Source organism: Mus pahari, chromosome 4, assembly GCF_900095145.1.
Source record: "Mus pahari chromosome 4, PAHARI_EIJ_v1.1, whole genome shotgun sequence".
Taxonomy (NCBI): Eukaryota; Metazoa; Chordata; class Mammalia; order Rodentia; family Muridae; genus Mus; species Mus pahari.
In genome coordinates this window covers 98,356,777-98,424,760 of record NC_034593.1, presented here as the reverse complement: position 1 = coordinate 98,424,760, position 67,984 = coordinate 98,356,777, and the positions used below count along the sequence as shown (strand labels likewise).

Below are 67,984 nucleotides of genomic sequence, written 5' to 3'. Positions count from 1 at the left end.
AAACTGAACCAATTTTAAAATTGCCTTAGGCACTAAATGAAAAACATTTATTCTAACTTTCCTCTGACTAATTATAGTTCTAATTTCTACTTTCCTTTATGTGCTAATAATTTTACTAGTTTTCCATTTTTCAAAATTTTATGTCATCTGCAAATGCATGAGCATATTTGAAAAGTCTAAAGAACTTAGACTTTGTCTGCTGCACTGTAAGTCACCTCCCACCCCAGCAGTGATTTGCAGAAGTAGTTTTTTCTTTTCTTTTTTAAGATTTACTTTATGTATGTGCGTACACTGTTGCTGTCTTCAGAAGCACCAGAAGAGGGCATCAGATCCCATTACAGATGTGAACCACCATGTGCTTGCTGGGAATAGAACTCAGGACCTCCAGAAGAGCAGTCAGTTCTCTTAACCGTTGAGCCACCTCTCCAGCCCCCCCAAAATAGTTTTTCTTATGATTGTTTTTAAAATGAAAATCAACCCGTTTGAACCCTCTGACAAGGTTTGCATGTGAAACCCAGAGCCTGCACTTGGCTCTGTGGCTGACGTGGGCTGTTAGGATTTCTCCTAACCTAAAACAGTGCCTCTTCCTCTCTGGCAGTTGTAGTAAAACCCTCCTGAGTTGCTTTTCCTTCTCATGTCCACTTTCATTGCCTTTGTGCATCATCTACAAAGCAAGTTGATTGACTAATAAAAAGTGTAACTATAGTAAATTGTGAACATAACCTGTTGATTGACCAAACATATTACTATATTAATAAAGCATTCATAATCTGCTTATCATCATAAACATATACAAAGGTATATTATAAAACATAGCCCTGAGAAAAAGAAGGTTTTTTTTTTTTTTTTTAAAGCATAGTGAACAGGAAAACATTCCACAATCATTGGACTGTCGTCAGTGTCTTGAGGTTAGGTATGTGCATTCTGTTTTTGAGGAAGTGCTATGAAGGACAGTGGCCTGTGGTGCCATGAGAAACCTCTAGCTTCCCTGGAGCTGGAAGGTCCTCATAGCATTGAGGAACCTTCCAGTAAAGAAAGGCAGATCTGAATTGCACGTTTAATATATAGTATGTAAACTAGTACATTACTTTTTAATTTGTTTTGATTATTTTAACTGTGTGTGTATTTGTGTGGGCATGTGCACCTGCACTCGTGTGCACATGCCCACAGAAGCCAGGGGTATTGATGCCCTGGAGCTGGGGTTGAGGCAGTTGTAAGCGTCACCGTGTGGGTACTGGGACCTGAATTTCAGTCCTCCAGAGGAACAGTGATTCGCTTAACCACTGAGCCATCTCTAGTCCTAGTGCAGTCAGTATTCATAGGTATAAAGAAGGGATAATCTTAATATTTATGCACCTTTAATGTTCATCAAGCTGTGATGAAACAAATTCCTGAAATTTTCTTGATGGTGTTAATAATTTTCTTTCCTAGGATGCCATTGATAATAGATTAGATTCCAAAGAGTGGCCATATTGTTCCCGGTGCCCAGCAGTGTGGAATGGCTCTGGAGCTGTGAGGTAAGCTTGTGAGTGGAAGCCACCGCAGTGACGCTGGGGTGCTATAGACCAATGGTTAGAATGATGCACAGCGCTCTCCTTGAACAAGAAAGTGAAGTGTAGAGTAACATAAAAGGTAGTTTTTCTTCAATTGCAGCCTGGTTAAATAAGTTCAGGAAAGTGTACTTTATAATACAGAAAACTTTCATAAAATTGCATCACCTCCCCACACATCTTCTCTACATAGCATAGTTGCTTCCTTATCTCCCTCTGGTTTGTTCTGGTTTCTTCTTGTTTTTCTTTTCCTTTCTTCTTCCTTTTCTTTCTTTCTTTCCTTCCTTCCTTCTTTCTTCCTTCCTTTTTTTTTTTTTGGAGGCAGGATCTCACTGTGCAGTCTAGACAGCTAATCCTTCTCTGTGTAACCACATCCAACTTGGTTTAACCCTTTAGATAATTGTGTTATTTTAAACTTCAGAGAGACAATGTTCTCGTGCTTGCCCCTGCACTCAGAGCCCAGCTTAACAAATTAAATATAATCCAAACTTCCTGGGTTTCACGCTCCGAGGTTACTCTCCCTTTTTATCATATCTTAGTTTAATCATTACCTGCATGTCCCTACCTTTTCTGCCTGCCCTGTGTAATGTATTGAATTGTTCCTGTGTGTGGATGCACACATGACAGAGCATGTATGGAGGTCAGAAGACGACTTACAGGAACAGTTCTCTCCCTCCGCCGAGCAGGCCCTGAACATTGAACTCGGGCGTCAGGCGTGCAGCCACTTACGACCCCTGTGGGACTTTTTCTTGAGGTTTGGCTTGTATCACATGGTCTGTGCTCTGTTGGCACACAGGTCTCTCCTGTCTACTCTCCCTGGGGTTTGCAGTGTTAATTCATCAGATAAGCAGGGTTTGGGGTACTTCTGAGGTGTTTTGTTGTTTCTGGGGTCCCTGGGGTTCCGCCTCTCCTTTCCTCTTCTCTCCTGTGTTGTCAGTTGTCCCATGCCTGTTTATCTTAGTTCCTTCAGATGGCATGGCCTCTCGAGCTCACCTCAGACTCCATGTTTCATTGTGTGGCAGGTTGGTTCTTGTGGTTTCCAGTTCTGCTTCTGGTTTGTGGTTTGTGGTGATGAAGGCGAAATCTAGGGCTAGGCAAGCACTGACTGCTGCTTCCTCACCAACTCTCCTGTTGTTTCTACATAGATATGTAGATATTATCTGCTTTAAAGTCTTTGCTCAATCCAATCTCTACTTTTACAAAACTAAGTTTCTACCACACCGTTTCTTTCTATATCTACAACCTCTGATTGGATACAGACCCTTTAGTAACTCTGAGTTGCTTTCTGCGGTGAGTTTTCATGCTTAGTCTGTTTCATTTTCGATTTTTGAGACAGTTTCTCTGTGTAACCCTGACTGTCCTAGAACTTATTCTGTAGATCAGGCTAGCGTTGAACTCAGAGATCTGTCTGCCTCTGTCTCCCTAGTGCTGGATATATGTAGGTTGGGGGAAGTATGTGTATGTGTGTGCAGGTGTCCACAGAACCCAGAGATGTCTGGGTCCCCTGGGGTTGGAGTCACAGGTATGAACCAGATCCTCTGTAAGAGCAGTACTGACGCTCTAAGCCATCTCTCTAGCCCATTATGGTAGCAATTTGTATAGACTTAAACTGTTGGCTTTCTCTCTTGCTGTGTATGGCCACTTTAGTCTTTTGAGTTTTTCAGTTTTTCATTTTGGCTTAGGGGTTGTTTGTGTCTGTGTAGTTGTAGTCAGCCCGTGGTCTGGGCAGACAGTGCCAGACCCTTGAGGCGTCCCTTCCATGCTCCACTGATCACTGAAGATTTAGGGGTACACTGTAACCAGCAGCTCTCCAGGTTGGCCTTCTTCTTCCCACTCTTTCCCTACATGTTCTTGAGTTTGCCCTGCATGTAAGGAGCTGGGCAGTTACCTAGCAACGCCTACACAGCATAACCTTATATTTTTTGGGTTTTGTGGTTGGGTTGGTTTGTTGTTGTTTTGTTTTGTTTTTTGATTCCTCACTTCCTGGACTTCCCTGACTGGTTTCTGGCATGTGATGGCACATAGCAGGTGTCCTTGCTCAGGTCTAGACACTCTTCAGCCATCCTCCTGTAGTGGTGTCCCAACAGCATGCTAGGTCCTAGTCAGACTCCGTTCTCTTCCTCCTTTCTCAGATCTTATTCTTGCAAGGCTACACCCATGCTTTCCTAAAAATTTCAACAAATAGGCTTTTCAGGGACATCAAGTCATCATATAAAATAAAAAGGAGGCTGGAAGGATGGCTCAGAGGTTAAGAGCTCTGGTTGATCTTCCAGAGGACCCAGATTCATCCCAGCACCCACACGGCGGCTCACAACCATCCGTAACTCCTGTCCCAGGATCCAGCACCCAGGATCCTCCACAGGCCCTGCATACACTTGGTGTACAGACTTACATGTAGGCAGAACACCCATATACAAAATAAACATTAAAAATCTTAAATATTAAAATAAAATGTTAGCTTTATAAATAAAAACACTAAGCCAAGACTGCGTGGGTTTTATTAATACTTTTTGGAAGTAAGGTTTTATATATATCTCCTAGATCTAGCCTTGATCTCTCTTTCCTACTGTCTACCACAAATGAAACTGTATGTGATTTATTCAAATTGAAATCTGAAAGGGGGGGTGCAGCCTTTGCCTAAATTACTGTAGGGAAATTGCACCTCAGTTAGATTACTTCATTAAAGTCAGGACAGTTGCTTCCCAAGGCGAGTTAGAGATGCACGCTGCGTGGCTTTGGGAGAGCTGACAGCGTGTTGCTTTGTGTTTTACTCTCTAGTGCACGCCAGAAACCCAGAACTAACTACTTAGAGCTGGACCGGAAAAATGGGTCAAGGCTGATTATTTTTGTAATTGGAGGAATTACGTACTCTGAGATGCGGTGTGCTTATGAAGTTTCCCAGGCACATAAATCCTGTGAGGTTATTATTGGTAAGACTTTCATCTTTTGTGTTTGTTAATGTTTAAAGCAAAATTATGCATGAGAAAATTTAAGACTGTATTATTACATGAAGAAAAAGAATTAATTATAAACATGCTTTGTAAAATTGCCTGAATTTTTTTTTTCCTGGTTGGTATTTTAATAGTCTTATTTGTAAATATTCCATTTTGAGGAGCTTGAGCTTGCTCCTTTAAAACTGTGTCTTCTGATTTTATTTGCTCAGATCATTAGAAAGCTTTTGTGACGTATTAATACATTTTTATTTCATAAGCATTTGTTTTTGTGTATATGGATCTGACAATGGTGAGGCCTGTGTAGAACTGAGCTTTAAAATTCCAATCTGGACCAGCAAGAGGGCTCAGTGGGTTTAAAAAAAAAAAAAAAAAAAAAAAATTGCTAAGCAAGTGTGACAACTTTCACTACCGGAACTTACAGTTGCAGGAAAAAGCCTACTCCTGAAAAGCATCCTCTGGCCTCCACGTGTGAGCCATGGCATACATGTGCACACACGTGTACATGCATGTGCACACACGGTCATAGTAAAGTAAATTAGAATGTTTTCCAGTGAAGCCACTGCAGATAGATAGCTTCTTAGCCCAGACAGCCACATGGCCTGCTTAGATTGTCTCTGTGTGAAGATGACAACTGCTGCAGTTCTGTTATGAGGATAGAAAAATCCACTTTTCTCTTTACTAGACAATAAAGTACAAATCAGACAAAACACTTGTGATGGACAAAATTTCTGAAGAGTTACTGAGTATGCTCAGTGACAAGGGTTGATGTGAATTTTGGAGACATGCTGTTGGAATTATTGTTCAAATGTACCAAACATTTGTATATGAAAGGGACAAGATCTTAAGCCAAAGAAAATGATTTTATTCTGACAATTTACAATTTCTTCCATCAGGTTCCACACATATTTTAACTCCCAGAAAGCTGCTGGATGATATAAAAATGCTGAATAAATCAAAGGATAAAGTTTCCTTTAAGGATGAGTAACTCTTTTATTGTTGTCGTTTAGAGGTTTTGTTAATACATTCAGCTAAAGCAAATGTTGCTGTTGTAATTTAAGCGGTGTAAATAGTGTATGGAGTAATGTGGTTTTCAAGTGTTCATCTTAAAGAAGTTTATATGTTAGGAATTTGCCATTTCTAATAATTTAAATACTGTTGCTGCTTTGTACAAGATAGGACACTAAAGGGCTTTCTAATCAGGATGTTTTCACCTTAGGAACAGAATTTGTTAGGAGTTATAGGTAGTTTTTACAGCCAGCTGTATACACACTAGTTACTCACTGTATACTTATGCTGAAATACAGTGTTGGGGGCAAAATGATTTAGAATGAAGAGATTATAAAAGTAAGAACTGTAAATGTATGTATGATAGAATTATTTCTTATAAGTGCAGTTTCTTAAAACTGAAATTCATGTTTTTATGTGTAAAATAATTCGTGTTTAATATGATTTCACTGTGTATATTACCTGCAAAATAATTTTAAAGAACACAATTTTATATGTTTGAGATCATGTCTGCTTAAGTTAGACGCCAAAAATAATCATGAACATTCTAAGAGAAAATAAATATATTATTGTCAAATTTTTCTGAGTTTTTCTTTTTTTTTCTCTTTTTTGACTCTGAATTGGAGCCAGAAAGAAGCAAAAGAAGATCCTGCAATATACCCATGAATACAATACCTGATGACTTTAAAAAACAATGTATTATCTGTGAGGTTGGGTAATATACATAGGCCCATAGGTATGTGCATTACAGAAGGGAGTGTTCTAGTTAGGGTTTCTATTGCTGTGAAGAGACACTATGATCAAGGCAACTCTTACAAAGGATATTTAATTGGGGCTGGCTTACAGTTCAGAGGTTCAGTCCATTATTGTCATGGCAGGAAGCATGGCAGCGTACAGGCAGACTCTGTGCTAGAGTTGCCAAGAGTTCTGTAATTCCACACTGGATGGTGCTTCAGCATATGAGACCCTAAAGCTCACCCCTACAGTGACACACTTCCTCCATCAAGGTCACACCTACTCCCACAAGGCCACACCTCCTAATAGCGCCATTCCCTGTGGGCCAAGCATTCAAACACGTGGCTCTATGGGGCCACACCTATTCAAACCACCACAGGGAGCCTTTATTTCAGATCTCTGCCTGACCCCAGAGCATTCTAACTTTGAATTGCTCCTGCTCAGACTTTTATTTTTACAGATAATGCTGCATTCTCTGGTTGTGAATGTCTGCCAACTTACATAAATATTCCATAATGCTAGGAAGGGCAAAAGCAAGCAGGCAAAAAGCAAGGTGTCTTTCTTCCATGATCTTTATATCGGCCTCCAGCAGAAGGTCAGGCCCAGATCAGGTGGGTCTGACCTGGGGGTCAGATGGTCTAGATTGAAAGTGTGTTTTCTCACCTCAGAGGTCCAGCTTAGAAGTGGGTCTTTCCATTCAAATGACTTAATTAAACACAAATCCTTTGCAGGTATGCCCAGCCATTTCTGGGTTTTAGCTAATTCCAGATGTTGTCAAGTTGACAGCCAGGAATAGCCATCACGGTCGTATTGCAAACATAGCTTTTCTATTTTTGGCTTCAGAATTGCACTCTAAGATTATAAATTCACGCAGTTTCTTTGATACCGATTTGACTTTTCGCAGTTACTTTCGACCATCTGGAATTGATGTTGCTGGAGGAATGAGTATGTTTAATTTTGTCTCCGGGCAGTTGGCGTTGTTGAGCCTTGCTTCCTTCCTACCATAGCACTGAGAGGGAAAGCTGGAAGAGAAGGTTTAGACTCTGAAGCGGAGGTCTGCCATTCATGGGCATTTCTTTTGTCAGTGTTTGGAAGGCAGGAGGGAAGTGCAGCACCTCTCCAGCTGCACTAGTGAAGCCAGTTGTAGCAGCTCCACCCAGTGCTAATGCCCTGCTACCTGCCTGTGACACAGTGCTCACTCCCTGTCCTCTTGCTCATAGATGGTGATAGTGACCTAGTTTCTATTTTCTGCTACTGCATGCTTATATGTATATGTATATAAATACATGATCCTAAATATAACCTGGTCAGCCTGTATAGTACTTTCTCTTGAATCCCTTTAAAATAGAGGATGGGACTGGAGAGATGGCTCAGAGGTTAAGAGCATGTACTGCTCTTCCAGAGGACTTGGGTTCAATTCCCAGCAACCACATAAGTGGCTGTCACATGTATATGATGCACTTATATACAAGGGTGCAGAATACTCAAAGTTAATCAGAAAATCTTTAAAGAAAAACCTGCAGATACCTACAGAACTTTGTTTCCTGAAGAATCCCATGGTGTGGCTTCTCTCTTGTAAGGAAACTGACTGTTCATAAGAGCCCCTACCTCAGGCAGGGATGAGCCCCTGGACTCAGTATCAGGGATACAGTTTTACATAACTAGCTGGTTTTTCTGGTTTGCTAATGAATTATAAGAAAGGACAGCCCTGAGCTAGAAGACAGGAAAGCACAGGTTACAGATTGAGCAAGTCAGAACTTGGTGGGTGTTCTCCCACCAAGTTTATTAAAAAAAAAAAAAAATCAGGCTCTCACTCTGTAGCCTTGACTGTCTTTCATGGCATTGCCCCTTTCCTTTATTTCTTGAGTTAGCTGCGTTTCAGTGAGTGGCATAATGATCAAAAAAAGAAAATGAGTTTGCAGGATCTAGGATTCCCTGGACTTGTCTCGAGGAATCCATGATTTTTTTTTTAATTAATTTATTTATATTTTAGTTAATTTGTATGGGTGCCTGTGTACCACGTGAGTGTAGTGCCTGTGGAGACCAGAAGAGGGCGTCAGATCCTCCGGAACAGGAATAACAAGCTTCTGTGAGCCTCAATGTGGGTCATAGAAATCAAACCTGAGCCATCTGGAAAAGCAGTCAGCTCTCTTAACTGCTGAGCCATCATCTCTCCATCCCATATCCGTGAATGCTTTTTTTAAAAATGTGCAAAATTGTGTAAATGCAAATATCCCTTTTTGTACCAGATAGAGCCTAAGGGAAGAGTGGCTTGGTAACTTTATCAGGGTCTCAGAGGCAGAGCCCTAAACAGATTAGGAACTGATGAGTTACACAAGAAAGTTTAAACTGAGCCAGGGAAGTGTATGGTTAAAGCATTTCATTATAACCATTTAGTTTAATTTGTATGAGTATTTTGTGTGCGTGTATATGTATGGTTGTTCACCACATGCATGCCTATGCCCACAGAGGCCAGAGAGAGTTGGCTCCTCTGGAACAGGACTTACAAATAGTTGTGGGCTCCCATGTGGGTGTTGGAAATTGAACCCAGGTCCTCTGGAAGAGCAGTCTTAACTGCTGAGCCATCTGTCCAGCACAGCACAAAGTTACAGAAGTGGTCTCCTAAGCAAATCCAAGTCCTGTCAAGTTGACAATCAAGATGAACTCTCACAAGCCTGCCCCTTGTCAATTTGACACCCCAACACCTTGTTTTAAATCATAGCATTCCACTCCTGGCCCCCAAAGTCTCATGTTCATCTCATGCAAAATGCCTTTAGTCCATCCTTAAAGTCCAGGCCTAGAGTTGTTCTGTGGTGAAGCAGAGGGGACCTGCCATGTCAGCTCAGGTTGACTGGGCTTCTCTGAGAGTCTGCTGAGACTCAAATCTCTTACCTATAAGCTCCTATAAAATCAGCAAGTTCAATACCTTAGGTATACAGTGATGCAGAGGTAACATCATCCCAAAAGGAGGGGTGGGGGTGTAGTGAGTATAGTAGTTAGTCTTCTGTTGTAACAGGCCCCCAGACCTTAGCACAACTGACTCCATGTTAGGGGCACCATTCTAACCTTAAAACCTAGCATGTAGGCCCGCAACACACTCCCAAACAGGAGCAAAGACCTAGTCCGAGATCTGTGCCATGGTTCCAGGACCCAGCACAGTCCCTAAGTGTTCCAACCTCTTTGGTGCCTGTAGTTCTGCTTCTTGCCAATGGAACTGTGCCAAATGGAATATGGACTTTGTGCATAAAAGACAAGGAACTATGGGGATCGGGGCTGCCTGATTTGGGCAAGTTACCCAAAGCAGATGGCAAGCAATACAGACTTTCTATTCAGCTTTAAGAATGGCTGTGTGTAGCTGGGCATGGTGGTGCACGCCTTTAATCCCAGCACTCGGGCAGCAGAGGCAGGCTGATTGAGGCCAGCCTGGTCTACAAAGTGAGTTCCAGGACAGCCAGGGCTACACAGAGAAACCCTATCTCGAAAAACAAAAAACAAAAAAACAAACAAACAAACAAAAAAGAATGGCTGTGCGCGCTCTCCTGGTGGACTTAACCTCAGACTTACCTCTTCTTGGAGAAGGACTTATTTGGCTTACAGGTTACAGTCATGGAAGCAAGTCAAAGCGGGAACCTGGAAACAGGAACTGAGACAGATTCCATGAAGAGGTGCTGCTTACTGGCTTGCTCCCCAGGGCTTGCTCAGCCTGCTTTCTTATTATAAGTGCTTTTAAGAACAGTGTGTTTGGGTAGGAAGGTTTTTGTGACAATTACTCTTGGTTGTTACCCTAACAGGAGTTGGAGGACTGCTTAGGAGACAACTGTGAGAGGGTCTGTGAGAACATTTCTAGAAAGTTTAACCAAGTGGGAAGACTCCAGGGCAGGGAGTTTTGAAAGACACTTGAATAAACATCCTGGAGTCTGGCACAAGAGAGCCCAGAATCAACACATTTAAACAGAACAAGACAGCTTATCAATATAATGTATATTTCAGCTCCAAGTTCTCAGGACAAGGGAAGAATACAACCAGATTCTTGACCAGAATGTGACACGAAGACTAAGTCAGTTTCCAAGACAGTCCTTGCTCCCCTCCGAACCCCCACTGTCCACATGTCTCTCAGCCAACAGCTTCAGACTCCTCCACATTCCTCCGTCAGACCAGTTCCAAAAGTGTTTCAACCCCACAGTCGGGTCCGCCTCAGCAACAGCTCCACCTCTAGCTATCTGCTTTCTGTTAGGTACTTTTCTCTCTGCTCTGACTAAAGCAAGTTCTACAAGGAAGGTCTCATTCTCATGGTGTAAGGGTTCCTGCCTGTGGTGGAGGGGAGCATTTGATAGCTGGAGTGGGAGGCAGTAGGGCACACTGGCGGTGAGAGGGTTGCAGTGCGCCCATTCCTTCCTCCCTATTATTCAGCCCAGGATTCCATCCCATGGGGAGCACCCTCCATTCTGGGAGGCCTCCTCGGTTAAACCTGTCTGAAAGTCCTCCCTAAGCCTGCCCAGGCGCGGTCATACGGCTGCTTCTCACTCCTGTCGGGCTTACACGCTTACCCAGCACATCTGAGTCTCATAGATCTTCACCACACATTCTTTCCAGCACCTGCAGAGTATCCCTAGATACCTACTATGTGAATAAGTAAGTAAAATGCATTGTCTTTTCTATTAAATGATGCAGAGAAGTTTTGTCTTTAAGGAAATGCAAAGACACCATCTTGCACAAATCCCCGCCGTTTTTAATGCGTTCAAGGTTGCTGCTGCTTCTCAAAAGTTACAGTTCACCTGGCAAACACTCTTTCTGGCTAGCCTTACATTTTGATTTTCAGCTGAGCCTCTTTTAAATTAGACATCAGCACGTGAGGGCCAAGCTCTTGGCCACACAACAGTGTCCTTTGGACTAGGAATAGAAACCTCGCAGGACTGGCAAGGGATATGTGCCTGTCTGACTCATGGCTGCACACCTTTTGACAGAAGTACAACTTCTGCATTGCCCAAGTGCTTTGGGTGGTCTGGTCATTCTCCCAAGACCCCACACCTCCCGGTCACCATATTGCCATGGAAGAATAGTTCTTGAAGTAAGAACCCTCAGCAAAGTTGAGGCCATCTTGCATTTGGTAACATTTTGGGAGCTGTCTGAGTTTTCTTTAAGTTCCTAACAAGTGGGAGTGTAGGTCAAGGAAGTGTTTTTTGGAGTGTATAGAATTTGATAGATACAGTCTTCAACTTGGCGATGTTTGATGTGGTGGTTTGAATATGCTTGGCCCAGGGAATAGCACTATTTATAGGTGTGGCCTTGTTGGAGTAGGTGTGGCCTTGCTGGAGTGGGTGTGGCCTTGTTGGAGTTGGTGTGACCTTGTTGGAGGAAGTGTGTCGCTGTGGGCATGGGCTTTAAGACCCTCGTCCTAGCCACATGGCAGCCAGTCTTCTAACAGCCTTCAGATGAAGATGTAGAACTCTCAGCTCCTCCTATACCATGCCTGCCTTTAGGCTGCCATGGTCCCACCTGATGACAGTGGATCAAACCTCTGAACCTGTAAGCCAGCCCCTAATTATATGTTGTCCTTTATTATTTGCCTTAGTCATGGTGTCTGATCACAGCAGTAAAACTCTAAGACAGCTGAACATACAGGGTTTTTTTGTCAACTAAATAACAGTGTAAAATTCATATGCATTCGATTGAAATTATTTCAAATTGGATTTTATTTGTTGGTTTGTTTGCTTTAAAGACAGGGTTTCTCTGTGTAGCCCTGGCTGTCTTGGAACTCACTCTGTAGACCAGGCTGGCCTCAGATTCACAGAGATTGCCTATCTCTGCCTCCTGAGTGCTGGGATTAAAGGTACCCCCCATTTGAAGTTTTAAAATGTAATATTTATTTAGTGTGTGTGTGTGTGTGTGTGTGTGTGTGTGTGTGTGTGTGTGTATACACACGCGCGCGTGTGTTTATATAGATTGCACAGGTCAGAGGACAACTTTCAGGAGTTGGTTCTCTCCTTTCACCATACAAGTCCCAGGGACCAAACTCAGGTTGTCAAATGATTGGCAGTTAATAACTACCTTTACCCACTAAACCATCTCCCCAGCCCTGAAATTTGGATTTTTATCTTTGCCTCAGGCCTATGATAAGTCAGCAAAGTACTTTTCTGATCCCGGGCAGTGGTAACTCCCAGGCAGCTGCTCAATTGCAAAGAGAAACAGGGAGTATTTTATGTTACGTATGTTAGTAAGCAGTTGTGTTCAGTAGGTTGTCGTATTCTAAGCATGCTTTACTTTAAAACCCCTTGACTTAGTAGGTTTATCAGGGTCTCCGTCACCTTCCTCTGCAGCAGCGCACGAGATCTGTTTCCCATCTCACTGACCCAGATTCATGAAACTTCCCAGACTCACAGATAAAAAGTATTTGTTTTCCAGATGCAGATGCTGGCAGTCAACCATTGGACTGAACACAGGGACTCCAATGGAGGAGTTAGGGAAAGGACTGAAGGAGCTGAAGGGGTCTGCATGGCTCCAGCCGCAGAGGATTGCCTTATCTGGCATCAATGGAAGGAGAGACCCTTGGTCCTGTGACTGTGAAGGCCCAATGCCCCAGTGTAGGGGAATGCTAGGGCAGTGAGGTAGGAGAGGGTGGTGGGTGGGGCAGCACCCTCGGAGAGGCAGGGAGAAGGAGGATGGGATAAGGAGTCTGCGGAGTGGAAACTGGGAAAGGGGATAACATTTGAAATGCAAATAAATAACATATCCAATTAAAAAATAGAAAAATAAAGTATTTGTTTTATTGTTTTTATTTTATTATGAATTAGGAAGAGCATAGATTTATTTTCACATAAAGACATAAATGCCAGAGGGATTTTTTTTTTTTTTCCATTTAAGAACTTCATGTAATTCATTTCTTAAAGTTTTAGTGTTTTCTCTAGAAAACCATCTCCCTACCTTATCTCATAAGTAAAATATTTTGGAGAAGACCAAACATTTTAACCCTTGGCTGCCCAGGATTGAGTTAGTAGTATCTTAGCTGGTGTCTCCATCCTTGTGCTTTGGCGAGGTCTTCTGCAATGGATTTGATCATTTGGTCGGTGGTTTTTTTCAGTTTGGTTGCTGTCCTTAAGGCATGCTCCAAGGGTGAGTTTAAAATCTACAGAGAAAGTCCACATATTTTAGTCACCTAAACTTGCTAACGTCTCTGATCATTGGATTCACTCATTATTAAACATTACAAGATGGAATTTTTGGAGCATTCTGTTTCCACACGCTTTTTATTTCTGTTTTTGAGAGTTGGTCTCCTAGGTAACCAGTCTGAGATGGAATGTATTTGTCAAGGGAAGGGAGGGGAAAGAGAGGTGAACACGTGACTGAGGAAAGTGAGTCAGAGAGTAAGGGAAGCAGTCAGATGCCCTGTTCCTGCCTCAGAGGAGAACAGCTCAGGGGCCAGCGACAAGGACTGAGAGTGAGCACCAACTGATCCCACACATGCTTAGGAAAGTAACCTGAGGTTGGTGTAACCAGTCTGAACATAGGCGGGTACCCCTAACAATAGTCACTGGAACAGACTGGGGCCTTCAAGCCTGGGCCAGGGGAATCCTGCAGAGGAGGTACCACCCACCAAATGCTTTCTCCAGGAAGTTTCCCTTGGATCCAGCTTAGGAATAATGCAAACCTTGTGGCTGTTGAGGGTTAGCGCTGAGCAGAACTTGTTCTTAGAACATTTTCTGAAAGCCCATCCTATACCAGTATGAAAGCTAGCCGTTCTGTGCTCATTCAGGCTCATTCTGAGCTGCAAGGACTTTCTCGGTCCTCACCTTAGATTCCATTTCTTCCATGTTATTACTGGAACATAAGGATTGCATTCTAGGACTCCCCGAGCAGCAGAGGTGGAGTGAGGGTGTCACAAGATCTGAGATAGAGGTCAGGTAAGTCTTGGGATGTTTTCTAGAAGACAAAGGCATATTGTTAACCTATGTATGGCACCACACACACATGCACACTCTCCCTCTAGGCTCTGTGAAGGCTGTGTGCATGTGTGCGTGTGCGTATGTGTGCACGCATGTGTCTGTCTGTCTGTAGCTGAGGGACCCTACCTTTTACAGTATTCATGGGACCACAGCTGAGCTTCAAGAAAAAGTGGTTGCTATAGCCAATGACATCTGTTCTTCTAGAACTGCCTGTTTGTTCTTTTGTTTTCTTTTGTTTTTTTTTTTGTTGTTGTTGTTGTTTCATCTCTCCAGAACAGAAAGAGCCAAGACTCCAAAGAGATTCTTCTTCCCTTGTTACTCTTTTGGGGCCAACCTTTTACCCTGCATTATTTATAGAACAAATGCACACAAATGCCAGCGATAATACCTCGGCTTGAGTTCACCCACGCCCCAGTGATCATGCCTAGGCAGTAAGGAGATGGAAGTCTAAGTCAATGGTCCCCTCTATGCTACCCACTGTCCTATGTCTGTCATGTGATGGACGTGGTGCAGGGACACTGGATTTAGGCTGGCCACTGCATAGCTCTGCTGAACTGTCCCCTTAATCTCCATGAAGAGGGGCTGCCACAGGAACCTGCCTGGAGAAGGCCTGTGGCAGAGCCTCCTGCATACGGTCCCTTCGCTAAACGTCATTTTGGGACAGACATGTGTGAGCAGTATTGCCTTCAGGATGTCACCTCAGAGTCTCTTGCCCCCTGTCACGTTTATGTCAGTTGGTTCTGAAGTTCAGTTAGCACAATGGATGGAGCCATTTTCCAGGTGAGAGGCATTCTGCCTTGGGGTGTGGCAGTGTGGTTCAGCAGGAAGTGCAGGGCCTCTGGAGCCCTCCTCCATATGGAGCACTCACTGCCTCCAACAGGACCACAGTATGGTTGAGTACTTCACTTGTAAGTCTTTTAAAATGTGTTGCATCGTCGTAAGTATATATGATGCATTTGTATGTGTTCTGATTCCACTCACCCTTCTGCCCTCTTGGTCTCCTCCCATCAGCTCCCCCGCCAAGCCCCCATCCCACTTCAATTCTTTGGGGAGGGGGTATTTTGAGATCCAGTATAATTTTAATCCAAGTACCATTCTTGGTGAATCTGGTCCTATCATTCCCATTATACAGGAAAGTAGAGGCTCAGGGAAGGTGAGTCACCTTTCCAAGGACAGAGAGATGACATAAACCGAAGATGTCTCCAAAAACTATTCTTTTGTTGAGTTGGCTTTCTTTTTTTAATGATCTAGAGCTAGAGTTTCAGGCACACGTGAGCTCCCTGGTGTGGGTGATGGGGGTCAGACTCCAGCCCCCTGTTTTGGCCTTTTGTTTTCCTTTTGTGTCGTGAGACAGTCACCTTATAAAGTCCTGTTGCCCTATCTTACTCTGTAGTCCCAGCTTGCCTCAAACTCGCCCATTCTCTCGCCTCCACCTCTGAGCTCTGATTACAGGTGACTCGTGCTGTGCCTGACTTCAAATATTAGGTGTTAAACCACTGTACTTTTCTGAGTAGCCACTCAGGCTTGAATTTGTCTGGGTGGATAGCCTGGACTATTGCCACTAAGCCCTTGCTGTCAATTCTGTCTTAAACTCCCAACACACAGCTTCTCGGTATCACCCTGAGCCAACCTTCCATGGCCCCAGTGGACTCTCCCATGGCTGCCTTGTTTGGCCTCTGGCTCCAGTTTCCGCTCCTCTAACCCACTTCCTGTTTCTCACTAGCTGCAGTGATGTTTTGTTTTGTTTTATGAGACAGTCTCCAGCTGGCCCAGAACTTACTATGTTCCCCAGGCTAGCCAGAACTCCTACCTAAGCCTTCTGAATGCTGGGGCTGCAAATGTCAGCCACTCTGCTTGATCGATCACTATAGTGATCTCCTACAGTTTTATCAAAGCCCCTATTTTAAAAGACGCTTGGCTTCCCCTTGTTCTGAAGAATCTGAAGACCTGCCTTTGCCTGCTTCGTCTTGCCTCTGCCACTCCCTCTGGGCTCCTGGCACACTGGCTGACAGGTTCCTGAACTTGCTCAAGAGCCTTTTCTCCTCAAAAAGCCTTCATCTCGAGTTCTTCACACCCCTCCTGATGGCCTGTGATAGCTCCTTCAGACTTTGCCTTTGAGCTCAGGTTCCTAAACCACCTAATAAGGTCAGCAGCGCTCCTCACGCTCCCTTCCGGCACTCCCGGCTCCTCCATCAGAAAGCAGCTCAGGGGCAGACACTGCTGTCATCTCAGCCCCCACACGGAGCACAAAGTCCTGCCTGGGGCACTTAGACATTGGCTGAATGAACAAGTCAGTGACCGAAGTCACACCAGATAGGGCCAGGCTTGAATTCCAGTTCTCCCCGTGACAGTCCAGGACAAGCATCTGACTAGGTAGTTAAGTGGTATAGTATATGCACCTGGGTAATGAAACTCGATTTTGTGTGTGTGTGTGTGTGTGTGTGTGTGTGTGTGTGTGTAATTTTTAGGACAGTCTTATTCTGCACCCCACTAGCCTCAAACTCACCATGTAGTCCCAAGTCTAGACTTCAACTTTTAGTAGGCCTCCTGTCTTGGCCTCTCAAGTTTAGAGAAGACAGGCAAGAGCTGCCATACCTGGCTCTGATTTTGTTCTTAGTTATAATGAAATACTTACCCTGCCGCAGGATCAGGCTCATCTTGAACGGGTTCCGAGTTCACTCTCCAGGACCAGATCCATTTTGCTTTTGAACAAGCTGAAAAATGTTAGCTGTGATTAAATTCAGAGCATCAAAATGGCCTTCATCAATCTTTGAGGTGGGGGCCAGTCTGGTACACACTGCAAGTTCCGGGGCAGCAAGAATGACAGCCTGCTAAAACCAAAAAGCCAGAGAACTCCAAATGGTGGAGATGTCTTCCTCAACTTTGCAGTATGAATGAAATCGGTCATAAAAACATAACAACTGTGTAAGCAACAGAGTTAAGGAGCACAGGAAACAGAATTTCCTCTCAAGAACTTGTAATTCATGAAAAGAAACTCAACTCTATTTTTAGATTTGTATTGGATTTATTGATTTATCATGTGCAGTGCACACACACCACTGCGCTCGGTTCTCTCCTCCACCACGAGTCCCTGGCACTGGACTCACACCAGCAGGCTTGGCAGCAGGGACCTTCACCAACTGAGCCACCTTAGTGGCTCTGTTTCTGGTGTGTTGAGGCAGACTCACTTTGTATCCCCAGGTGGCCTTGAACTCACTGCAGTACACTTGACTGTTAGTTTTCCAGGTGTGAACTATGATGACCAACATGAAACGCTGGCATAAAACTCAAGTAGAGCTCTGAAGACTGAGGCAGGAGAGTTGCCAGAAGACCAGCCTGGGCTGGAGAGAGAGACCCTGCCTCAAAGTAAGAAATAAATATTTATATATTTTATATTTATATAAATTATATTTTATATATTATATAATAAATATCTAAATGTTTACTTATTTACATTTAATTTACTTGTAGGTATTTGTTTACTTACTAGCCGGTAAGAGACCAGGAGTTTATATTCCCTGCTGTTCATTATGTGACCAGATTTTTTTTTTTTTTTTTTTTAGCTTGGGCCACTATTTCATCTGGTAAGCGTAGAGAAGGTACTGCTTCCAAAAGGTGAAACCCAAGTGTATTCTAGACTCTTCACAAACTTTAGGGGCAAGGATTTTAGGAGACAGAAACTAATTCCAGAAGAGAAACTAAATGATGAAGAAAAACATGGGTGGTTACTAAGGAAACCTCCAAGGAAAGGAAGAGATGGGGAGGTGGTCTGCACTGTCTGTTACAGAGTATATGGGGGGTCATCACTGTCTGTTACAGAGTATATGGGGGTCCTCACTGTTACAGAGTATATAAGGGGTCTGCACTGTCTGTTACAGAGTATATGGGGGGGGTCCTCACTGTCTGTTACAGAGTATATGGGGGGTCTGCACTGTCTGTTACAGAGTATATGGGGGGTCCTCACTGTCTGTTACAGAGTATATGGGGGGNATGGGGGGTCCTCACTGTCTGTTACAGAGTATATGGGGGGGTCCTCACTGTCTGTTACAGAGTATATGGGGGGTCCTCACTGTCTGTTACAGAGTGTATAGGGAGGAGGTGCACTGTCTGTTACAGAGCATCTATGAAATACGCAACCGTTCCCACCCCAACCCCCTTCAGCCATTTGAACACTTGGTTGCCAGTTGATGAGAATGCTTTAGGACCCGCAGAGACACTTTGGGTGGAGGTAGGACTTAGCTGGAGGAAGTGGAGCACTGGAGGTGGGTGTAACGGGCTGGCTCTGCTTCCAGCCAGCACTGTTTTCTGACTAGGACAGGTGTAATCAGCCTCCTCCCACCCCTACCTCCATGCTCTCTCAGCTGTACCCTTTCAGCCTCCCTCAGGTTCTTTTTGTCAGGAATAACACGACTGTGATAAGTAACACTTCAGTTGCTGGGACCCCCTTCACCTTCCTCAGTCCTCCTCCCTCCTCCCTTCCCATTCTGGCCTCAGTCACTGGTGTCTCAGAGAGAGGCTCTGCTCCTTTCCACCAGACAAAGGCAATCAGCAGACTGTTCTTCAGTGTTGGTCATGAACACAGATGCTAATGAGTTCAATCTCAAGGGGCAGTCGTCTCTAAATGAGGCTTGGAGTTTACAGGAAACAGAAACACACATCTGAAATGAGCTCAGTGCCAGGGGACTCAGTTCTAGACCAGACTGCAGATCGCCACCAGACGACTACATTGTCTCTCATATGAGGGCCGGAGAGGTGGGTCCATCAGTTCCCTTTACTGAAGGAAAGATGCGCTTTCATGATATCTACCCCTAAGACACTACATATCTCCTAAGGGAGTTCAGGATCACACATCAGTGATTCTGTGGCAGTTCTCGTATGTGGATTAGAAGTCCAGATCTGGGATATGGTTCAGTAATAGATCACTTGCCTTACCTGTGTGAGGCTCCAGGCTCCATTCCCGGTGCCATAGGAGGAGAAGAAGAAAGGGGGAGGGTGTCAGGGGGATAGGAGAAGGGGGACGTAGAGGAGGAAGAGAGGCCCAAAGACCAAGAAGAAGATAGGAAAGAAGTCCACTATGGGCCTTCTGCAGGATCATAGTGGCTCACTTGATTTGTCACCTGGGGAGGTGGCAGAGGAGTCTGATTAAGTCACATAAGTGGCATCTTTTGGTCTCAGGCATTTGATAGTTGTGAAAAGTGATAAACATTCTGCCTGGTGCTCACCTCAGAGAGGAAGAATTCTAGAGGAATGGAAGAAAGGGCCTCTCTGTCAGAGAAGTGGGTGTGGCTGGCTGCTGAATGAAACAGGATGTAGCTCCTCCCTAGCTCCCGTCCTCATAGCATCCTTCCTCACACATCCTCAGGCCTGGCTTTTAGTACTTATCATATTTGCTTTGAGCTTTCCTTTCTTGGGTCTAAGTCCTTTTAAAATAGGAACGTCTTGGGAGGGAGGTGCTGTGTCTCAGTCATCTTTATAAGTAAATGTGGAGTTTTCATTTTTTCCCCAAAGATTGCAAATGTTTGCATTGGAAATTAACAACAGCATGCCTGAGGCATGTACTCTGGAAAGAGTGGAGAGAGTGACAGAGTCAGCCATTCGTTGGTTTAGAGTGTGCGCTTGCTGAAGACTTGACGGGTACTTCACAGCCTCCACGGCACTGACAGCAGTCGCCAGTCCCCACCCCCTGCTCAGCCTCTTTGCCACCCCCATGCAGACCTGAATTTGGAAGTGTCTCATAAGTGTAGGAGACCCAGGCAGCCGTCTAGAGAGGGCTGGCAAATGCGGTTACTGACACAGACAGGCTCATACAGGAGATGTACTTACAAGATGCAGAGATTTTATTTTCCTGTAAGAAGTGAGGCTGGACAAAGGTATATCCTCCGCCGTGATTTAAGTTATCTTGTCCTGGAGTGTCATATCTATAATAAAATTCTAAAAGGAAAAGGTTGAAGATACAGCCCTCTTGCCTGGGAAAGCTGACTCTCTCTACCCACCCCCACCCCCCTGGAGCCGAGCCATCTCACCTTTCAGTGGGTCTTCCTCACAGACTCTCTGGGAGTTCTGAGCCTTGCTTCCGTAGGCTTCACATTTCTTACTCTGTAGCCCAGTGCCAGGATCAGGACAAAAGTTGGGTCCTGGATCAGAACCTAAAAAGGTACCCAGAGTGTAGGTTTGTTAAGCACAGTCATGTGACCCATGGAGAGCAGAGCTCTGATGTGCTGGGCACACTGTGGCTATGACCATGCCAGGGAAGACCAGGGTGTCTAGAAGGGCAGGCCCAGGCAGGGGAGCATGTAAGCATGAGTCACAGATGGGGTGAGTATAAGACCCGGGGTTGAAACCTGCCTCTGCTGCTTATTAGCTGTGATGGCTGAAAACATCTGTGTTGATTCTTTCATATCTTTTATCTATCTATCTATCTATCTATCTATCTACCTATTTACCTATCATCTATTTATTTATGGAATCAGGCTCTCCCTACATAGTCTTGGATGCCCTGAAACTCACTCTGTAGACCAGGCTAGCCTCAAACTCATGTAGATCCCTTTGTCTTCTGAGTGCTGGGATGAAAGGTGTGCACCACCACACCCAGCCAGTACTCTCTTGGAAAGATGGCACCTGGGCTAGGGTTTGACAGTAGAACATCTGCCTGGCACACACAGTGCCCTGGGTTCCATCTCCCCACTACAGGGAAAAGGAAGTTGCTGGTCTGAACCCTCAAGTATGGGTTTGTGTCTAACAAAATGAAGCAGCAATGACAGTCTAATACCCCTCCCCCCCCCCCCCAATCCTTGCTTGCGAGGAAGCTGTCTGTCAGCTATCGATGACAAGCAGAATGGCCTGTTGGAGGCTCCACTGAGTCTCCCTATCAAAGGTCTCTGGAGCCAGATCCTCTGGTCTCTAGCGAAACCTTCAGGCGATCTCAGCCCTGACAGACATCCTTCTAGGGAACTCTGTGCCTGAACCCTTCACTTGTTCCCAAATACCAGAGCCACAGACACTGCCAGGTAATGCTGGTTACGACTTTGAGTCATTAGGTTCTGGGGTACATGGTTATCAAGTGGGAGGGCACACCAGGTCTTTGACCCAGTTACTTTCTCTGAGTTGTATTTCCTTACCTGTAAAATCAATATAAATCCCATCTTACAGAGGTGTCGTTAATAATGAAATGATACTATGTCGATGCCCCTTACCTTAACATTAAGGGCTCTAGGGGATGGAGAGCTAATTTAGGAGTTAAGAGTATTTGCTGTTCTCACAGAAGGGTGTTTGGTTCCCAGATCCAAATGGGCACTCAGCACTGCCTATTACTCCAGTTCCGGGGGATCCGATGCCCTCTCCTGGCTTCCACCACTGTGAGATATGCATGTGGTGTACATATACACACAGTCAAACATACGCTTAAAAACAAGTAAGTCAGGCATGCCACTTCATGCTTTTATTCTCAGTACATGGGAGGCAGAGGTAGACAGATCTCTGTGAGTTCGAGGCCAGCCTGGTCTACAATAGTGAGTTCCAGGATAGTCAGAGCTATGTAGAGAGACATGTCTCAAATAAGTAAATAAATACATCTTTTTTAAAAAAAAAATGTGTTTTTATATGGTTTTAATCTACTATATATAAGAACATAAATCATTTTGTATATCATAAAAAAATTCTTCCCAGAGGCAGACATGGCTGCTAAAGCCCATAATACTACCACTTGGGAGACAAAAGCAGGAGGCCCAGGAGTTCAAGGCTAACCTCACCTACACAGAAAGTTTGGGGCCAGCCTGGGCCACATGAGGCCCTGTCTCAAAAAAACCAAAAGCCTTCCCCAGTATGAAATCACCATAGAATATTTAGTCCCAGCTACAGACAGACAGACTCGAAAAGGTATCTTGGTATGTAACGTGTAAAACAGGTCAGGATCCAGATCTTCCTCAGGCTAAGTGATCAGTTCTGAGGATTTTTTTTTTAAGTTTAAATTGAGACATTACAAATACTTTATTGTTTCATTTAAAAATAACAAGGGCCGGGATATGGGTCAGTAGCAGAGCACCCGCTTAGCGTGTGTGAAGGTCAAGCCTCTGCACCATCGGTGACAACAACAAGAAGTGGACAGTGCCACCTGCCTGTCATCCTAACTGCCTACAGCACAGGTAACATGGCAAGACACTCCCTTTGAAAAAGAAAAGTAGTGAGTTCATCTTAACAAAGTCATAGATTTTCAGAAAAAAAAAATTCCAAAAATGAAACCCAAAGCTAATGAGAAGTGTCGTTATTTTATGCTTCAGTAACTATCTTTGGCGTTTTGGTTTTTGAGACAGGGTCTCATGTGGCCCAGGCTGGCCTCAAACTTTCTACGTATCTGAGGTCAGCCTTGAACTCCTGACCTTCCTGCCTCTGTCTTGCAAGTGGTAATGTCATGGGCTTTTAGCAACCATGACTGCCTTTGGGGATAATAGCTGGAAACCAGGTTCCAAGGCTGCATCCCTATCCTTACGTTATACTGCTGGCCTTACAGCCCTACAGTACAACGCTGTTGGGAAAAATAAGAACCTCCTTGAACGGGCTTTGAAAATTCCCGGTATAAGCATCAAGTTTTAGCAAGTGTTACATCCATGAAACTACACACTCAGGCGTCCATGGAGACTAGAACAGGGCTTTAGATTTCTGGTGAGCCTCCCAAACTTGAGTGCTGGAAACCAAACCCTGGTTTTCTGCAAGGCCAGTAAGCATTCCTCACTGCTGAGACATCTTTCCAGTCCTCCAAAGCTCTTATTTGAAAATATAGCATCCCCAGAGAGGTCAATTCAGAACCAAGAGGGATCTAACAGGATGCTGAGTGCCCTCAAGGCTCTGGGCACAGGGAGCATGCGCATAAGCATGCTGCGTCATTTCTCTGGCCTGCACGTCCAGCTCAGCTATGTGGAACTGATGCTGGCAAGCGCAGGAGCTGCCTGAGGAGGCAGGAGGTCACCTCTTTATCACCCTCAGCGGTTTGGCCGGGGTACGTTTCTCAGGTTTAAACTGTCTACAGAGCAAGGTTCTCAAGTCTCACAAACTCATGCCCTTTGCCTGCTCCCACACTCAGCTCCCTCTGCCTCTGTGCGATGCACGGGGATGAGTCAGCAGCACCTTCCACAAGCCTGGTGACTTACCCGGTGCAGCTATGGGTGCTGCAGCTCAGAGCACATGGTGCCGGGCATAACTAGAAGCATGTATTGATACTTTACTCTGCTTAACCACTCCTTAAACAGCCCATTCATATTTTTATAAAGGGAAACAAACACCATCCTAGTCAAATGTCATGCTATCTCAATGGCAGATGGCAAGCTGGGACTCACAGTGAGGGATCACTAACAACTATGTACACCCAACCCCTCCAACTTACCGAGAGCCAAATCTTGGGGCAGTGTTTTTTCGTGGATGCTACTGGAAAACTTCCCACAGTTGGTCCTTCTGCGGCCCCTTTTCTCCATTTTCTGTTTCCTTAAAAATTAAAATAAAATAAATAAGGTCTCAAAATTTTAGCACTAGTGTGGGAAAACCGAAGACTTAAATTTCCCTGGTATTCTCCTGGCTGGTGAGATAGTTCAGTGGATAAGGTTGCTTGCCACCAAGCTTGATGGCTTAGGCTTGATCCTCAGAATCTACATCATGTAGGTAGAGAACTGACATCTACAAGTTGACCTTTGACCTCCACGTATAGGGCTTGGCACATGCATGCACACACATACACACTATAATGTAAAAAGAATACACATTTTTAAAAAAGAACTTGTAGTACAGAATTATAACAATTGGTGTTTTCTTCATAATACTATATCAAAATGGTGTGTGGGGAGTGGGTGGATTTTTGGTTGGTTGGTTGTTTGGTTTTATTTCTTCAGGCAAGATCTAACACTAATCCAAGCTGTCCTGTAGCAATTCTCCTGCCTCCAACCTTCAGTACCGGGACTTCAGGTCAAGCCATCACACCTGTCTCAGAATAATTCTTGTTTAGGGAAGAAGGCACCCTATGCATTAGCACTGGTTCACATCGCTCTAAGTACAAGCTAAACGGAGTCTCGCAAAGTGGATTTTGTCCCGGGGCTAATAGCTGGGAGCCTGGAGTTCACTTAATAGCATCTGGCCACCAGGGGGCATCAGAAAGACACAACTACTATCAGGAGACTTCTCTGTCCCGCGTAGTTTCAGCCTCCCTCCACACAGATTCTAACTCCTCCAAAAGAATTTTAATTAATTACAGCTCTTAACAACTCTCTTGCTCAGCCCCAGGATAACAGTAACAGTCCTTGGAGGAGAGTGCACGTTCTAGTGTGAAAGGCAGAGTCCAGGACAGATGGGACAGGTTTGCCCACGGCTGGTTGAAGAACTTGGAGCATTGCTGAGCAAACGCATTTCCAGCTGTGCCTGAGACTGATGGTCATGGAGAGAGGACCCCATTTGGGGTGGGAAGCCAGGCTCTTTTCAGTCCTTCCCTACTCTTGGAAAAACATGTCCTCCTCCTGAGTCATATATTTCCTCACACCTCATTCTCTGTCTCCACCCTCTGCCTCTGAGGCCTGTGAACATCTGCTCTCTGAGTGGAAAGCTTGGATATGGTTCAAGTGAGTTCAGGCCAACGCATCGATTACATTTCTCTGCCGCTCTTAGAATTCTCTCCTCACTCAGATCTGGCCAAACAGACGAGCCGAGAGAGCAGTTCTGTTGGAGGAGGCCATTTTTCCAGCCAGACAAAGCGGCTGACGTTTACTCTCCAGTCCCTGCACCAGAGACAGCGCTCAGGATGTGGACTGATATATCCCATCGGAGTGTTTGCAGTTAGGCAATGCACAGTTGGTGTATCGACAAACTTCATACAGAATACAACCTGCTGACGACAGTAAACGAGGACTCAGATGAAAACTGCACAGCGAATAATGCCTCAGGGCTATTATGGAGGTTATGGTTCCAATTCCCAAGTCATGTTGTACCCAGTAACTTCCCACAGCGAAGTCACGAAGTCACATGTGTGATTTTACATCCCCCCCCCCCCGCAAACCCCCTTGTAAACACTCACTCTAGAACACTAGCCCCAGCAGAGGCTGACTTTGTTTTTTGTTTGTTTTTTTGGGATTTTTTTGGACTTAAACTAGGAATTTGGAAAAGAAATTATTGGTACTTTAACACTTAATCAATTTTTTTTTTTTGAGTCGGAGTCTCATCCTGGAACTATGTAGACCAAGCTGGCCTCTAACTCATAGAGATCTCCCTGCCTCTCCTAGGATTAAAGGTGTGTCACCACGCCCAGCAATCAAAGTCTTTTTATAAATGTCAAAATATTTCATTAGGCCTAATAAAAAATCTTTTTTTTTTTTTTTAAGGATTCCCAAATCTGGGTTGCTAGTTAATTCAATCCACTAAAAACTAAACTAAACTAAACTAAATCCCAAGCCTGGGCTGCCCAGGTGAGTAAACCCAGTGGTGTCCTGTGTTTAAGGGAGCGATCAGAGCTGCAGTTGGACCAAAGGCTGGAAGCTCTCGCTAGTCCGTGCCAGGCAATGCGTAGGGCTTTGGAGCCCAACCCCACGCTCTTTCTTTTTCTAGGGGCAGAAACTTAATGAAGCACTCATGACAGGTCACTCCCAGAGGTCAGGTCACTCCCACGGAGGCTGGCTCTCTGACAGGAAGCTACAGTCCTCCAGATCTTGCCGTCTGCTCTTATCGGAGCTCGCTGTGTACTTTAACAGTGGCTGCAAAACAGTTCCTACCTCCTTGACTCTTGACCTGTCCAGGTAAAGCAGCTGAGGTAAAGCACAAGGAGGTGGTGCCTCTCCTAACTGATAGGAGCTACAAACAAACATCCTGAAACCACCTCGGAAGCCAGCTGTTGTTCCAAGGGGTGCTTCAAAGCGGGACTGACTTCTCTTTAGGGTTTTATAGCTTACAGCTAGTTAATGCCGGAGGATTTTTTTTTCCTTAGGCATTCAAAGGTCTATCTAGAGAAGAGGAATGGAGCTTGCTTATGATGAGACCCAATAGGAAAGACTGTGTGTGTGTGTGTGTGTGTGTGTGTGTGTGTGTGTGTGTGTGTGTGACACATGAAGGAGTATGTCAATGCACACTATGACCAACAGAGGCTACCGCTGTTTACCTTATTGTCTTGAGACAGGGTCGCCTGCTGAACTGGAAGGCTGACTGACCTTCTCAGGTAGGGCTGTAGCTCTGTGGCAGAACCCTTGCATAGCATGGATTTGTTTCATCCTTGCAACAAAAGAAAATCCCTACAACTTCCCAAATCTGTTCATCCTGGGGTGAAGGGTGGAGGACTTTGAAAATGAGGTGAGCGTGGGGGGAAAGGAAGTATTCTCTCTCAACTGTACTCCAAACTTCAAATTTTTTCTGAAGAAAGAAAGAAGCTTCCCTTTCATAGACCAGGCCAGAAGAGGTTCTGTCCACAGTGGGACATCAGAGCTCAGTGTGGGCGTCTTCCTTGGGTCTCCCTGGGCTCTGCTTCCTGTCTGGAAGAGCTGCCTGGCAATTGTCTCTGGTCCTGATGTGGCCAGGTCATCCAGGTCGGACCTTATCCTGAGCTGTGTGTGCTTTGTGGCCCAGGAGAATCTTAACAGTGCCGGAGGAAGGCAGGCCTTTGCAAGGATGGTGGCATACCATCCCTACTGTGCTTCCTGCTGCCCACTCCTTGGTGGGTGGGGGCTTCTCGAGGATGGGTGGGAGGCCATGGTGGGTTCATAATTCCAGAGAGAGTGGATGCTAGCTAACTAAACCCAAGACACTGGCTAGCTACTGAGGCCTGGATCAAGGGGCTGGACTCCCTCACCTTGAAAATCCGTCATCGCTGGTTCTTTTACCGCAGAGAGCATCAGCATCCTTGCAGTTTTGAAAATCATGAGCACGCCTCACCCCACCCACCGTGCCAGAGTTGCTAGGAGGGGCTTATTTTGATAGGAGCCATGCTTTAAAGTCTCCCAGGTGATTCCGATGAGCATTGCCCTAAGGAGGAGTACCCCTCAGCCTGGGCAGCATGATCTTCAGTTGAACGTTGCCCAGCGTGGGTATTTCTGGTCCTGCTGAAGGCTAGCTCTCACTCGCACTGCTATCGGTGGTGAGCAGCAGTCATTCCTGGGCTGGGGAGATGGCTCGGTAGGTAAGAATACCCTACCAAATGCACGGGATGGCTGCAGGTGTCCTGTATCCCTAGTATTTACAGGTGTGTGTGTGTGTGTGTGTGTGTGTGTGTGTGTGTGTGTGTGTGTCACATGCCACAGTGCATGTGTGGAGATCTGAAGACAAGCTGCAAGTGTCCTCCCCACCTTCCGCCTTGCAGAGACAGGTCTCTCGTGTTTCTGTGGATGCCCTGTGTAGTCCAGGCTAGCCACCCCTACCCAGGCCACTCTCCTGTCCCTACCTCCCATCTCTCTGTAGGAAAGCCATGGCATCTGTGGTTTCACATGGGCTCCAGGGATCAAATTTGAGTGGCCAGGTGTACACAATTCACACATTTATCTACTGAGCTATCTCCCAGCCTCTAGAAGATAAGTTTTAAACCAGTTGGACCACTGGCTACGCCAGTGACCAAGAGCTGATTTTTGTTTTTGTTTATTGTTTATTTTCCAAAGAAATGTATTCATTGTGAATTAATATAAGATCTGGGGGCTCCTGTTACCATAAATGCTGGAAACTCACATAAACACCGTAAACACAACGGCACAACGGTTTGACTGCCCTGTAGTTTGACTGTGGCCTTACCCTTCATGTAAACAGAACACCAATGTCCCTTTTCCACCATTATAAACAACGCTGGCCCAAGCCTTACTGGCCATGTAGGTTTTTCCACATTCTGAATTATTACTGAGGAACATCTGGGCCAAAGGTTTTAAGTGTGTTTGTGTGATGACACATTTGCCAGACAGCTTTCTACACGTTTCTCGATTGGATTACACAGCTGCCAACGATGTGGGCAACTCAACTAGACCACATGTTTCTCGTACCAAGAATTATCACTTGAAAATGTTTTCGCTCACCTAACGTGGGGGTGTGGGGAAGTCATGTTGCTTAGCATCTTTTCTAGAATCAAAGGAGGTGAATGCTTCCCTTATGGTCATGTTTTGGTTATCTTTCCTACTTACAACTTTTTAGTTCACATCCTATTCATTAAAATTTTTTTGAAGGGCGTCAGTGTTGTTATTTTTTTCTTTTGTGGAGACAGCTACAGTGTTTGATTTCCCACTGTGTTCCAGGTGCTTCTCATACAGCCTTCTCTGTGACTCTGACTCCAGCTCTCATGGTAAATACAATTAACACAGAGAATGTCACAAAGTCAGTCACAGAGGGCAAGCTGCTGAGCTGTGATTGACCCTTTACTGCGTGACTCATGAGCACGTGCTCTTGACCCCAGTTGTGTTTTCTTTGTCAGAGCGCTGAACAGAATAACAATTTCCACACCAGCATTACACACGCTTCCTATTTTCTTAACTATCTGCCTTTAAAAAAATAACAGTAACTGAGGTTTCAGTGTTACAAATGTAGGTACAGGGTTGGTGTCCAGGACAAAGCGTGAATAGCCGATAAACAGATGGACACTGGTGAACTTCACAGTCAGAAAATGAAAAGGGAGATGCCGGGCTTGATGTCCCAGCTTGGCAGAGGTGGGGAGGAAAAGACAATTGGGTGGACTGAGGTAGGAAAGCGGGCATTCCTGTACAGGGGTGAGTCCTGCACACTGGAGCTACGTACTTCATGAGAAGGTTCTGTGTGCACTGTGATCCATTCCCAACAACACTAAGATGTGATTCTAAGATACACACACACACACACACACACACACACACATATAAAGCTGGGTAGCCCACGAGAAACAGGGCAGTAAGCAGCATTCCTCCACGGTCTCTGCATCTGCTCCTGCCCTGACTTCCCTCAATGATAGACTGCAGCCTGTGAAGTGAAACAAACCCTCTCCTTCTCCCGTTGCTTTTGATCATAGGGTCCTTATCACAGCAATAGACGCCCAACCATGATACAAATCCAGGGTACTTAACCCAGGAATTTCCAATTCATTCACAAGGAAATAACCCCTAGATCTTTGCTACTCAAATGGTCATCCCCAGGTGGGAACCAGCAACAGTTGGTACCACCTAGGAGCTTGCTGTAACTGCAGAGGCATGGGCTCACACCAGACCTACCGCATCAATGCCCACATTTCAATCAGATCGGGTACAGAGAACTTGGGAAGCTCTGGTCTGGGTCCTCTCCAGGACCTGCAAATCCTCTCAAGAACTGAAAGGGTGGGAAACAGCTATAGCAGCAGCATTACCTCTAACACTAGGTTGTGCACCAGGCCTGTGGCAGAGAGAGGGCTCAGGGGCGAACCGAATTTAGAATGCAGAAACAGACCCTGGAGATCAATGCCTAGCAAAAAACCAAACCAAACCAAACCAAAAAAAAAAAAAAAACTAAAGAAGTGGAGGAAGGGAGGGAGGAAGGAGGAAAGAGGAAGAAAGGAAGGAAGGAAGGAAGGAAGGAAGGAAGGAAGGAAGGAAGGAAGGAAGGAAGGAAGGAAGGGGAAGAGGATGGAAAGGGAGAAAGAGGACTATGAAGGAAGAGGGAAAGGAAAAGCAAGTGAGCTGGGTGATTTTGACCATCTTAATGTCCGCCATGTATTCCTCACAGGATTTTGGGATTTGAGGGTTGAGCACTGGGGTCCAACCTGGGTCTCCTGCATGCTAACTCTGCTCCACTCCTAAACCACATCCCGAGTCTTCTCCAGTTAACGATCTTGAATCAGGTGCTCATGAAGTTGCCCTGGCTGCTCCAAAACTCACACTGCAAACTGGGCAGACCTTGGATTTGGGACCCATCTGCTTCGGCCCCCAGAGTAGCAGGCATGCACCACAGTCCTGGCAACAGGAAGTTTCCAGGTGATACTCCCAGGACCACCACAGCCTGATGGCCATTTGACCAGTTCAACCCTTTGCAGCTACAGCCATACTTGGCCTATTTTGGTAAATAACTGGGTTTTTTGTTTGTTTGCTTGCTTGCTTGCTAGCTTTTCAATAAAAGAGAAGAAAAGGCTGTGTATGTTAACAATTCTGAATTTCCTTCTCCAGCTGGGGGAAGTCCCATGGGAATTTATTTCCGTGCTCCTGGCCTGTGGAAGGAGCCACCTATGAGACACCATTGTGTGAGTGCCCTGCAGCTACTCAACCTTTGTCATTCTTTGCTGTGTGGGACTCTTGCCCTCTGCCTCTGGGCTGCATGGCCAGATAGAGGCAGATTCCCCACCCTGACCCCAGACTATGTCAGGCTTGACCCCAAGTGGTGGGAGGCATCGGGAGAGGACTCACATCTTTGGGGCCAGCTCACTGAGCTCCTTGGAGGTGGCCTCCTGTGGCCATCCCCTCGGCAGCCCTGTTACCTCACTTCCTCGGGAGCCCCAGGGCCCTGGAAGACAGCCAGCCTGTTCCTTGTTCATCTGCGGAAACATATAGAAGGACCCATTAGGCCATGGAAAATGACTCAACGGAGTCTGAACCTAAACACTCCAAGGTGCTTTTACTTCCTGTCCCCTGCCTAGCCTCTTCACCTAGCTGGGGTCTCACTCACCTCAGGACTTAGTTTAAATGCCCCTGGCCACCATTTGTCCCTTAGGACGCTGGCCTCCCATGCTTAGTTTTGGTCACATACCATTACTTAATAGGCATGGCAAGCTAACACCCAAGAGCTGTGCTTACTCGGGTCCCTGCCCTGTTTTAAGTACCTTTCCTACATTAACTCATTTAAATGTGCTAATAACCTTGCCAGGCAGGCATGATTATCCCCATTTTCCAGAGGAAGAAACTGAGGCTTAGAAAGGTTGCGTAACCGTCCCAAGATCACAAAGCAGATAAACGATGGGACGAATATTTGAACTGAGGTGGTTTGGCTTCAGAGTCATGCAGAAGTATTTATTATTACCCTTGAAGCCCTTTATCATTCTGCAATCATTCTGATCCCGTTTGCCGAGTATAACTCTCTTCCTCACAGAGGCATACACATCTTCATGACAGGTGATTTTCTGTACTATCCTACATCCGTAGAAAAGCATCTAACATTTACCAATAATTGCTAGAAGAATGGATAAATCAATTACTTCACATATAGTGTTATTCGTAGACTCACTCTTAGGGCTACACATTGGACTTGCGGGTGTCATCACTTCATAACAGTTGCTGAGAACCTACCAAAGTGGCAAAGGCAAATCCAGGCTTGTTGGGCAATGGCTGGGCCTACTCAGGCTCCCTCCCACTGCCCTAAAGCTAACTGAGTTCAGACCCAGTGGGAGATCATGCTGAGAACCTGAAGCCAAGTTCAAGTTCAGGCCTGGCCAGGTACCATGCCCACAGAGCGGGCATCATGGACAGCACTGAGATATGAGCTTCTGATATGCAGAACCCACTCCATGTCTGGTATTTAGGATACAAGCCAGACTCAGGCTAAGATTCTACAAAGGATGGAACAGGGAATCCTGCCTGGTACTGGGGGCACAGAGAAGGCCACCCTTTGAAGCTGGGCTTTGAATAAGAGAGACTTTGCCAGGAAGCAGGTCCCTGGAGGAAGCAGGCATACTTTGATGCAGGATTTATGTTTACATGATATCTTGACTTTAGTCCATAAAAGCCTCACTCAGGCTGGGTCTTCAATACTGTAGGAAACTGAAGAGTCCACTGAAGGCAATTATTTACATGACTCTGTTTCTCAGAATGTTAATTGAATCTGAATCGTGCTGACAATCCAGGCTAGAAAAAACAAAAGACTCAGTTGGGTGTGGTAGCTCATGTCTGCAATCCCTGCACTCTGCAAGTGTGAGGATAGCCTCATCTTTGTGGTAAGTTCTAGGGCAGCCTGGACTACACAGTAAGACCCTGTCATTAAAAAAAAAAAATTAAACACAAGGGAGGATGCTCAGCTGATAAAGGGCATGCGGTGTGAAACCTAAAAACCAAAAAGCATAGAAATCTACTGGTGGTTGATTCTCAAGCTTGCATGTACAGGAAGTGCAAAAGAACTGGGAGGGGGAGTTCAGAAATAGACTCAGAAGAAAGTGTTGGTTTACTGAGCTTGCCGCTTCGTATTTAAAAGAGGGAGTATAGGAGTTGGAGAAATGGCTCAGCAGCTAAGAGCACTAACTAGCTGCTCTGACAAAGGAACTGAGTTTGGGTTGATGCCCAGCATCCACATAACATGGCTCATCTCAACTCCATGCTACGCCTCTGGCCTCCCAGGGTATCTGCACCCAGGTATGCATGTGTACTCCACATGTCCACATAATTAAAAATAACTTTTTAAAGAGGGAGAATAAGGTTAGAGAGAGAGAGAGCAGCTTTCCCACGAGGGATCCACGAAAGTTTTGTCACTTATCCTGTGGAACCAGCTCTTCGGTGGTTTGTCATTTTGAACTGCAGCATTGGATCCTAAGCTAATAAAGTGTTCCAAAAATTAACACTTGAAATAGCTTCCAATCATGAAAAGCTGGCTCCATTTTAAACAATATGACTCATGAGACTTTGGCAAGCCAAGAAGGATTAAAACAGAATCCGGCATGTCCATGAGTTGAGAGTCTACATGTGCGTAAACAGCCTTTCTCCCGGCACCATGTTAGGCTGTTGGCTGCTGTATTACCTCATCTGAGGCTGAAGAGGATGGGAATGCTCCAACTTCTAGGATGACTGCTGCACCTCTGGGAAGAGGGGGTGCCTAGTGCACTGCGTGCATCAGCTTTGCCTTTAACGTCTTGAAGCAGCAACTTGGAAATGTCACCTTCCACCTCTCGGAGTAGACATAAACAAGCAGGTGTCCTCTGGCCTGTATAGTCAGCCTTCCAAGCAGGGACCACAGCTCATTGGTAGGACCTGGGCCATGCTGTTGATGGCAGGAAGGAAATGGAATATCTATGTGCCCCGAGTAGCAGCCTGTTTAGAGCTGCATCCCCATGCTCCAGATGCTAATCCTCACTTGATGTTTCCAGTATCCTTGCTCTACCCTGGAATGATAAACCTAGTGCTTCTCTATCTGAAGATGTCAAGGTCCCTCATGTTTGCATCATCATCATCATCCTCATCATCACCATCATCTATGTTTCTGTGACTGGGTACAAGTGTGCCACTGCACTTGTGTAGAGGTCAAAAGACAACTTGTGGGAGCTGATTTCTTCTATCTGCAGGTCCCAGGGTATAAACTTAGGTCATTAGGCTAGACGAGCCATCTGGCTAGCTGCTAAGGGAGTTATTCGTTCCTCCTGAGTTGAAAGGGACCCCAGTTTTGCATTGAAGATCAAACCCAAGTGAGCCTCAGTGAAAGTGGTTTCTCAGTGAGCCACATCCCCAGCCCCAACTCTTACCATTCTAAAAGCTGGGATTCTGAGGAAATCATCGTTATGTAACCATTATAGGAGGGGAAATAAAAATCTACAAATAATCTAGTTAACGAGTCTTTTTATTAACATCTGTACATATTTATATAATATTATATGTTATCCAACATTCATCTAAATAACTTTGAATTAAATAGGAAATAGACAATGGGAGTCAGAGCTGACAAGATGGCCCAACAGGTAAAAGTACTTGCCATGCAAGCCTGATGACTTGAGTAACCATGTGAAAAGCTAGATGCATGTAGGGTGCACAGCTGTAATCCCAGAACGCCTGCATCAAGATAGGAGCATCATCCAGAACCTTCAGACCAAGTAGCCTGGCACACACACACACACACACACACACACACACACACACACACACACGGCCTCGCCCAAGGAGGAGGAGCGAGCCAACACCCAAAAATTGACTTCTGCTTTCCACGTGCATGCCATGACACTCATGTATGCACATTCACACACAGTCACATGCGCATGCGCGCGTGCACACACGCACATGCACATAAATATTTTTTTTTAAATGGAGCTGGACAGTGATGGTGCACGCCTTTAATCCTAGCACTTGGTAGGCAGAGGCAGGTAGATTTCTGAGTTTGAGGCCAGCCTGGTCTACAGGGTGAGTTCCAGGACAGCCAGGGCTACACAGAGAAACCCTGTCTTGAGAAAAAAAGAAAGAAAGAAAAAGGAAAACAGAAAAGAGACCATAACTTCAAAGACAGTTGAACTTGAGAGCTGGACAGTTCAGGGGTAGAGTGCTTGCCTAGGAAATTAGTCACTTTTCTGGGGCTAGGATAACACACCCTGACCAGGCAACTTACAGAAGGAATGGTTTTCTTGGGCTTACAGTTTCACGAGAATAGAGTCTGTCATGGCAGCAAGCAGCAAATGTGGCAGGCAGAGCATCGACAACAACAACAAAAAGGGAACCTGGGATAACACAAGTCTTAAAACTCTCAAAGCCTGCCCCCAGTGACACCCTTCCTCCAGCAAGGCTGCACCTCCTAAATCTCCCCAAACAGAGAAACAGAGGCGCCATCTGGGGACCAAGTGCTCCAATATGTAAACCTATGGAGGACAGTCTCCTTCCAGCCACTGCACTTAGCCTACACAAGGCCCTGGATGCAAGCCCCAGCAGGAACAACACTGAGCAGAGAGAAGCCTCCAGGTAGTGTAAAGGCAGGGGCTCAAGGATGTGCCTGGACAATAGATCGTAACTGAAGGGGAAAAGGACATGGAGGTGTAGGAAATACATTCAGGGGGAAGTTTATGATGTTTCTATACAACGGAAGACAAGATTGTATTCTAGAAATATCTGGGAAAGGGATTTGTGCAAGTAGACGCATGTCTTGACTCCAGATTTTTCTGTTAATGTGTAAAAAATGCAAACACATCGTATTTATTCTGATGAGCAAGACACATCAGATCCGAAAATTATTTTTTGCATATTAATTTGTGTGTATGTGTGTGTGTTATGTGTGTTGCTAAGGCTTTGTGAATGCTGGGTCACTAGGCACACTGTCCCTGAGATACATGCTGGTTTTCAAATGTATTTATGCGTTTCTTTACCTGAAACGGAGCCTCATCTAGCCCAGGCTGTCCTGAGATTCACAGAATAGCAGAGGACCTTTGGTCTCCGTCTCCCCAAATGCAGGGTGATGTGTGTGCAACTGTATCTGATTTTGATCTTGAGATAGGATCTTATGTAGCCCAGCCTGACCTTGAACTCACTATGTAGCTAAAGCTGGCTTTGAACTCCAGATCGATCCCCTGTCTCCCTCTCCTGAGTGCTGAGATTGCAGATGTGCAGTACCACATCTGGCTTCAAAAGTAATGCTGTTTCAATGAAGGTGCATCTGCTGAAGAAGCAAGTGGTTACTCAACAAATTTGCCAATTTCTGTCCCTGCAGAAAGACATCACCCACATTAGCTATTGGGTGGATCCTCTCGATGATTCTGTGCTCTGCAAGACCCTGAAGTTTCACAGGATGACACTCCTTTCCCTGTTAGCTCACGTGAGACTGGGAGCTTGTCTTGAGCTCTCAGCCCTTGTTTGTCCTGATGTGACTTCAAATAAGTGTGGGGAAAGACTTGGTCCCTCCCTTAGCCCAGTGAGAGAGCTTCTCCCGTATATGGGATATAATTGCAGTTCAAACTCTTTTGATTTATATTCATACCAGACACAGTGCGGTTGTAGCTAGGATATAAATAAACATTGTATAACTTTGGTCTCAATGTGGACGGAGGCCTGTCTTGAAATTGGCTGCCAAAATGAATGATTCCTTGGAAAATAAATACACTTACTCTCTTATATATTTAGAAAAAAAAGGCCTCTGGGGGTAAAACCAACATTAAACTAATTGCTGCTGGCTAATTGCACAATATTGACCTCAGGTAGACAGCTTTCATTTATTTTTCTAAAAACTGAAATGAGGCTTAAGGGGAAAATACCTCAGGACGCTGTTTCCAAACATGAGTCATTAAAATATTTTGGCACCAAAATTTCCTGTTAAAATGCCGTGAGTGGAAAGAGCTGGACTTGACACATATTAAACCTACTCAATGGACTCTTTTAATTCATATCAGGAAATTAATGAAAATAAGCCTCGTCTGGAGTTCTGGGATGAATTTTAAAATTGTTTGGAGTGAAGGGAGAAGAGAATGACTCCATTAAAATGGAAAGTTCGCTGTGAGGGTTAATTCGAGGGAATCTACTGTGACAACGAAGGCCATTGTTTAACTTGAAGCATTAGTAGTTTTCCTTGTCAGGATCTGTGGGTCCCTCAACAGGACTCTAAGCCATCTACTGAATGGCTATCACATTTACATCATGTAGAGTTGAAAACCTGTTAGGTGAAACTATCTTAAGTCAGTACTATCTGTGCACACTCAATACATTGCAGCTGCTGTTACTGCAAATTCCTATTAATATAGAAATGACTAGGCATTGTGTCATACACCCTTTATCCCAGCACTTTGGAGGCTGAGGCTGAGGGATCTCTGTGAGTTCAAAGTCAGCCCTTGTCTTAAAAAACAAAAACAAAAGCCAAGAAGTGGGAGTGGGTGGGTAGGGGAGCAGGGAGCAGGGAGGGATAGCATTTGAAGTGTAAAAGAAGAAAATATCTAATAAAAATTTTGAAAAAAAAAGATTTGACTTTGGAAACCTATTGACAATTGGGTATACATATGGCTTACCTGGTGAATGTTTTCCACTTTCTCTCTATAGCCACCCTCTGTCTTTCTCTGCAAGAGGCTGGCCCTGGTTCCACTGCATGATCAGGAGCCTTCTACTCTGGCTTCAGTTGTTTCTCATCAATAGAAGATAGCAGCGGGAGAGAGGAGTTGGGGAGAGTCCCAATTTCTCTGATTGTCCCATTCTTGTGCCATCACAGATTGGCTACACCCTTCTACCAAAAGGCACCCTTCTACAGGCATCCTCAGCTACTCCTGTAGCTGCAGCTGCTCCCTTAGGCCCCAGGGCTTGTATTTCCACTACTCAGTCAGGCCAGGGGGTGAAGAAGCTCTCAATGTAGGAATGTCCAAGACAAGATGACCCAGGCTACCAAAGGCCACAGGTAAAAAATGAGAACTAGACATTGGGAGGTGGAGGCAGGAAAATGACAGTGAACGCCATAAGAAGAGACGAGGTGGTCAAAATACAGAGGGTAAGAAAAAGAGAAAGCAGGCATGGTGGTGCATACCCATGATTCTCCATATATAGAGGCAGAGACAGGAGAATCACTTCAAGTTCAAGGATAGTCTGGTCAGTACAATGAGGTCCAAGCTAACCAGGGCTATATAATAAGACTCAGTCTGAAAGACCAAAGGGATCTTGGTATCTAAACCATACTTCAGAAGACAGGACATGGTTTATCTCATTTAATTTTGTAACAGCACTGAGATGAAGGACATGCTACAATATGTCTAAGATTATATATTTAAAGACCGAATGTCTTCCACTATGTTGTACTAAGAGAGTTGGTTTTAGCTGCGTCTAGCTCTTCTTCCAACACCGAATGCTTTGAGCCTGCAACTCTCAGACCACAAACTGACCCCCCTAAGGGGACACTTATCAGTCTAAAAGTCCATCTAGCCCATACAATTAGAAAGAAGCTGCTTAAACTGTGGCCTCTGTACGTGGGCGATTCAGACCAGGTCTGCATTTGCCCATTTGGACACTCTCCCTTGCCAATCATTTACTCCTGCGCTCCTGCACTCCTGCACTCTGCTCTGGCTTAGGAAATCTCGATGCTGAGTCCACCCCTGCGTTACTGTCCTTCCTTGAGCTGTGATGCTGTGCTGCCCATTCCTTGCCTCTTAAATCTTCCTTTGCCCTGGCTTCAACAACTCCATTCCTTCAGCTCTGCTTGGCCCCTGGAGTCCTTCCGCTTTAGTCCCCTTTGTGGGTTTCTGTTTTCCCTGTGGCCTGGAACTCTGTCCTTGACCCTTTCTACGTATTACCCTGAGACTGTTTGGCTGGTGGCATCTCACCCACACCAGAACTTCAGCCTACAACTCTGCCAAAGTGTCAGTTCTGACCCAAACAAGACGAGATCAGGACACCATTATGACTTCCTGCAGCTAGATCTCTTCATTTGCCTGTCCTCAGGTGGACCTCAAACTCAGTGTCCTAAGCCAGCCTCTGAGGCCTGGCTTCTTCCTGCTTTCCCTACTCTTTCTGAACTGGATCCTCCACTTTGATTTCTGACTTCAGTTATCCAAACCAGGACTCTGTAACTATCCACACCTCCTCTTTTTCTTGATTTCATTCCTTTAAACCCATCACCCCCTCTCCATCCTTCAGACCCTTATAACTTGCCCAGTGTTGGCTTCCCATCAGCCCTAGCCTAGTCTCACCCCCATGGTGCTTGCTATCCCTTGGCTTCAGTTCCCGTTGCTCCATCATCAAACTCAGGACGAAATCCAAGCTCCTTCCATGGCATGGCCCTTGCCTGGTGCTCCGGTCTCCATGTGCACTCTGAGCCCTGTGCCTGCCGGGTTCTCACACTTATCGTACATAGCCTTTGTGCTGTTGCCCGTGCTGGTCCTTTTTGGTCTGGAAGATTCTTGTTCCCTATCCTGCCAAGCTCACTGTTTCTCAAGCTGAGGTGCTCAATCGAGCAGGCACTCTCAGGACCATCCAAAGTCTCCCCTCAATGGCAAAGGATGAACTCCTGCTAGGCTGTGCATCTGCTCTCACATTCCTGGAGCTGCAGATGAGTGAGCTGTTCGCCAATCTGTTCCTAGTAGAATAAAAGACACTTGGGAAGGAGGTGTTTCCTGGAATCTCTGGTGCCCGGGACAGGCATTCAAAAGTGCTTGCTAAGTGTTTTCTGAATGAACAGAGCAGCTAATCAATTTGATGAGCAAATGAAAGATGGATTGGTTAATTAATATGATGAGTGAATAACTAATCACTGGGTTCTGTCCTGGGTTTGGCTCATAGTGTGGGGTTTCTGCAGCACAGCTTCCCTGAATCTCGCTCAAGCCTTCATTAGGTCTTCTGGCTGTTCCCAGTGCCAACCCCGTGGCCTAAACTCCGTCTTCCCCATCTTCAGCTCATTCGTTCTGCTCGGTTTCAACCTTTGCCCCCTTGCTCCATCTCTGTTTCCTGTGACAGCAAAGCTGTTCTGGTGACAACATGAATTAGTCATTCAATGGACTGTGATAATAAGCCAGGGTGTGAACGTGTGGCAAAGGTGATGGATGCACTGAGCCACCAAGCCATGCGCTGAGCTTCCTCGTTAAGCATCTCCAGAGACTCGTGTCTCAAGTTGTCAGATACCAGGGACTTTTACAGTTGAAATCTACCAGGGCCCATCTGATGTGGACAGATCCACCACTTACGAGGATTTTATGTTCTTCTCTGGAACATTCCATGGTCTGGGGTTTATTATACAGTAACTGGTGAGGTAAGAAATAGCTTCCTTGGGGGGAAAAGAAGGATAAATACATCTAGAAGCAGAATTATAAACCATGTAGCTCCAGAAACTGAGATGGTTTTAATTCTCCTTCTCCATTTCCTCCCCTACCACTGTGCAGACTCTTCATGGCTATGGAAAACCTCTCTGCATTTACCCACTGGAATTTCCAAATAAAGATTTAAAAACCAGATTAAGTTCATTACCAGTCTTATGTCTTGCAAATGGCAGAGAGAGTCCTGTTTTATTCTTTTGGAAAATTCTTGTACCTGCAGTTTAAAAAAAAAAAAAAGCAACATTTCATTCACAGCACGGCCTCTCCTGTGTGGCTTTGGTTGTTTCTAATGCTACTGATAAACTTGAAATGTGTGTGGAGCTGGTGAGATGGCTCTGTGAGCCAAGGTGCTTTCAGTTAGCTTGGCGACCTGAGCTTGATTCCCCAGATGCCCACAGAAAGAGAACCAGTTTCTTCAAGTTGTCCTCTGACTCTCTCCTCCCTCCCTCCCTCCCCCTCTCCCCATCCCCCTCCTTCCTTCCCTCCCTTTCTCCCCCACCTCTCTCATACATTCTTAATAAGGATTACCTTATTCTTCAGTTGGTCAGTCTGTTCTTTCAGTTTCTGGCACATCTGTTTTTCATGAGAGATCTTTTGAAATATGTAAGAATTTGAGAAAGTATCTTTTTGAGGTATTGGTGCAATATTTCTCAGGTTCAAGTCCTATGCAAAAAAAAGAACACTATGCATTAAACGATAAATGTGTTGAGATGGTGGCGGTTCCTACTGCTGCAGGCTAATTGGACAGGGTTAGATTCCTGGGTCTTGCTGCTCCCATCTCATGGAGCTGAAAAACATATACCCACCAGAGAGACAACTGACTGTGCTCAAAATCGACCAGCCAGGATGAACAGCTCCAGTAAAGGATGCTAAGAAACCTATTGGATCCAGTTCTCCAATTTAAGCTGATAGGACAGGGGGGTGGGGTGGGGACCAGAAGCCTGACCTAAAGCTTCCTGACAAATTCAAGCATTGCTGGGGAGACACCTGCTTTGCTCCCACAAAACCATGGGCTACCAAGAACTGTTTCTGCATGAATGTTCTCTTATAAGAAGAACAAGAACCCCCAAGGCTTTCCAGTACCATAGGAAGGTAGATTTCTCTAAGTCAAAAAACAGCCCAGGCCGGCCAGGTAGACGGCTGGTGTGCACTGTGCTGAGTAGCACTGGGTATCTGCTCAAATCTTCAGTGTGTTCAGTTGACCTGGAAGGATGTTGTAGATGAGGGTAGAAATAGAAACACTCAAGACAGTGCAGTTCCACCCAGTGTGACCGTCACACAAGGTTTAAGAGAAAGACCATTCAGTAACAAAGAATTAAACTTTTTCCTGTGATTTTTTTAAAGATGAATTTATGCAACTATTGAACCTTAAATAATCAACAAGACCCTGAACCCCAACAGGAAGAGAAGTTAGGTGGAGATGAAAAGACAGGGACACAGAAGGAAGAAATCTCATAGATTAGCCATAAAAAAAAAAAAAAAAAAAAAAAAAAGTCATCCTAAATGGGCACTAACATACCGTTTGAACTGTGGTATAAAGAGTTTAGTTTTATTTCATTTGGCATGGATAACTGAGGGAATGATAGATGTGGGTCACAAGGCCAGGCTCTGGGAGGCAGCAATGGAAAGAGTGAAGATAGGGTTCTTCAGAATTTACAAATCTGGCAGAAGACACGGGTATCCCTAGGCTATTATGACTCAAATCAGGCGGGGATGAATTGAAAATAGAACTCCTATACAAACCTGGATATTCATCCCCAAAACTCCAAGTCAGTGGCACGTTAGTGTTTAGTGCAGTGTTGCTCACAATAGCTAAGTTATGGAACTAGCCTAGGTGTCTGTGGTTGTTTGAACAGCCCCTGATGGGTACATAGGGAGTGGCACTATTGGGAGGTGAGGCCTTGTTGGAGGTGTGGCATTGCTGGAAGAAGGATGTCTTATTCTCTTCCTGCCTGCCTGCAGAACAAGAGGTAGAACTCTCAGCTCCTCCAGCACCATGCCTGCCTGGGTACTGCCATGCTTCCCACCATGATGTTAATGGACTGAAGCTCTGAACTATAAGCCAGCACCAATTAAATGTTGTCCTTTATAAGAGTTTCTGTGGTCATGGTGTCTCTTCAAAGCAATAGAAACCCTAACTAAGACAGTGTCCAACAACACAAATGAATAAAGAAAACATGGATTACATGCATAATGGACTCTTTGGCCACGAAGGAGGTTTGAGTTATGTCCCTTGCAGGATGGATATAACTAGAGATAATCACATGAAACAAACTCAGCCTCAGAAAGACAAGTATCACATGTTTTCTCTCATTGGTGGATTCCAGATTTTATACAAATATGTAGACATATGAATGCAGATCACAGAAAGTGGAAGTGGGGTGATCTAGGGAAAGGGGGGACTAATGGGAAGGGAAAGTGGGGAGAAAGAGAAGTTATTGGGCATATGTGGGAGAGGACATGGTAGGGGTGGGCAAAGATGATGATGGTGATGATGATGGTGATGAAGTAGCAGCAGGTAAGTGGAAGTTTTGAGCTGAAGGATTGGAGGAGTTTTGCAGCCTGAGGGAGATTTAAAGGAAGCTGTGTAAGTAAAGATTCTTTGGTAAATCAGGTTAGGCTGGTACATGCCTGTAATCCCAATTTTGGGAAGATAAGTTGGGAAGATCAGATGTTCAAAGCCAACCTGGGCTACACAAGATTTAAAAAAAAAAAATGCAAACAAAGCACAGGTATTCCCCGTGAAGGAGGAATCCGGAGAACTTGGGGTTGAGAAGAGCCAGGCACTTGAAGAAGACTCTTGGGGAGGGACTGAGTTTAGAAGTCTAGATGAGGTCTGGAGAGATGGCTCAATGGTTAAGAGCACCAGCTGCTTTTCCTGAGGACCTGGGTTCAGTTCTCAGCACCCACATCATGGCTCACAATCATCTGTAACTCTAGTCCCAGAGGACCTAATGCCTTCTGCAGGCACTAGATATGCATGTAGTACACATACATATGGGCAGCAAACACCTCTCCACATAAAGTATAATAATAAAAACTAACATTAAAAAGAGAGCAGATGGAATTGGTAGAGAAAATAGTGGAGGACATGGGGGAGGAACTAAAAAAGGAAATGGGGTGAATTTTATTCTATGTGTGTATGGAACTCTCAATAAAAAGGAATAAAATTAAAAAGAAAACTCTAGATGAAGTTAAGAAATATATTGGAGACTGGACATGGTGGCAAATCCCTTTAATCCTAGCACTTGAGAGGCAGAGGTAAGAGAATCACTGTGGGTTCAAGGCCAGCCTGGTTGTACATTTTGAGTTCCAGGTCAGCCTGGACTACATAAAGGAACTCTGTCTCAAAACACAAAAACAAAAACCAAACCACCGCCACCACAAACCCAAACCAACAACTTAGAATAATACAAACCCAGTAAGGAAGGATGCTGGAGGAATTTTGAGGGCTTTGGGGTTTTATCTTCCTCTATGTTTTTCTGAATCTAGCCTCCTCTCATCATGAGATTGTCACTGAGCTTCCGAGTGGTTGGTTCACTTGCCCAAGATAACCCAGGGGCCTAAACCTCAGCACTGCACCGAAGCTCTAGCTACAAGCCCACCCTGGGATGACTTCCCTGGGTTAGCACTGACAGGGACCATTCTCATTTACCTGTATTTGTTTCGAAGGTTCAGGAAATTTCCATTTCTGCTCTGGTTGTTTTTCAACACGATTTGACCCAGACGTGGTTCCTAAATTATCTTTCACAACTGTTGATTTATTTCTCAACCTAGGAGAATGGCTGCCTTGGTTAGCCATTGTAAGTGGTTTGTTACTTACAGTATTCCTAGAGATTTTCCCTTTGGGAGCAACTTTAGGGAAATCTGGAATCTGGCAGTGCACTTGAGCCTGGCTGCATCTGAACCAGTCACCTGAACTTGCTTTGTCGGGCAGCTGTCTCTGGGGTGTCTGCCTCAGGCAGCTTTTATATTTTTCACCTGGACCTTTAGTCCTGGTTAGAAAGCTTGGATCTTCCTGATGGGTGCTCTTCACAGCAGTCATTGCTTCTTCTAAGGGAGAGGCGTTTTCTCCTGTGCCAGGGGAGCAACAGGCCTTGCTGCTGTTTGCTGAACCATTTGGGGGATTGGGCTGGCCAGTGAATTCTGGGGTTTGTTTTTTGGGGTAGTACTTTTTTGCATAACATGAAATGATATTTATAAGAGTATCTGAGTCTTCAAGACCCTCTGCATCCGAGGTCTCTGGGAGAGTTTCACAGCCAGCGCCTGCACCCCTGAAGAATTGCTCTCTGGAGAGTTGATGGAGTAAAATATCTGAGACGTGGGACTTGGAGGTATCTCCTTTATCAGCTGGAACAGGAGAAGCCAGGGTGCATTGCTTATCTTTATCATGCCTGCTGCTGCCATGTTCAGTCATCTTACCCCAAGTTGCCAGCAGAGTGGTGTCCTGGCGCACCTCACAGTTAGAAGCCACTTTCTGAGGGTCTTCTTCTGCCAGAGCAACTTCTGCTGAGAGAGGAGAGGTGCCGTTTGTTATGGTAAAGTTGTAAGAAGTGCACATCTTCATCTGGGAGAAGTCCCCATCATAAGGCAGGTCCTCCTGTTGCTTATAAGTCATATCTTCTGAAAAGTCGGTTTCGTCCATGATGGTGTGGGCTGATGTCTGTGGTCCTCGGCTGCCTGGTCTTGGTGTTCTTAGTGCTCAAAATGTGTTGTCTGGTTTTCATTGAATGTCTGCACTGTGTGTTCTATGCTGTAAGAAAAGAAAACAGCTTCATTGGTAAATATACCAGAATCATGTAGGAAGCTATACTTAATCTGGCTTCTTTGGAGCACCAGAAACAGATGTTTTTATTTAGAGTGATTCAATTGCAAGCCTGAACACAGAAAACTCAGCCAAAGAATAACTCATCCTAAGTATTACTGAGAAAAAAGAATGATGGAAAGGTTATAATTTTTATCCATTAAGTTTGGAGGAGGTGTGGCCTGTACTTAATGGCCATATCTTGAACTCCCACAAGAAAGAGCCATATGGTTTGGCGTTTGTTCTCATCACTTCTCGGCTGTTTTAGTGAAGATCAAATGTGGAGTTTTTTCTTACATGTCTCCCTGGCATCCCTGAGTCATGTGATGCTGGTATTTTATTTTCTAATTGACACATAATAATTGTAGATATTTGTGGCACACATTATGATGTTTTGATATATGTATATAAAATAATGGAATTTAAAAAAAGAAAACAAGCCGGGCGTGGTGGTGCATGCCTTTAATCCCAGCACTCGGGAGGCAGAGGCAGGCAGATTTCTGAGTTCAAAGCCAGCCTGGTCTACAGAGTGAGTTCCAGGACAGCCAGGGCTACACAGAGAAACCCTGTCTCGAAAAACCAAAACAAAAAACAAACAATAACAACAACAACAACAACAACAACAACAAAACAAGTTCTCACTGTGTAATTCTGACTGACCTGGAACTCAATATGTTAAGTAGGTTGGTCTCGAACTCAGAGATCGGCCTGCTTCTGCCTTCAGAATGGCATGATTAAAGGTGTTTTGCCCCCACACTGGGCCTAAGAGTAGCTTATTTATGACCTCAAACATGGATTTTTTTGTAGTAAAATATTAAAAATCTTTTTAGCTATTTTGAAATATTTATCATCATTAAGCACCTAATTCTGTAAGTGAATACCAGTAATATCAGGATATCTTCTTCCTGGCCTAACCTTCTAGCCATTGGCTCGGTCCTCCCTGTCCCTGTAACAATTCTGCTAACCATTGTTTTGCTTTTTGGTTCAATAGGATCAGCTTGTGTGTGTGTGTGTGTGTGTGTCTACTGATTGCATGAGTATGTCTGTGTGGGGGTATGCTTGTACCCCTATGCATGTACATATGCACATAAAGGCCAAAGGTCAACATTGGGTTTCTTCCTTACTCTAGATCTTGCTTTCTGAGACAGGGCCTCTCACCTGACCTGGTGCTTACAATTTGACTAGACAGCCTGGCCAGTAAGCCCCAAGGAGCCTCCTGTGTCTGTCTCCTTAGCAGTGGTACTACAAGTACACTAGAGCATGTCTGTCTTTTTACATGCGTGTTGGGGATTGGAGTCACATTCTCAATACTATGCAGCAAAAGACTGAGCCATCTTCTGGTCTCAGATTAGCCTTTCTGGGTGGTACTTATGAATGAGATCAAGTACCTGTCTTTTGGTGCCTGGCTTGTTTCATCTCTCCTATATCTCAGTGTTCCTTCCCCTGTGCTATATCCTAGTGGTTTCCTCTTTTCTTTCTTTCTCTCTCTTTCTTTCTTCCTTCCTCTCTTTTTCTCTCTCTCTTTCTCTCTTTCTTCTTTCTTTCTTTCTTTCTTTCTTTCTTTCTTTCTTTCTTTCTTTCTTTCTTTCTTATGAAAGCTTCCATTATTTTATTATTTTCCCCCTTTTTATTAGATATTTTCTTAATTTACATTTCAAAGGTTATCCCCTTTCCTGGTTTCCCCTCCGAAAACCCCCTACCCCCCCTGCACCCCCCCCCAAGCTCATTAACCCACCCACTCCTGCTTCCTGGCCCTGGCATTCCTCTACACTGGGGCATAGAACCTTCACAGGACCAAGGGCCTCTCCACCCATTGATGACCAACTAGGTCATCCTCTGCTACATATGCAGCTGGAGCCATGGGTCCCTTCATGTGTACTCCCTGGGAGCTCTGGGGATACTGGTTGGTTCATATTGTTGTTCCTCCTATGGGGCTGCAAACCCCTCCAGCTCCTTGGGTCCTTTCTCTAGTTCCTCCATTGGGGATCCTGTGCTCACTCCAATGGATGGCTGAGAGCATTCACCTCTGTATTTGTTAGGCACTGGTAGAGCCCCTCAGGAGACAGCTATATCAGGCTCCTGTCAGCAAGCACTTGTTGGCATCCACAATAGTGTCTGGGTTTCCTGACTATATATGGGATGGATCCCCAGGTGGAGCTCTCTGTGGATGGCCTTTCCTTCAGTCTCTGCTTCACACTTTGTCTCTGTAACTCCTCCCATGGGTATTTTGTTCCCCCCTTCTAAGAAGGACCGAAGTATCCACACTTGGACTTCTTGAGCTTCATATGGTCTGTGAATTGTATCTTGGATATTCTGAGCTTCTGGGATAATAACTACTTACCAGTGAATACATACCACATGTGCTCTTTTGTGACTGGGTTACCTCACTCAGTATGATATTTTCTAGTTGCATCCATTTGCCTAAGAATTTTGTAAATTCATTGTTTTTAATAGATGTGTAGTACTCCATTCTGTAAATGTACCACATTTTCTATATCCATTCCTCTGTTGAGGGACATCTGGGTTCTTTCCAGCTTCTGGCTATTATAAATAAGGCTGCTATGAACATAGTGGAGCATGTGTCCTTATTACATGTTGGAGTATTGGGTCTTCAGGTAGTACTATGTCCAATTTTCTGAGGAACTGCCAAGCTGATTTCCAGAGTGGTTGTACCAGCTTGCAATCTTACCAGCAAAGGAGGACTGTTCCTCTTTCTCCACATCCTCACCAGCATCTGCTGCCACCTGAGTTTCTGATCTTAGCCATTCTGACTGTTGTGAGGTGGAATCTTGGGGTTGTTTTGATTTGCATTTCCCTGATGACTATAGATATCTTTTAAATCCATTTGATCCAAAACTTGTGTTAGTTTCACTGTGTTTCTAGTTTCTGTTTCCCTGATCTATCCATTGATGAGGATGGGGTGTTAAAGTCCACTGCAATTATTGTGTGAGGTGCAATATGTGCTTTTAGCTTTAGTAAAGTTTCTTTTATGAATGTAGGTGCCCTTGCATTTGGAGCAAAGATGTTTAGAATTGAGAGTTCTTGGTAGATTTTTTTCCTTTGATGAGTATGAAGTGTTCTTTCTTATCTTTTTTGATGACTTTTGGTTGAAAGTCGATTTTATCTGATATTAGAATGGCTACTCCTGCTTGTTTCTTGGGACCATTTGCTTGGAAAATTGTTTTCCAGCCCTTTACTCTGAGGTAGTTTTTGTCTTTGACACTGAGGTGCATTTCTTGTATACAGCAAAATTCTGGGTCCTGTTTATATATCAAGTCTGTTAGTCTATGTCTTTTTATTGGGGAATTGAGTCCATTGATGTTAAGAGATATTAAGGAATAGTGATTGTTGCTCCCTGTTATTATTGATGTTATTCTTATGTTTGTGTGGTTATTTATCTTTTGGGTTTGTTGGAAGCAGATTACTTTCTTGCTTTTTCTAGGGTTTAGTTTCCCTCCTTGTGTTGGCGTTTTCCATCTATTATTCTTTGTAGGGCTGGATTTGTGGAAAGATATTGTGTAAATTTGGTTTTGTCATGGAATATCTTGGTTTCTCTATGGTAATTGAGAGGTTTGCTGGATATGAGAGTCTGAGTTGACATTTGTGTTCTCTTAGTGTCTGTATGAGATCTGCCCAGGATCTTCTAGCTTTCATAGGATTTTCTTCTCTGGTGAGAAGTCTGGTGTAATTCTGATAGGTCTGTCTTTATATGTTACTTGACATTTTTCCCTTACTGCTTTTAATATTCTTTCTTTGTTTAGTGNATTTGGTGTTTTGATTATTATGTGACAGGAAGAATTTCTTTTCTGGTCCAATCTATTTGGAGTTCTATAGGCTTCTTCTATGTTCGTGGGCATCTCTTTAGGGTAGGGAAATTTTCTTCTATAATTTTGTTGAAGATATTTACTGACCCTTTAAGTTGGGAATCTTCATTCTCATCTATACCTATTATCCTTGGTTTTGTCTTCTCATTGTGTTCTGGATTTCCTGGATGTTTTGGGTTAGGAGCTTTTTGCTTTTTGCATTTTCTTTGACTGATGTGTCAACGTTTTCTAAGGACCTTCTGCACTTGTGATTCTCTCTTCTATCTCTTGTATTCTGTTGTTGATGCTTGCATCTATGACTCCTGGTCTCTTTCCTAGGTTTTCTACCTCCAGTGTTGTCTCCCTTTCTGATTTCTTTATTGTTTTTATTTCCATTTTTAGATCCTGGATGGTTTTGTTCAGTTCCTTTACCTGTTTGGTTGTGTTTTCTTGTAATTCCTTAAGGGATTTTTGTATTTCTTCTTAAAGGTTCTAGTTGTTTACCTGTGTTCTCCTGTATTTCTTTAAGGATGTTATTTATGTCCTTAAATTCCTCTATCACCATCATCAGATGTAATTTTAAATCAGAGTCTTGCTTTTCTAATGTGTTGGGGGTAACCAGAGTTCACTGTGGTGAGAAGCAATCTTGGTTTCTATTGCTTATGTTCTTGCACTTGCCTTTCACCATCTGGTTGTCTCTGAGGTTAGCTGTTTTTGCTGTCTATAACTTTGGCTTGTCCCTCCTGCAAGCTGTATGTCAGTACCCCTGAGGGACCAGTTCTCTCTTGGAGGAATTTGGGTATGGAGAGCTGTGGTACAGCGTCAGCTCTGTGCTCACAGGCGTGTAGGTACTCCTGGGAGACCAGCTCTCTCCTGGCAGTATGTATGTATGTATTTATGTATGTATGTATGTAGCTCTGTGGCACAGAATCAGCTCTGGGTACAGACGGAGACTGGAAGACTCCTGTCCCAGGCAGCCCCTCTGTTCTTGTGTCCTGAGGATTCCAGGAGGGTTCTTCTGAGCAGCAGTGTTGATCCTACCTACACTCACAGGCCTGTCCGCACTCCTGGGAGGCTCACTCCCTCCAGCATTATTTGGGTATGGAGCCCTAAAACCTCCTCATATTTCGTAAAGCGCATAGAAGAGTGCTTCTCAACCTGGCCACCCCCCTGGGGATTGTATATCAGATATTTACATTACAATTCATAACAGTAGCAAAATTACAGTTATGAAGTAGCAACAAAACTAATTTTATGGTTCGGGGTCAGCACAACATGGGAAACCATATTAAAGGGACATAGCATGAGAAAGGTTGAAAACCACCGCCATAGAAGGATTGACAGAAATATAGCCAGGGGAGGTTTTTTTTGAATATCAGGCTTCAGCCAAGCATCCCTCTTCTACTAGGACCCAGGAAGGAAGGCTGCCATTGAGGCTTTGCCTCAGCAAGTCCCTAGTAGCTGCCCCAGCCCAGAGGACATGGTGGTGGCAGCCAAGTGTCTTGGGGATATTTCTGAAAATGGTCAGGGCACAGCTGATTGCCACTGGGCTCAAATCCTTTTAAGAGAAGCCACAGCATCTATTTAGAAGACACTCTTCTTGTTGGTGAACAGCACCTTAGAAGTAATAAAAGCATCCCGGATTTTAGGTACAATGACCAGGGTTATTGGTCCCCAAGAACATCAGCCAAGATCTAAGCTCTACTAATTCAAGGTGACCATAACCGCAGGCTGGCTCCGCCCAGGAGAACAGATCTTTGAGGTCCTTCTTCATCCAAATTTTTATGTCTAAGAACTTGGGATTTATTAATAAACCTCAAAGGCTAAAATAACATGTTTGACAAAGAAAAAAAATTGAGAAAAGCTCCCCAAGGAAAGAGGAACACAAACTTAGGGCATCTGGAAAACATCAAACATAGCCCTTTGTAGTCATATGCCAGTGTTACAAGATGAGACTTTAAAAAGTAAAAACTGTCCTGGAGCGGGGAGGAGAGAACATTGCCACAGGATCGCTTTACGCTGTGTAGAGAGACAACGGCTTACTACAGAGTGGGGAAGGTGTGTCTGTGTGAGCAGTTCTGGGTTATTCACACCCAAGTTGAAGGGTTGGGAAGAAAAGTTTTCCCTGGAGAGACAAAGACACAGTGGGAATACTGGAGTCTGCCCCGGGTTTGTTTCCTATACCTCAGCTCATTTGTTGTATGGCATCTACAGTCAATCCTCCCCTTCCTCCTCCTCTACCTTTTCTGTTGTTGTTCTATGATAAGAAATCACTATATCCAGGGGGCCTCGAACTCTTGGGCTGAAATGGTTCTTCTTCAGCCTCCTGAGTAGCTGGGCCTACGGGCATGTGTGTCTCTGCATGGTTTTTAATCTAACTCTTATGTGTCTGATTCTCTTCTGAACAAGCAGGCACGAGAGTGCACAGCTCACTGGCTTCTAGATGACGGCAGGACATGAGGCATGTGAGGCACGTGACAGGGAGTGAGAGTGCAGCCAGCACATGTTTAAAAATAAAAGATCGACAGGTGTGGGAGTGCACACCTTTAATCTCAGCAGGGGTAGGGGCAGGGGCAGGGGCAGAAAGGCAGAGAGATGGAGGAGAGATGGAGAGGCAGAGAGGGAGAGGCAGGCACATCTCTGTGAGACCAGATTGGTCTATATAGTGAGTTCTAGGCCAGCCAGGGATACATAGACGAGAGAGAGAGAGAGAGAGAGAGAGAGAGAGAGAGAGAGAGAGAGAGAGAGAGAGAGAGAGAGAGAGAGAGATTAGATCGATTAGATAGACAGGTAGATGGTAGATGACAAATAAGATAAGGGATGAGACGGCTCAGTAAATAAAGGTGCTTGCCACCAAGCCCCACATTCAACGCTTCACAACCACACAAAGGAGAGAAAAAAAACCTCCTGAAAGTTGTCCTCTGACCACCACATACATGATATGGTACAACACAACCATAGTCACACAGATCACACACACACATACACACACACACACACTTTTGTCTAAAGCAAAGAGAAGACCTCACAAAAATAAGCCCAAGGAATTCTCTCATTACACACAGGAAAAAAGAGAGAGAGAAACAAAAAACAAAAAAACAAAAAAACCTAGCCTCAAAACGATTACTGTTTCCCCATGTATACACCCAAACACGGTGAGGCCTTTTTCTAGAAAAAAAAGTCACCCCACACCTTTTGCTTTAGCCCTTACAGGTGGCGGGAAAGGACTGGAACATCTTCCTGATAACGCCTCGCTCAGTCTTGGAGTCTGAAGGTGTCTTCTGAGAGATTCTGATCCCAACCCAACAGAACTTTTGGTGCCACAGCTGTCCCTGCAGATGACCAGAGCATTGTGTGCTCAGCTGCAGCTCATAGTCACTCTGCATAACAGAGGGGCCCCAGGGCCCAGCCAGCCCTGAGCAGAGGGGTACAAATGCCTGCCATGCCAACAGCCCTTCCCAATGGGGTTGACAGCATCGTGAAATCTGAACAGGATGCTGAGGTGCTGGCCTAAGCCCACAATGTTGCCTGTGGCAGAGATGAAGCAGGAGTAGCTGGATTCTAAGGAATCAATTAAAGAGCAATTCAGTTTCGGGGGGTGGGGGGAGAGGAGCACCGAGTGTAGGGGCAAAGATCAGTCAGCCTCGTTTCTGGGTGGAAGGTGGTATTTCTCCTGTTTACTAGGTCGGTTCAATGATAGCACAACTTCACATCATGGGAGGGCTGTTTTCATCACGGGGCACCTGTGTGTTGTGTTGTGTTGTGTTGTGTTGTGTTGTTTTGCGGTATCTGGCGATTGAAGCAAGGGCCTCGTGTATGTCAGGCAAGTACCCTACTACTAAGTCACACACCAGTCTTCAGAGCAGAGAATGGCCTTGAACTTCTGATTCTCCTGCGCCTTTGTTTGAGTTTCTATTATTATGGTAAAATGAATTGTTGAAGAAAGGATTTATCTCACCTTACAGCTCTGAGGTCACACTACACCACTGAGGTAGGAACTCAAGGCAGGAACCTGGAGGCAAGAATTGAAACAGAGGCCGTGGAGGAACACTGCCTACTGCCTTTCTCCTCAGGCTTGTTCAGCCTCCTCCTCCTCCTCCTCCTCCTCCTCCTCCTCCTCCTCCTTCTTCTTTTATATCACCCAGGACCACTGGGCCTTGGGTGGCCCTGCCCATAGTGATCTAGACTCTCTCACATCATTCATCAAGAAAATACACCACAGGCTAGCCAACAGGCCAAGCTGGTGGAGGCCTTTTTAAACTGAGGTTCCCTCTTCCAAAATGACTCCAGAATAATTCAAGAAGAAGGAAGACCAAAATGGATGCTTCGGTCCTTCTTAGAAGGAGAAACAAAATACCCATGGAAAGAGTTATAGCGACAAAGTGTGGAGCAGAGACTGAAGGAATGACCATCCAGAGACTGCCCCACCTGGGGATCCATCCCAAAAAAAGTCACCAAACCCAGACACTATTGTGGATGCCAACAAGTGCTTGCTGACAGGAGCCTGATATAACTGTCTCCTGAGAGGCTCTGCCAGTGCCTGACAAATACAGAAGTGGATGCTCTCAGCCATCCATTAGAGTGAGCACAGGATCCCCAATGGAGGAGCTAGAGAAAGTACCCAAGGAGCTGGAGGGGTCTGCAACCCCATAGGAGGAACAACAATTTGAACTAACCAGTACCCCCAAAGCTCCCTGGGACTAAACCATCAACCAAAGAAAACACATGGTGGGACTCAAGGCTCTAGCCACATATGTAGCAGAGGATGGCCTTGCCAGTCATGGGAGGAGGGGCCCTTGGTCCTGTGAAGGTTCTACGCCCCAGTGTAGAGGAATGCCAGGGCCAGGACGCAGGAGTGGGTGGGTTAGTGAGCAGGTGGAGGGGGGAGGAAGGGATAGGTGGTTTTCGGAGGGGAAACCAGGAAAGGGGATAACATTTTAAATATAAATAAGAAAAATAACAAATAATAAATAATAGAAAATAATACATTCCAAACTTTAAATATCCCATGGTTTTTAAACATTCAAACACTTTAGAAGTTTAATATTTTAAAATATCCAAAGTATCAAAGTTCAAACCTCTCTAAAATATCAAGGTTCCAAAAAATCCACACTCTTCTAAGAATTCCAAATTCCTAACTATGAGCTCCTATAATATAAAAACCTGGTTAAATAGTTTTCTTCTAGTCCTCCTCCTAGCCATCCTTCTTTTCTCTTTCCCTCCCTACATGGTTTCTCTGTGCAGCCCTGGCTGTCTTAGAACTCACTCTATAGACCAGGCTGGCCTCAAACTCAAAGATCTGCCTCCCTAGTGCTAGGATTAAAACCATGTGCCACCACTACCCAGCTAGGTAAATAGTTTCTTAAACAAGAGAAAATAATCAGGGCACAGTCACAGTCAAAGCAAAAGCAAAGTTCAAGGGTATAAACAGGTTAGTGTTGCCTGGGATCCACTCACGTTCCTCTGGCTGGGACTCTGCTACAACTAGCTGCACCTTAACCAGTACCCTCTCCTGGGCTCTCTTCAGGAACTCTGACCCTGTCTCAGTTGCTCTCCATGACTCCTTCATACTTTCAAAGCCACTACCCCCAAGTGACTTTTGTACATTGCCAAGTTTGGCTGCCAGCATGAGATGCAGTCTTGGCCTCTTCTGGTCATTGTGTGATGACCCTGAGTAAAACTCCCAGATTTATAATCCTTAGTGATGCTGGTCTAGTTCTTAATCACTACTAATTTCTCAGCTCCAATTGACCAGCATCAATTGTCCCAGTAAAGCAAAGTTTTGTATTGGTGGTCTTACAGTTACAGCCAACTCTTCTGCCACAGCTCACGAGAGACACAGATTCTTAGTTCAAAATACCACTAAAACATGTCTGATAGAATCTTATTTCCCTCTGCAATGTGGAAAGCCAAACCTCTGACAAGTGGGTTGCCTTCAGCTTTGTCTTTTAATCTCTCACAGCTCACATTAAGCTCTCAGAACATCCTGTGATTTTTTTTCCAGTCCAAAGTTCCAAAGTCCTTCTATAATCCTCACCAAAACACGGTCAGGTCTGTCAGCAATACTCCACTCTGGGTACCAATCTCTGTCTTCGAGTTTCTATTGCTGTGATAAAACACCAAGACCCAGGCTGGAGAGATAGCTCAGCGGTTAAAAGCACTGACTGCTTTTCCGAAGGTCCTGAGTTCAAATCCTAGCAACCACATGATGGCTCCCAGCCATCCGTAATGAAAACTGATGCCCTCTTCTGGGGTGTCTGAAGACAGTTACAGTGTACTTACATATAATTAATAAAGATTTCTTAAAAAAAAAAAAAACACCAAGACCCAAAACAACTTGGGGATGGAAGTGCTCATTTTATATTACAATTCTCAGGTCACACTCCAGCACCAGGGGAAGTTTCAGAGAGAACTCAAGACAGAAGCCTGGAAGCAAAACTACAAAGGCCACAGAGGAACCCTGCTTACTGGCCTGCTCCTCATGGCTTGTTCAGCTTGCTTTCTTAAAGCATCTAGGACAGCCTAGTGGGGGCATTCTCTCAGTTGACACTCCTTCCAAAATGACTCTAGCTTTTATCAAGTTGACATAAAACTAGCCATTACATCATGTCTCCACTTCCTGAGTTGTGGGATTACAGGTGTACCTCATCATGCCAGATTTATGCTGGGGATGAATCTGGGGCTTCCTGTATGCTTAGCCAGCACTTACTAATAAAGCCCAACACCAGCCCTCATTTTATCATTTGGGACAGGGTCTCTGTAAACTGCCCAGCTGGCCTGTGACTCATTTTGCGGGCCACAACAACCCCAAAGCTTGTAATCGTCTTGTTCAGTCTCCTTTATGGCTAGAAATATGGTCCTGCACCACCAAGTCCAATTTCATGGCCATCTTTTGACCTCAGAACCGTTCATTTCATGTTCTGTGAGCCAGACAGATGGGAAGATGCCTGTGAGCCAGATGTGGAAGTGAGAGCCAGGGTAACTTCTACTCAGCCTCATCTCTCCTCTCCACACCCTATCAGGAACCCATTAGTTCAGCCACAGCTCTACCCCCTCATGGTTCTAAACCCACGCTTCTGAGATCAACTGTGCTGACTGAAACAACACTGAGAACTAAATGTCTGAGGCAGTGACAGAGCTGTCCCTCCCTGCTCCTCCTCACTCTGACCTTTAGAGTATGATTGGCAAGGAGTCGGGAGCCTTGAGGACCAGTTCCATAACAGTTTTGTTCTGCACGAAGTCACATGCTGCTCTGTCCTCACCAAAGCAACGTGACAGTCACCACCAAGAGGTAAAACAAGGGCAGGTACAAAAGAAACTCACCTGCATCTTAGGGTCCCGACATTGCACAGTGAAGAGTCTTGCACCGCAAATGAGCCAGCCGTTAACTGAAAATCATTTTATTTCTTTCACTCACTGGAAAGTTGGTGGCAATTGGACGGCAGAACAGAAATAATCCTTTAAAGTTGTGGTGTGTGGTTCCTCCTGCATCCCACTGAAAACTCACAGGGAACTTCTGATGCAATCTAAGCTCTTTGTTTTAAGAGCAGTAAGAAAACAGTTGGTTTCACTCCTAATCTTTATGTTCTCTGCCTCTATAGCTAGCTGTGGATTTCTATTTATCCACAAGGAGGAAAAAAAAAATACCTGGCAGCTGACTCAAAATAAGTCCTAAGCCACACCCAAGGGTCAGATATCCAGGGATTTTTTTAATCCAGTCTATATTGTTTCTAAAATATTTGCAGCGGTAATGCGATGCAGACCTTCTCTGTGCCAGCTGCATTAGATTCCAGGCTGGTAATCCTATCAGTTAACTGGATCTCAGCCCCGTGGGCTGCCCACAAATGCAGTGTCTATAACTGTAACCGTAGCTCATTCTGTGTAGTGGCCGAGCCTCATCTTGTCATTGTGGTGTGACAGGGAAACTGCAGTGGAGCAACAGAGCAACCCAAGCCTCCCTCGGAAGCCAGGTGGATGTATTATTTATCATCAGGCAGAGGGCCACCACTCTTCCACGAGTGGGCATGAATGTAGTGACCAGCTGTTACAGATTATTTGTTGAGAGGCTATCTTTGCAACTGAGCAAACCAGAATTTGGAGAAACCACTTTTGTTTCCTGACTTTTCTTTCTTTTTTAAACCTGATTTTCTGCCCACATAGCCCTGTTGTCACCATAGACAGTCTAACTGTGCCATGATCCCACGGACATTGGCAATGCTCAGAGAACATTTGGAAAGCAATTGATTTCCTGAAAATAATTCTCATGATAAATTTGCTGTGTATGTATGATGTGTACATTCATGTGAGGGGACTGTGTGGGGGGTACAGGTGCATGTGCTGAAAATTACAGGGCAACCTCTAGTGTAGCCCAGGCGCCTGCCATTTGTTTGAGACAGTCTGTCACTGGCCTGGAATATCTCACCACCACTGGGATCAGAGCTGTGGGACATTGTACTTGGCTTTTTATATGGGTTCTGGGGATCTGAATTTAAGCCTTCTCATTTGCAAAGCAAGTGCTTATATTGAGTGGTCCATCTCCCTGGCCTTCATAATAAGATTTTTAACCACCCTCAATTTTAAGAAAGTATTATGTTAATAACTCCTGAGTCAGTCAGATGGTTCAGCAGGTAAAGGGATTCCTGCCTGAACCTGGAGACTTGAGTTTGGTCTCTGAGATGTGCAGGCTTGGTGCACCTTTACCAGCTGAGTAGCCTGAAAGAGATGGACAAAGGACTGCAGTGCCAGCACTCCGGAAGCAAAGGTGGGATGGGGGGATCACAAGTAGGAAACTAGCCTGCTCTACATAGCAAGTTCCAGGGCAGTCAGGTACATGGTAAAATCCCATCTGAAAAAATAAAAATCACATCATTCACTCAATCATCACAAATGTGCTAGGGATATTGGTGGAAGGTTGATAGCATGATGGTGAGGCTTAAAGAAGCAGATGTGTTTAATATACATGAAATAACGGGAGAAATCAAACATGTGTGTCTAATACATACGAAATGATTTGGGCAGAAACTAAACAAAGTGTCTATCCAATACATATGAAATATTTTAGGGAAAATCTAGACAAATGTCTGTGTCCAATACATATGAAATAATTTGGAGAGAGAGTCAACGGGCAGAGGCAATGTGCTTGGGAGAGCATGGGAGAAAAAGGGTAATGAACCTGCCTCCTTGGCCACATCTCCTTGGCCACACCTCCCACTATTTTCTAGTATTGTACGATGATGATCATGCAAATCAATATGCGAATGATCTCAATGGGCAAAAGATGTAGAGTAACAGAAAGAGAAACCACACAACACACAACCCTACGAAAAGATTATCTGTTTGTTTTGTTTTCAAAACAGGGTCTCACTATGCAACCCTGGCTGTCCTGGAACTTCCTCTGTAGACGGGGCTAACCTCTAACAGAGATCTGCCTGCCTCTGCCTCCTGAGTGCTGGGAATAAAGGTGTGTCCCACTATGCCTAGCCTCAAACTGTACCTTATTTCTTTTTAATTTTCATTATTGCTTTATTTAATGTGTATGGGCTTTTTTTTTTTCATCTGTGTCTGTGCACTGTAAGCATGTCTGGTGCCTGTGGAGGTCAGAACAGGGATCCCTTGGAACGGAAGTTACAGATGATTATGAGCCACCATGTGGATACTGGAAATCAAACTCTGGTCCTCTGGAAGAGCAGTCAGTACTATTAACCACTAAGCCATCTCTTCAGCCCCTATATCTTTTATATAAAAAAATATTTAGTGGTGGTGGTGGCATCTGTGTGTGTGTGTGTTTACCTGAGTGTGTATCCCTGAATGTGTCCTTCCATGAAGTGCCCTTGAAGCCAGAAGAAGGCATCAGGTTCCCTGGAACTGGAGTTACAGGCAGTTGTGACCCACCTGGTTTGAGTGCTGGGAATTGAACCTGGTCCACTGGAAGAACAGCAAATGCTCTTAACCTCTGAGCCAGATCTCCAGCCTTAAAGCTGTATCTTCATGCACATGAAGTCTGAATGAAAGTGAATTTGCTTTTCTGGAAAGATTTAAGCCATCTAAAAAAAAAAAGAAAAAGAAGGAGGTGGAGGAGGAGGTGGAGGAGAGAGAGAGAGAGAGAGAGAGAGAGAGAGAGAGAGAGAGAGAGAGAGAGATTGTCCCTTGCATGGCACTATGATAGGAAATGGACAGCCACTCTGAAGTCTTGAAATGGGTGTATGATGGTATGCATTGTCTTCATTCTTGCCTGACCTAGCTTGATCTGACCAGGTGTCTGGGTTTTTGTTGTTGTTGTTGTTGTTGTTGTTGTTTTGGTTTGGTTTGGTTTTTTGAGACAGGGTTTCTCTGTGTAGCCCTGGCTGTCCTGGACCTCTGTAGACCAGGCTGGCCTCGAACTCAGAAATCTGCCTGCCTCTGCCTCCCGAGAGCTGGGATTAAAGGTGTGCGCCACCACCACCCAGCCAGGTGTCTGTTTTTTTTTGCATGCACATGCACACCTGTTTTCCAGAGGAGCCATAGAAGGGTATCTTGGCTCTTTATTCACAGCTTCTTCTCCTATATCTGGAAGAGGAGACCTCCCTCCTGAGAGGCTGCACTGCTTTGCTCGCAGGAATGAAATAAGTCTGGCAATGTCTTGACTTCAGTTAGTGTATATATCAGCTTAAATAAGATCGACTCTTCCTTACTCGAGACATCACAATTGCCAAGAACACTGTTCAAGGAAGATGGGTTCTGGGGACTTCTAGACAAAGATTTGAATTCTGCTATTGTTGTGTGTAGCTTTTTGCTACCCTGACTTAGCTCCGGGAAATGGCAGTGCTACCAGCCCCAACCCAGCTTCCCTGGAATCCACAGATAAAACACACACACACAATTGTTCCCTTTTCACTTGCCTTCTTGGCACAATTACTGGGTGCTACTATCTCCTGCCTGGAAAAGTGTGCCCTTATTACTACTCTTAGCTCTGCACCTCCCATCTGCTCTAAACTTTAGTGGCTAGTCCAAACTAGGTCCTGCTAAATGCCCCTGACCACCTGCCTTTAGGAGCAGCATGTGTGGTCACTTTGGTTTTGTAGATCTCACATGGCTCTTCAACCTTTCTCCAGAAGAAGTGAAGCAAAACTCTCCTCTCCTTCCTTGTGGGTTCTCTTCTACTCCAGGGACCTGGAAGTCCTGTATGTACCTTCTGCCCAGCAATTGGCCCATGGTTTTCTTTACTGACAGATCAACAACCAACTGAGGAACAGGAACTTACCATCATCACAGCCTCTACATGCTATTAATGTTTGCTTGTTTTTCTTCTCTTCTCTTCTCTTCTCTTCTCTTCTCTTCTCTTCTCTTCTCTTCTCTTCTCTTCTCTTCTCTTCTCTTTTCTCCTTTATTTTCCTTTCCTTCCTTTCTTTTTCTCTCTCTCTTCCTTCCTTCCTTCCTTCCTTCCTTCCTTCCTTCCTTCCTTCCTTTCTTTCTTTCTTTCCTTTTTCAATGCAGCCCTGGCTGTCCTAGAACTCACTTGTCCTAGAACAAGCTGGCCTCAAACTGAGAGATCTTCCTGCCTCCTGCCTCTGCTTCCCAAGTTCAGGGGTTAAAAGCATGTGTCACCCCTAACAGGCATTAGGACTTTCTAGTTTTACAATTTGGCGAAAGTTACTAACTTCTCTGATTCTTACTTTCATGCTTTGTAAAATCATGGAGATAGCTGGATGAGTCCTGCACAGCTTGATCCTGGAAACCAGACTGGGTGACACAGGAATAAAGGACAGACACACAGACACATGTACAGGAAAGCTGGGATCAGGTAGGCTGTGCTTGCTCTGATGAAGTGGCACTTAGTGCATAGCAACCAGGAACACCATCGTACACAGAGCACAAGGAGGAGGGTTAGCTAGCCTTGGTAATCTCTGCAGTGAAGCCATATCAGGCTGTAAGATCTGGAGGAGGAAGCTGCAGTCCATGCTTTCTGGGCACTTTGTCAGCATTCTGTAGGAAGCCATTCCTACAGAACCAAAGTCCTGGGCCTTAGGAATCCTTCTCCACCCTTACCCCAGCATGAGCCATCCTAACCCAGCTACATATTGGGAACATTATAAACAAATAAGTGCAGCACATTAAGAGGGTTGGGCTGTGTCTATTTTAGATTTAACACATGCATACAATTTAGAGCAGTGCTTGCCATATAATGCCTCATAAATACTAGCTTTAAAACAACATTCACTGAAGCCAGTAGGACAGCCCAGGTAAAGACTGAGGCCACCAAGTCTGGCAACCTGAGTTTGACTCCCAGGATCCAGATGGTGGAAGGAAAGAACAGACACCCTTCTTCCCCAATAGCTGTTTTCTGACCTTCATACAAATGCTGTAGCATAGGGCACCCACCCATACCATGTATGCACAGAAAATAAAATTAATTAAACGGTAAAAAAAACAAAACAAAACAAAACATTATTAAAAGAGCTGGGGATAGCTCACTAGTGGAGCACTTGTCTAGCATCCCAATGACCCCAAATTTAATCCCTACCATTGTCAAAAGAAGTATAGCTATTATATAGAAATCTTAGTATTTCAAAAGTTTAACTTTTTTTGTTTGGTTGGTTTTTTGTTTTGTTTTGTTTTTCAAGACAGGGTTTCTCTGTGTAGCCCTGGCTGTCTTGAAACTCACTCTGTAGACCAGGCTGGCCTCAAATCCACCTGCCTCTGCCTCCCAAGTACTGGGATTAAAGGCGTGCACCACCACTCCCAGCTCAGTCTATCATTTTAAGAGCTAAGGATTTGAAATTAAAACCTGTTATAAAGTACATAAAGTACTGCAAAGTTATAAAGTAGAAAAATGTCGGTTATCAGTACTCCCCTAGCCCTTGTAAATAAACAAAACTACATAGTTCATTTCAAATACATTAGAAACCCCCCACGATTAATGAAGTATTAGCCCAGCTGGTGCTAAAATGCCAACCTTTATTGGACAACCTCGGCTTCTGTATTATATACCGGAAGTGGAAATGATGCTTGTACTCAAGGTAAACAAGGCTCATTTAGCTTTATAAAATAGGTTTGTGTGGGCTTAATAGGCATTAAGTAGTTAACTCCTAGGGGAGTTATTTCTTTCCTCTCTCAAGCAATGTCAACACTTAAGAGATGGAAACAGTATGGTGCTGGACAATTTTGTACCGGAAACAATTATCTGCTCAGAGCATAACAGCACTCTGTACCTAAGTCAGCTGCATCCGGCCACACTACAAACCTAATTAGACACCAGGAGGGAGTTAATGGTTTTACCTTTTACATTCATGGGCTGTTCAAGAAAGAGGAAAACATTTAGGTAAAATTATGTCACCGTCAAGAGCCTTCAGTGCCCTGAAATCAAATGTGTGCCGAGCAGGAAAATCTGTTGGAGCCCTAGTACATCTCACAGCTCTCAATGAGCCTCCTGGCTTCCTCTCCTTTTATACCCTGAGTCTCAAGGAAGAAGAAACAGAAAGAATCACAGTTATGCATTTTGCTGTCTCTTCCCCCCCAGTTGGTTATTTATTAGTTTCTGAATGTTACTGTAACAAATTGCTAAACAAAAAATGTATTTTTTTATTTTTTATTTTTTTTATTAATCATTCCATTGTTTATATCTCAAATGATATCCCACTTCCGGTTTACCCACACACACACACTAACCCCACTCCCACCCCATATCTGCCCTCCCCCCTCTCTTTTGTCTCCCCTCTACTCTGAGGCATCCAACCTGGTGGGACAAAGGGCCTCCCTCCCTTGCTGTTGGGCAAGGCCATCCTCTGCTACAATGTATCTGGAAAGTTTGTGATAGTTCTCTCAGTTGTCAACCTGACTAGACTTAGAATGGCCTAAGAGACAAGCCCCTGGGTCTGTCTAGAGGAAGGACATTTCAAGAACGGTTTCATGGGGGTAGAAAGACTCATCCAGGATGTAGGTGGTATCATTCCCCATGGTGCAGTGTCCTGGACTAGATTAAAAAGGTGAGGACCATGTGCATCTTTCTCTGCTTCCTGACTATGGATGCAGTGTGACCTGCTGCCCCACGGTCTTGCCTTGATGCGTAGCCCACCTCGATGAACTGTAAGTGTGAGCTAAAACCCTGCCTTTCTTATTTCTAATGCTATTTTTTTATCAGGCATTTTGTCACAGCGACAGAACAAGCAATCTAATTAGCTCTTCTTGGTGCCTAGGACTTCAGAATAGGACATTTCTCCTCTGGGCTGGAACAGCAGGCTTTCCAGACAGAAATGTCTGGAGAGTAGAAACAAGAAGGAGAAAGAAGCAACTGGTTTCAAGGCTACACACTCCCACTTATGGTTAAAGCAGAGAGGGTTTCCTTCCCATGCCCACTTGGGTTGACTAGACCCCTTTCGATTGGTGCCTTGGAGTCTCTCTGCTGGCTTCGGAGCTCATTTTGAATACCTGGCACCTCGTATGAATACTTGAGGCCTAAGACAAGAACTTAATACAAGACAATAACCTTCCACACATCTTAAATAAAATTATTACAAACTTAGTGACAGCAGTACAGAACAAATATGTTTATCTTTCAGTACTTGAAGCTGGAAGTCTGACAGAATCACGGACCAGGAAATGAAAACACGGGCATTGCTACACTCCTTCTGGGGTCTGCAGAAAAGTCTGTCCATCATTCCCTTGCCTTTTTCAGCCTCTAGAGACTATGCATTCTGTGACCCTGACCCCATTCTCCATCTTTAACGACATCACAGCATCTTCAATTCCCCCACCTTTGACATTCCTGAGTCCCTCTATCACTTATCAGGATCCCCAGGATTATCTTGGACCTATCCAGATAACCCCCAAAATATCTCCTCCTGGAGATCCTAATCACGTCTGCATAATCCCCATTGATATGTGGGGAAACAGCTTTACAGATTGGGGGATTAGCACGTGGATATTTTGGAGGACCATTTCACTCACTGCTGTGCCCTTTTGTGACCTAGAAAAGGACCACACTTCTCTATAGTCTCCAAACATCATCCTTTGTGTCTCCAGAGGGCACTTCTACCTCCAGAGCCCTTCCAGATATTGGGCTTTGTCACTCATGGAACCACTAGGGTTTAAGTAGAAAGGCATACCTCAAAAGCAGAAGTTTATAATCAGTTTTTAATTAAAGCTATTGATATACGCAAATACATGATGTATCTTAGTTACACTACTTGAATTTTTAATGTTTAAAAAAAAAGGCTATATATCATATTCTACTTATATAAAATTCCAGAGAAAACAAATTAGTAACTACGGGAAGTAGGTGCACAGTTGCCTAGGATTGGAGTGGAGGTTGGAGGGATTTCCAAACAGCAGGAGGAAATTTTAGCAGTGATACCAGATGAATCGGTTTTGGTGGTGGTTTTCATTGGTTTGTCTCTATAAGAACTTCCCTCACAGTATATATGTATACTGGGATCTGCCATGTTGTGCCTTTAACTGTGCATTGCTTATTGTATGCTGGTTATACTAGTTCCATATAGTATGCTTGTCTAATACACACGAAGCCCTTGATTCAGGACACAGAAAGCCCTGGATTCAGGGCTGGAGGAAGATGACTTTTAAGGTTGTTTTGATCTTGCAGAGGTTGTGCTCAGGTACCAATACCAGGCCACTCTCAACCACCCATCCAGGGAGATCCGATGCCTCTAGCCTCTAAGAGAAACGTCATTCTTGTGAACATACACTCCCAGCCCCCTGACATATACATATGATTAAAATAAGCCACCACCCCACAAAGTCCTGGATTCCATCCCCGTTACCACATAAACTGGGCATGTCAGCTTCTAGGCACGTGGGAGGTAGAGACAAGACGATCAGGAGTTTTAAGGTTATCCTGAGCTACATAGCTTGTTTACCGCCAGTCTGGGCTTCATGAGGTACTGTCTCTCAAAAAAAAAGGAGGAGGAAGTTGTAGTTGTGCCTCAGTGATAGAGTATTTGCCTTGCAAGAATAATGGCCTAAATTTAATCCCCATCATTACCAAACAAACAAATCCCTACCCTCCAATGGACACAGGAACTTCCTAAATGAAAACCAGGGAGAAACACGCATCACACCAGAGTAACCTGATCTATAAAACTCAAATACCTCATTCAGATGTTGATGTTTCTAGAAGAATGAAGAGTTGAGACTATCTCCTACACAGTCAAAGCTCCCTAGCTTCCAGTTGGAGCCGCTCTGTGACCTGAGGCGCCGGCTCCGCCCACCATCCGTCTGACCACACCCACCGACAATCACACTTCAGCAGTTCCTGTCTTCCCTGGTGCTTTCTGCCCTCCTGTCTTTGAATATGCTATCTGGGAAGCCCTTCCTCCCGGGCCCTTTTAACTAGAGGAGTGGCCCTTTCTCCACTTGTCACCTCCGCCTCCCGTCTGAGCTTAAACTTTCCTCACCATCAAATAACTAAGCTGTTCATTACATCTCTGTCACAATTGTATTGCCGACCTGTGCATGTCTCAGAGAGTCACCATTTATTTTATAGAATATTAAATGCTGGAACCACCAATGTGTCTGTACTCGAAAGAGATCTGGTGAGAAGTTCAAAGGTCACTGGGTGAAGGGACAAAACTGTTTATAAAGTTAATGACAGACATCCTCTTGCAGCGACTAGAAGCAGGTCAAATCCTAGGTGTCAGGGATGGAGTATGCCTTCACTACCTGTATGCCCACTCAGAAGCCAGACACAGAGTGGTTCTGTACAATGAACAAGCTCATCCAAGATGCCAATAAAGTATATATATATATATATATATATATATATATATATATATATATATGTTTTCTATGGACAGACTAGGATTAATCTCTTCCTGGGTAGTTGAGGTAGGTGTGGGAACCATGAGTGAGGATGTCCAGAATCTTCTCTCCAAAGGAGCTGATTTTCAAACTTACTCTTTCTTAGACCCCTGGCCTGCCCCTCCTCAAATACGCTGTCTCCTGCCCATTGTGGGCCTTTTCTTCACTCTGTTCTCTCTGTGAGCATCCCCACACTAAGGCAGGGTCCTCTGCTGCCTGCTTGTGGACGTTGTACATCGTGGTGCGGAGCCTAGTGCGCACCACGATGTACAACGTCCACAAGCAGTATATTTGGTGGGGAAGAGGAGCGAGGAGAGTGATGGCCGAGAGGAGAGAGGTGGGAGGAAGGGGTGTGTGAAGAAGATCCACTCGTGTGCTTGAGGAGACTAGAAAAGCATTAGTTCAAGAAATACATTGGGCAATGAGGGTGTAGCTCCATTAGTTCAATGTTTGTTTAGCATGCATGAAGCCCTGTGTAGTTTTAATTTTTCTCAGCCCTACTTTTAATAATGTTTTTAAATGCTTTAACTTCCTTTCTAGCCCACCACCCAACAGAGGTCGTGGAAAAGAAAGGATAAAAGGAAGTGGACCTGCTTAGAAATGGTTCTTTGGAGCAAATCTTACTTGTGTGGTCAGGAAATCAGCAGTTCGGTTCACAGGTCAGCATCAGCAGCTTGATCTACTCGCAAATATTCGTGAATAGACCAATAGTTTGGTAGAGTCAGGATAGCAAACACAAATCTGCAGTGGTGGCATGACCTAGCAGGAACAGCCAGGCCTCAGCCGCATCCGCAGAGGTCAGCAGGAAAAGGCAGGACCACCAGGGATACCAGGAGAAGTTCTCAGCTGTGCCTCTCCCAGCGAAGTGAAGACCAGGAAGCGTTGCAGAGCTGGCTCTACAAGCAAGTCCCTCTCACAGCCTGTCGAGTCCTATTTATATTGCCTCCAAACATCACGTATCCTCCACAGGTCTAGCCACCGGTCTTGCCTCAGCACAAGAGCCTGTCTTAGCAAAACCCTGTATGAGTCTGTATCCGCTGACATCACTTTGCCAATCAGTCTGAATTCCGCAGAAGCGGCAAGAAGCCACCAGCATATCACCCAAAGGTTTTCGGTGCATTTCTCTCTATGGAGTCGAGCTCAACTATATACTATATAATGTAAGGCAGACCATAACTAGGTTTTTTTTTTCTTCTTTCTTTCCTCTCCTTGCCCAAATGCAGGCATGTAATAGTAGACATTAAAAAAGAAATCTGGACTGAAAAAGAGCTTTGAAGGTGGTGTAGGAGAGAGAGGAAGTCTTTAAGGCTTCTAGATGACTTGACAAAACCTATTTAAGCAAAGCCTGTGGTCAGGTGGTGGCAAACGAGCAAGTTTTGAGTGGAAGCAATGAACAGAATTCTAGATTCTTGTGTGTTATTATTTTCCAAGTATTTTTAAGAGACCCATATTGTCTTCATAATTCCAGCTATGCACATTGGCATAGTTGTCTATCAGTGTCTATGGGGATTGATTTTAGGACCTCCAGGGATGCCAAAACCTACCTTAAGTTCCTTATATAAAATGATGTAATATTTGCATGTAACCCTCACACTCTTCCTGTATATTTTGAATCATTTCTAGGTTACTATACTTGTGGTAGTTTGAATAGATATGACCCCCACAGACTCATGTGTTTGAATGCTTGGCCCATAGGGAGTGGCACTATTAGAATACGTGGCCTTATTGGAGGAAGTATATCACTGTGGATGTGGGCTTTGAGGTCTCCTAGGCTCAAGCTCAGTGTGGTTCGCAGTTTCCTTTTGCTGCCTGCAAATTAAGATGTAGAACTCTCTGATCCTTCTCCAGCACCATGTTTCCTGCCATGATTGTAATGGACTAAACCTCTGAAACTGTAAGCCTGCCCCAATTAAATGTTTTCATTTGTAAGAGTTGCTGTGGTCCCCCTAGGAGGAACAACAATATGAACTAACCAGTAACCCCAACACTCCCTGGGACTAAACCACCAGTCAAAGAAAATACACAGAGGGACTCATGGCCCTAGCTGCACATGTAGCAGAGGATGGCCTAGCCGGTCATCAATGGGAGGAGAGGCCCTTGGTCCTGTGAAGGTTCTATGCCCCAGTATAGGGGAATGCCTGGACCAGGAAGCAGGAGTGGGTGGGTTGGGGAGCAGGGGGAGGAGGGAGAGGATAGGGGATTTTCAGAGGGGAAACTAGGAAAGGAGATAACATTTGAAATGTAAATAAAGAAAATATCTAATAAAAAAATAAATGAATAAAAGCTTGAGCCATAAAAATAAAAAAATAAAAGAGTTGCTGTGGTCATCATGTCACTTCACAGCAATAGTAAGCCCAACCTAAGACGGTGCTTAACTGTGATAATCAGTTTTAATTGTCAGCTTGATATAACAGAACTGTTTGTGGAGAGAATCAGTGATTGTTTAGATCTTCTTGGTCTGTGAGCACATCTGTGGGGAATGGTCTTGACTGCCTTAACTGACCGGAAAGAACCAGCCTCCAAGTGGGTGGTAGAGTTCCCTTGGTTTGGGTCCTGTGCCGTGTGAGAGCAGCCAAAGCTGAGCAGTTACGTGTCCATTTCTCTCTGCTCTTGGCAGTGGGCGTGACGCGACTAGGTCCTTCAGGTTTGTGCACTCACTTCCTCAAAATGACAGAGCTGTGAACTGGAATTGTGAGTTAAACCCTCTCTCCCCTAAGTTGCTTTTTGTCTGAGTGTTTTCTCACAGCCACAGAAATGAAACTAAAGCACCAGCACATTTAAAACCACATGGCAGGCGGCCTGACTTGGTTACTAGAAAAGTGACTAAGTAGAAAATTGCTGTGAACGACACCAGGACCAAGGCAGCTTATAGATGAAGGCATCAGAGGGAGCTCACAGTTTCAGAGGATGAGTCTACCTACGGTGGGGGAGCATGGCAGCAGGCAGGCATGGTGCTGAAGCAGTAGCTGAGAGCTTACACGTTGAGACAACAACCGTGAGACAGGCTTCCCAGTCTCCAAGGAGAAAAGAGAAGAGAGA

General features: G+C 44.8%; 2 protein-coding genes across 2 annotated transcripts in view; one reads left to right on the top strand and one right to left on the bottom strand.

Moving 5' to 3' along the window:
• Stxbp3 (syntaxin binding protein 3) overlaps positions 1-6,070 on the top strand; it is a 47,897-nt gene extending 41,827 nt beyond the window's left edge. Inside the window, exons 16-18 of the mRNA XM_021196961.2 lie at positions 1,432-1,517; positions 4,329-4,480; positions 5,398-6,070. Coding sequence (XP_021052620.1) covers positions 1,432-1,517; positions 4,329-4,480; positions 5,398-5,489 — 330 coding nt within the window. The 3' untranslated portion in view covers positions 5,490-6,070. The remainder of the gene's footprint in view (positions 1-1,431; positions 1,518-4,328; positions 4,481-5,397) is intronic.
• Positions 6,071-13,232: 7,162 nt separating this feature from the next.
• On the bottom strand, positions 13,233-44,195 carry Aknad1 (AKNA domain containing 1). The gene is made up of 10 exons (XM_021196960.1): positions 43,206-44,195; positions 40,079-40,213; positions 39,702-39,764; positions 30,513-30,640; positions 23,561-23,658; positions 20,208-20,330; positions 20,008-20,115; positions 16,820-16,898; positions 14,032-14,161; positions 13,233-13,367 (listed from the first exon to the last, which is right to left on the bottom strand). Exons 1-10 carry the CDS (start codon positions 44,193-44,195, stop codon positions 13,233-13,235), a joined length of 1,989 nt encoding a protein of 662 aa, XP_021052619.1.
• Between the last annotated feature and the right edge of the window lie 23,789 nt (positions 44,196-67,984).

Coding starts and splice junctions, on each gene's coding strand:
- Aknad1 (XM_021196960.1), bottom strand. CDS start 44,195: ATGGACGAAACCGACTTTTCAGAAGATATGACTTATAAGCAACAGGAG. Junction 40,214..43,205: donor AACCTTCGAAACAAATACAG/GTAAATGAGAAT, acceptor TTTTTTGCATAG/GACTTGAACCTGAGAAATAT. Junction 23,659..30,512: donor AGTGAGCTGGCCCCAAAGAT/GTGAGTCCTCTC, acceptor TTAATTTTTAAG/GAAACAGAAAATGGAGAAAA.